At 35.1% G+C, this 72,089-nt stretch overlaps 2 protein-coding genes and 1 pseudogene across 2 annotated transcripts in view; all 3 read right to left on the reverse strand.

Annotated features, from left to right (window-relative positions):
• The window catches only part of LOC109109512, a 13,776-nt pseudogene extending 8,589 nt beyond the window's left edge, over window positions 1–5,187 (reverse strand).
• Window positions 5,188–21,801: 16,614 nt separating this feature from the next.
• On the reverse strand, window positions 21,802–53,314 carry LOC109107581 (band 4.1-like protein 3). Its single transcript, XM_042719197.1, is given in 22 exon segments — window positions 21,802–22,533; window positions 24,200–24,319; window positions 24,991–25,065; window positions 26,495–26,572; window positions 26,730–26,804; window positions 31,621–31,692; window positions 33,348–33,391; window positions 33,487–33,544; window positions 35,331–35,900; window positions 36,481–36,650; window positions 36,984–37,030; window positions 37,032–37,175; window positions 38,113–38,218; window positions 38,320–38,470; window positions 41,625–41,712; window positions 42,503–42,721; window positions 44,032–44,107; window positions 44,184–44,226; window positions 44,311–44,415; window positions 45,426–45,593; window positions 47,850–47,962; window positions 53,162–53,314. Coding segments are annotated over 20 exon segments (2,502 nt in total). The 5' UTR covers window positions 47,952–47,962; window positions 53,162–53,314; the 3' UTR covers window positions 21,802–22,533; window positions 24,200–24,208.
• Window positions 53,315–64,465: 11,151 nt separating this feature from the next.
• The window catches only part of LOC109107591 (transmembrane protein 200A-like), a 7,796-nt gene continuing 172 nt past the window's right edge, over window positions 64,466–72,089 (reverse strand). Inside the window, exons 1-2 of the mRNA XM_019120846.2 lie at window positions 72,049–72,089; window positions 64,466–65,780 (exon numbers count right to left, since the gene is read on the reverse strand). The exon at window positions 72,049–72,089 is cut by the window's right edge and continues 172 nt beyond it. Coding sequence (XP_018976391.2) covers window positions 64,644–65,747 — 1,104 coding nt within the window. The 5' untranslated portion in view covers window positions 65,748–65,780; window positions 72,049–72,089 and the 3' untranslated portion in view covers window positions 64,466–64,643. The remainder of the gene's footprint in view (window positions 65,781–72,048) is intronic.

A 72,089-nucleotide genomic window follows, 5' to 3' on the forward strand; every position in this document is an offset into this window, starting at 1 on the left:
AATACGTCACTTGTTTCATTACTGGAAGAATCTGTGTTTTTGAATTAATCTCTTGAATGAATGATTCAAAGACAAATAACATTTTTTAACAGTCACAATGTAAATGACATGATTAGTAAGCGCCAGCTACTTTCAAAATGGGATTTGCTCTATTTTGATCTCTACCAAAGACATCAGTGTTTATATCTGAGCTATACATTTTCTGTGATAACACGAATGACGAATGTATAAATATATGTTCCTCCCAACTCAATCCCAGCAGCGGAGTCCTTAGCCTTAATCCTCAAGAATCAGCTAAAAACACATCTCTTCCATCTTTATACAAACCATCTAACTCTAGCACTCTATTCTAATTCTATTCTTAAAAAAAAACATATTAGCTTCTTTATTATTTTTTGTATTCTATGTTTTCTTTGTATTTATTATACAATTAATAAAAAGTACAAAAAAGATATCTAACACTAGCTTGCTCTATTCTATCTGTTTTATTTTTATTTATTATATGATTAAAAAAAAAAACCTTGCTACGTGAGTCTTTTCTTGTGAGTTTTGTATTATTACTTTTTTGTTGTTTTTTTTTGTTTGTTTTGTTTTCTTTTTTTGTCACTTTGGATAAAAGCATCTAAATGTAATGTAAATATCATATACACACAGTTATCCAAAACCTGAAGGTCTTCTTTCATGAGCTCCTGTGTACATTTCTGTACAAGACTGAACCCAAACCTTTTTTACTGTAAGCATCTGTGGTTGTGAATGCAGTATTACACAGTATGAAAGAACAGAAACACATCAAGCATGTGTAGATGTGTGTTTATAGGCCTGTTCTAAAGCATGTGAGGAGTTAGTGATGAATTAGTGTTTCGTTTTGAAAATCAAGACACTTCCTGTTAGATCTGTGTGTGTTACAGAGAGAATCGTGTGTTTGTTTTGTAAAAAGTGTTTTATGAAACTAAAAACTGAGTCAAAGGCTGAGAATTAGTGTATGGATTTGCAGATTTGGTGTGTGCTTCTGCTATTTGAATCTAGATCGTGATCTTTTAATGATTAATCGTGCAGCTCTATATCAGAGTCTCACGAGAACATCAGATTATTCATCAAGGACGCATTAAACTGATCAAAACTGAGAGTAAAGACATTCATAATGTGACCAAAGATTTCAAATAAATGCTGTTCTTTTCAACTTTCTATACATCTGTGCATCCTGAAAAAATAAAATGTATCAGTTTCCAAAAAGATATTGTGCAGCACAACTGTTTTCAACATTGATAATAATCAGAAATGTTTCTTGAATCATTAGAATGATTTCTGAAGATCATGTGACACTGAAGACTGGTTTGGAGTAATGATGCTGAAAATACAGCTGTGCATCACAGAAATAAATTACACTTTAACAGAGATTCACATAGAAAACAGCTGTTTTAGATTCTAATAATATGTCAGAATTTTATTGTTTTTACTGTATTTTTGATTAAATAAATGCAGCTTTGGTGAGCAGAAGAGATAATTCTTTTAAAATCATCAAACTCCACACTTTTAAATGCTAGTGTGAATGCATTTAGTTTGTTCCTGAAGTCTTCTGAAGTCTAATGCATCACTAAAACCAGTTTTGGTTTTCATATTTTTCAGTGGGGACTTTTTTCTCACACTAATTCATGAGTATTTCGATGCTTCTGTCGTTAATGCTGAAGCCAAACGTGGAGTGCGTCTGGATACCGGTGCTGCTCTTCTACTGTATCTCAACGGAGAACATTTCCAGCTGGACGAAGCCCATGTGTGAGCTAACAGACAAACACACAGCCGTCTCAAAGCGCTTCACCACACGCTTCAACTGCCCTCTCGTTAATTCTGATTATATATACAAGTTTATGAGCTTCTAGACGTTTTAATGGAGGCATGATTCAAAGGAGGAGAGGGTTTGATGTGGATAAGAATAGACCAGAACATGAGATTACAGCACATGCATCTAGAGGAGGATAATAGGCTCCGATCAGGGCTGCGTTTCCCAAAAACATCATGAGCTTAAGTACATCATAGACCCACTGAAACCACGCTACGATCAGTTTAGGATTATGATGCTTTTGGGAAACACAGCCCTGGATGTTCAGCTCAGTAACTGCAGTTTGGTGCTTATTTTTCTACATTAATTATTTACTTTTCCTAGATTTTACATTATTTTAGCCAATCTACAGACACTATGTGGTTAAAAGATACTGCTGTTACATAACATGACATAACATAACATAACATAACATATGTTTTTTATTATTTTAGCCAATCTACAGACACTAATAACATAACATAACAGAAACATAACATAACATAACATAAAAATAAACATAACATAACATAAATACATCATAAATAAGATAACAAACATAACATAACATAACATAACATAACATAACATAACATAAAATAAAATAAGATAACATAACATAACATAACATAACATAACATAACATAACATAACATAAAATAAGATAACATAAGATAACATAACATAACATAACAGTAAAAATAAGATAAGATAACATAAACATACATAACATTAACAAACATAACATAACATAAAATAACATAAAAATAAGATAACAAACATAACATAAACATACATAACATAAAATAACATAAAACTAAAACATAAAAAATACATAACATACATAACATAAACATAACATAACATAACATAAATAACATAACATAACATAACATAACCAAGATAACATAACAAGATAACAAACCATAACATAGAACGGTGATTATGATAACATGAGATGACTTAACATATCATGAGATTAACATAAATTTGATTATGATAACATGAGATGACTTAACATCTCATGAGATGAAATCTGTTATATTACATGAATTCTTTTCTTACTTCATAAATAAAATACACAAATAATAAGATAACATAAAATAACATAAACATAAAATTCAAACCCAGACTAAACATAACAAAACAGCTAACCGCGTAAATAACATAAACCTAACCTAACAATAACATAACAATAAGAGAACATATAACATAACATAACATAAAATAACATAAAATAAGATAACATAACATAACATAACATAACATAACATAAAATAACATAAAATAACATAACATAACATAACATAACATAAGATAACATAACATAACATAACATAACATAACATAACATAACATAAAATAAGATAACATACAAAGACAACATGCATAAAAACTGTTTAAAAGTGCGTAATTATGTCATCTTAAAGGGGTCATATCACCTTTTTTTACTGTTTTAAACTGCATAATTATGAATTTTTTTTTTTTTTAGCCAATTTACAGACAATATGCAGATTATACAAAATGTAAAAATGACCTTAACATTTTTTATTCAGGAGTCAAAAATTGTGACTTAATGAGAAATGTTTATTTCTGACACTTGTTACTTAACATATATAAAACTGAACTTAATTAACTATTTCAAACTAGATAATTATGTCATGTTAAAGTGATCATATCATAATTTTTTTCGTTTGTTTTTTTCAGATAATGCTATATAATTTTAGTTAATTTACAGACATTATGTAATTAATATGAAGTGTAAAAATGACCCCAAAAAAATCAGATTCAAGAGGGCAAATTTTGACACTTAATCAGAAATGTTTGTTTTTGACACTGTTACATCAAACTATCAAACTGAACTTAAACTGTTACAAAATTAACTTTTAAATGTTTCAAACAGGAAATGATGTCATCTTAAAGGTATCACACTCTTGTTTACATTTATTTATTTTTTTCCCACTTTTTTTACAGACACTAAAGATGAATATTGACACTTATTAATGTGTAATTGAATTAGTTAAAATTTTAATCTATGTAGTTACATAACATAAAACTATATACGTAAAGCAGAACTTAATGAACTATTTCAAACTCATATTAAAGGGGTCATGATTTGTTTTTTACAGATAATGTTATAAACCTTTTTATGTGATTTTCTGTGCCAAAAGAGATTCTGCTCATTCTCTGTATGTGATCAAGTGTGGTTCTGTTCCAGCTTAGATAACATTCACTATATCTTTTTATGTTGTTATATACAATCTCTGCTCTTCTGTTCATCCACAGGCTCAGACAATAACCAGAAGTGACAAAAATGCACCTTAGATTGACATTTTTAGGGCAAAAAGCGGTGAGTTCTTCTGTTATGCAACATGTCATGTATTTCATAACATTCTTTTCTAGACTTTATTCCAGACTAAATGACCCTGAAAATCAGTGCCAAGAGGCAAATATTTCAACTTTATAAGAAATGTTAATTTCTGATTGATCAGTTAATGTGCATAAAACCGAACTTGATTAACTTTCTACAGAATCTGAATGATATTTTATCGAAGCTGACATGTTTTAACAGATTTCAGGTCTGCTGCTGTTGATTTTCACAACACATCGAACTCTATTACAGTTTTTAACATTTTATGAAACTATTCACTTTCCATTAACATAAAGTCTGATCTATTCTACTTTAATCTTTAATTTGATAAAATGTTCAAATGCTGCTGAACTGAGATGAAAACCTGATTTTCAAGCTAAAGCAAAGTGTACTTTCTAGTCGATACATTTTGAATAAGTTAAAGCAACAACAACTCGTTTAAAGTTAAAGTTGTAACACTTATAAACGTTTTTAACCTTTATTCTTTGGAAATAGATTTGAAAATGACTTTAGTTCTATTAAAAATGTTGAGTGACAGACTGCACAACGTCATTTTTGTTGGTTTTTTACTTCTTACAATGACGATATTTATATTCTATTCTCAGATTCCTAGTATTTTCACATTCGTGTTAAATCTCTAACCCTAAACAAAGATGACATGAAACACTCACCAAACAGCAGCAGCAGCAGCAGACACACAGACATTATTCTCACAGAATGCAAGCGGTTTTCCTTCCGCATCTTCCTTTCTCAGATTAATCACACATGAAGTTTCTCTTTTATCCAGATCTTTGAGAGTGTAGTCCGACGGCATCCACTGGCACCGGAGAAACATCTGAAACAGTCGTGCTTCAGCAGCGGATTCATATAAGAGCAGAAGTTACTGCTCCCGCAGGAGATCATGCAGCAATCCACCGAAAACCATTAGATGTTAGAGCCTGACTGGAGAAATATGAGACAGAGAGAGAGAGAGAGAGAGACACTGAGAGAGAGAGAGAGAGAGAGAGAGAGAGAGAGAGAGAGAGCGACAGAGAGAGAGAGACAGAGAGAGACACACACACACACACACACACACAGAGAGAGAGAGAGAGAGAGCGACAGAGAGAGAGACAGAGAGACACACACACACACACACACACACACACACACACACACACACACACACACACACACACACACACACACACACACTGGCACACACACACACACACACACACACACACACACACACACACACACAGAGAGAGAGATGGTTTTCATTAGGAATCTCAAACCCAAACCACATCAAACAGATCCTGATCTCAGAACAGTTTCAACCTGCAAATATTTTTTTTGTTTTTGTCGAGGACATTTACGTTTTCTTGTGTAGTTAGGCCTGTAAGTAGCACACAAATATGTATCTAAATATGCATTTAATGTTTGACTTCATAACAAATGGTAAGTTGCTCTCAAACCACTTTCCTCTTCTGCTGACGTTTAATCAGCTAATCAGAAACTAAAATTAAAACCATTAAAAACATTTTACTTCTTAGTAGATAAACTCACTTGAATTTAGTTTAAGGAAGACATATATGTAAAAATTACTAAGACTTTAGCTAAAATTTAAATAGATGTGAAAACTAATTCAAAATATTAAAACTATAATATCTCAAAGATACTAAATTAACACAGATTTATATATATATATATATATATATATATATATATATATATATATATATATATATATAATAATCAAATTAGTTAGTTTATTTTTTTTTTTAAAAAATTTTTTTTTATTATTTATTTGTATGTATGTCTTTTTTTTTATTCTTATAAGAAAGCTGTGAAAACATAAATCTTTTTAAAAAGATATTTTATTTTCTTGCTCCCTGGCATATATTAACATCATTCTGTATTACTTTATGTTTACTAAATAAATAAATAAATAATAGAGACTGTCCAGAGAAGTCCAATCTATCTTCATGATGAAACCATTTAAAAGCAATGACTTTATCAATAATATCATCTAAATGCATTCCTGTAGCTCAAACAGTAAAGTGTGTCGCTTGCAGAAAATAATTATATTTCCATCATTTACACTGTATTTGTTTGTTCTTCATGCATGTTATGTTGCTTTGCACTATTTTCATTTTGCACTTACAGTATTTGAATTGCATGCAATGCTGTGGTTGCTTGTCATTCTTTTAAAAGAATGCTTTCACTGACTTCATGTGTGTTAAAGTGAATCCACGTGCTAGTCGCAGAGTAAAACATGTCTTTGTAAGATGTAGAAATGGTGTCACCATATGCAGAGTTAAAAAAAGCCAAACAAAGCGAGCTTTAAGTGCACTGACTGCCTGGAGTTCCTCTCAGTTCAAAGCACTTTAATCTTGTGGTTTGGCTGCAGTCAGATGGGATTTGAGTGGGAGTCTCTCTCTCTCTGTCTGTGCGCCTGTCTCTCGTCCGCTGGCAGCTGTGAATGTGTGGAAACAGAGATGCTGGCGAAGCCTCTGAAGCGGTGACTTCATACCGTTGTTCACTTTTCCTGTCTCTACTGTTCGAGCCGAATGTTTTCTGGAAAGCCTCCTCCTGTGAGGCGTCTCGACTCGAGCTAAGGTTCAGCTTGAGAGAAACTCGCAGCACTTCTGGCTGTCGCTCTTCTGCGAACAGAATCTCTTTGACGTTAAAGTGACGAAACAAACAGCAGCTAATCAACAGCAGTCTCAGTCGATCACAGATCAAACCACGGCGTGCATTAGTTAGTTTAACAGCCAACACTTCACTTTTCTCCTCCAATTCCTCTTTGTCTCTCACTACCAGGATTCATTTACCAAAACTCATAATCAGCTGTGCTCTTGTTTATATCATTGAGATTCTGATCTGTGTGTCATCAGTTTTGCCTCTGAATGTTCACACATGCATACATTTTTTGATGCTTTGTGTTTTCTGAATGAGAACACGGTTAAACCTGTGCAAAATGATGCCATTCTTGTGTAGAGTTTTGCAGAAAACAATGAGCAAACAGAAGCGTGTGTGCAAACAGGTGGTAAATGTTTTGAGAAACGTGTCTTTGTTTCAGGAACTGTATGAATGGTTTGGAAAATTGTGCCAAACGAATCAATTATAGTGTGTTAGCAATAGAGAAAAACTGCACACACACACACAAAACACACACAGTCAGAGTTATATTAAAAATGGTCTTTGATCTTTCAAAAGAAGTGAAATAAAAAGCGCCCATCCATAAAAAAAAAAGTGTCTCACACGGCTCCGGAGGGTGAACAAAGGCTTTCTGTAGTGAATCCATGCATTTTTGTAAGAAAAATATCCATATTCAAAACGTAATAATCACTTTAATCTAGCTTGTGCTCACTGTTGTAAACAAAAGCAGCTCCGGAGGAATTATGTATGAGGTCAGCTTTTATTTTTTTTTTCTGAATTCTGAGTTAAAATCTCATAATTCTAACTTTTTTTCTCTGAATTTTGAGTTTAAATCTTGTAATTGTATTTTTTTTTCTGAATTCTGAGTTTAAATGTCACAATTGTAACTTTTTTCTCTAAATTCTGAATTTGAATGTCACAATTGTAGCTTTTCTCAGAATTCTAAGTTTACATCCCACAAATGTAACATTTTTCTCTGAATTTGGAATTTAAGTCCCCACCCCCACCATTTTTGTATTTGTATCTTGCAAGTGTAACTTTTCTCCGAATTCTTCATTTGTTTGTTTGTTTTTGCCACAGAATAAAAAAAAAAACTAAAAAGGTAATTACAACTTTATTTCACAATTTGAGTCAACAAAATTGCGAGAAAATTACAGAATTATGAGATGAAGTCACAATTATTATTATATATATATATATATATATATATATATATATATATATATATATATATATATATATTATTATTATTTTTATTTTTTTTGAATCCTGTTGTTTTTGATTTAAAAACCCAAAGTATAAGCCCATAACTTTCACGTTTCACATAACACATTCATCATATTTTATTTCAATAATATCTGTGAATACTTATGTATTTAATGTAGAATCCAGCAAGATGAATTCAGAAGGTCATAAATATGAAATCTGAGACGTTTAAGTGTCTGTTGTTATTAATTAACGCCCCTCACTGACGACGATCCCCAAACATTCCTCCACTCAGCCTTTCTGCTTTTAATTAATGTTTCTGATGATTCTGCTGGTTTTTATGTGTGTAACTTTCCCGTCGATATCTGTTGATAATTAAAACGTTCAAATACAGGCAGTAATTCACAGCTGATTACTCTCATCAATCATATTCATAAAGACGCACTTATCTCAATGAGACACAGCTTCAGTTAATTAGCAGCTCTGTGGTTAAATGTCATTAACCTCACGTTACTCTCTCGTGCTCAATTATATCCTGCTTCATCAAAACATGTTTGTGTTTGCTTTGAGAACTGAACTATTCACAACTAATTTAGTGCTTGAAGTCACTCAGCAAAAAGTGAGTCTAACCTGAATAAAGAGAAGGAAAGTCTCTTTCTTGTGTCTCCAGCGTATCCCACAATGCCTTTCAGTCTCTGTGTCTCTCTGATGTTTGAGTTCAGGCCTCTGCGACCCTAAAACACAAAACCCACAATGACTGAAACACTTCAACGCATTCAACAGGAGCTCAGTCCGACTGACTGAAGCTGGTCAGTGCTTTCTGAGACCTCAAACACCTAGAGATTTCAGCAAAAATGCATTAATACGAATTAAACATCATTGTAATTCCATAATCGGGCATATTTCTAATTTAACCTGAATATTTAACCAGATAATAAGATGGTATATGATTTCATCCATTCATAACTGACTTGTAAAGTGTGTTTCATATCATATCAGAGTCAAATTTGCGAGCTACTAAATGATCTCACACTGATGAAAGCATTTCAAAACGCTTGACTTGATGCAGCATTAATAATTCATCATTTCATTTCATTTAAAAAGGCAATAATGTGGTTAATATAATATAGTGATTTGTGTCTGACTGGTGTCTGTTTCACATCAGATTCCTGTATGTTTCTGGAAAGTCAGGTTTATGATAATGATTGCTTTATGTTGAAAACACTGCGTTTCCATGACAACAGGGGCTTTGGGACGGGGGTTTGTGGAGGGAAACATGTACGTACACACACTGAAGCATTACAGTAAACTGCTGGATGAGAGACGTTTTTATTTATATATGAAGGCTACAATCTTCCACCGCAAGCCAGACCAGCTGGAGACGTCACAACTGCTCCTTCAGGCTGAAGATCTGGGAGAAATACTCCTTCACCCATCGACGCAATCCCACGGGACTCATGGAAGTAACTGTGGCGCGTTTGGGTCACTTCGGCTGAACTGACCATTACACGGGTGTTTCTTCAACTACAGCCACATTTGGGCCTTTGGCTCTTTAGGGAAACATAACATCTTAAAACACACTCTCACTAGTTCAATTATCTGCTAACAACAAACAGCAATGTCCAAAAGTGGATATTTAGGATCAAATAAGTCACTTATGTCTGTTTTTTCAAATTGAGATCTAAACATTTGGGAGGATATACTCTCATTGATTCATTGTGTTTCATTGCATCATGCAATATATAATATACAAATAGCTACTTAATGCATGCAAAATATACAGTTATTTATGAAATGATACAATAAAATTATTATGGATATTTATGCTGGTTTGTATTTGTTTTCTACATGCAAAGGAAACATGGTAAAACAATTCACCGTAACACTTTAAAACACCAACAAAAGTGTCTAAAAGTGGATGTTTGGGATCAAATGAGTCATTTTTGTCAGCTTTTCTTTCACATCTGAGTGTCATTTCATCACATTTTAAAATGAAGATCTAAGCAAAGGTTCATGAGGAATGTCAATCATCTTACTTCATATATTTTAAAACTTTCTTTTTTTGTGTCGGTTTTCTGAAAGTCATGAACATTCAATCAATCATCATGCAATATGTAACTTAGAAATTATTGCATGCAACATATACAGATTTATAGCAAAATTACACATTAAGCATATTTACTTTGATTTTTATTTGCTTTCTTCATGCAAAGAAAACAAGGAAAACAATATATACATCATAAAACATCCAAATCTGAACAGTAGTAAACAGAAATGATGTAAGCATGTTGAACGTTTTAATAAGGCCTTCAGATAGCAAAAAGAAAATGTTAAAAATCTGTTAGTTTTAATAAAAACCAGTCCCTGGGACACAGAAGTGCTTGCTGTGGAAGAAACATCAACATATTACTCACTGAACTTCAGCTTAACTAGACGTTTATCAATCTAGGATCACACATTTCCAGTTAAAATAACACAAACAATTCATATAAAATCACACTTTAGCTTACAGACGTCGACAGCGATGCTTTAGTTTATGTATTTAAGTCTGAATGAGTTTCTATACACCACAGATGATTCATTTGATATGATATAGATTAAAGGTTTAATTATTGATTTGAGATATTAAAATAATTTTCATTTTAAATGGATGATTTTAGATTCAGCAAGGAACCATTTCGGCGTGTTTGTAATAAAGCAGCTCTGTAAGTTATTATGAGCTCGGATCTGGAGAAATGAGCATAAAAAGTCATTTTAAAGATGTACTTGTGTTAGAGTTTAATGACGTCTGGAATGAAGTTCCACCCAAAGCTTCACCCGTCGCCCGTCTGTCTCTGCTCGTCCTCGACGCGGCGACACGTCAGTCTCAGAGATCTGCTGGAACATGAACAGTGTGCTGGAGGAGCCCCGGGGCCCAGCGGAGAAACACCAGATCTGTGACTTATTAGGAATATTTCATGAACTCATCAGAGGAGGAGAAACAAATGGCTTATTAAATCAAGACATCTGCTGTAGCGCATGAAGAGTTTCTTTGAAATCATTCTCAACAAACCCTGAGTGTTAAAGCAGCACTGCTTGTGCACCATTTAACTTGGGCTGATAAGCAACCACCTAGCAACCACCCAAAACACCCTAGCGATCAACCAGAAACCCCTAGAAACTACATAACAACACATAATAACCACCAACAACACTTAAGTAGCCATGTAAATCTATCTCATAACATTCTTGAAACCACCCAGTAAACAATAGAAATTACATAGCAATACCCTAGCAACCATTTTAAACTACATAGCAACTCCCTAGCAAGCAACACATAATTACCACTCAAAACACTAAAGCAGCCACAGAAATCTTATAACATCCTAGGAACTACCCAGTAATGCCCTAGCAACCACCCAGGAAACACTAGAAACAATGTAGCAACCCCTAGCAACCACCCAGGAAACACTAGAAAATACATAGCAACCCCCTAGCAACTACCCAGGAAACACTAGAAAATACATAGCAACCCCCTAGCAACCACCCAGGAAACCCAAACTACATAGTACAAACCACCCAGGAAGCAACTACATAGAAACCCTAGCAACTACCCAGGAAACACTAGAAAATACATAGCAACCCCCTAGCAACCACCCAAGAAACACTAGAAATAATGTAGCAACCCCCTAGCAACCACCCAGGAAACACTAGAAACTACATAGCAACGCCCAGCAAACCACCCCGGAACACCTAGCATAGCAACCCCCTAGCAACCACCCGGAAACAGAAACTAAAGCACCCCTAGGCAACCACCCAGGAAACACTAGAAACAATGTAGAAATCTAGAGAAACAACCAGGGGAAATTTTAGAATATATAGTAGCAACACTATAGCGCAACCAAAAAAAGGATAACAACCCAGCAACCACCCATTAAACACTAGAAACAATTAGCAACCCAGTAGCAACGTAGCAGGATACATTGTAAAATAGAGGAAACATTGGAAACTACATAGCAAAGAAACAACGTAGCCGTAGAAAGCAACCTTCCCAGGTAGTAGCAAACCCCCAGCAACCACCCAGGAAACACTAGAAACAATGTAGCAACGCAAACACCCAGGAAAAACTAGCAAACCCATAACCCCCTAGCAACCACCCAGGAAACACTAGAAACAATGTAGCAACCCCCTAGCAACCACCCAGGAAACACTAGAAACTACATAGCAACCACCCACGAAACATTAGAAACTACAACATAGCAACCACCCACGAAACTACAAACCCCTAGCAACCACCCAGGAAACACTAGAAACTACAGCAACCCCAGTCAACCACCCAGGAAACATTGAAACAACATAGCAACCCCCTAGCAACCACCAATGAAACACTAGAAACAACATATGTACCTAGCAAACAGGAAACACTAGAAACCATAGCAACACCCCACCCATTGTAAAACATAGTAACTAGAGCCACCACCCCAGGAAACATTAGCTACATATCAACCCACTAGCAACCACCCAGGAAACACTAGAAACTACATAGCAACGCCCAGCAACCACCCAGGAAACACTAGAAAACTACATAGCAACCACCCCACGCATTAGTAAACTACATAACACCTAGGAACCACACTAGTAACTCCCTAGCAACACCCAGGAAACACTAGAACTACCTAGCAAACCCCAACCACCCAGGAAACATTAGAAACTACATAGCAACACCCTAGCAACCACCCAGGAAACACTAGAAACTACATAGCAACACCCTAGCAACCATTGTAAACTACATAGTAACTCCCTAGCAACCACAGAAACTACCACTCGAGGAAACACTAGGAAACCCCAGTAACCACCCAGGAAACACTAAGAAACAACCAACAGGAAACACTAGAGAAACTACATAGCACCCCCTAGCAACCACCATTGTAAACACTAGAAACTAGAAAACTGTAGCAACCCACTAGCAAACCCCCTAGAAACTACATAGCCACCCTAGGAAACCCCCAGGAAACACTAGAAACTACATATCAACCCCCTAGCAACCACCCAGGAAACACTAGAAACTGCATAGCAACACCCTAGCAACCACCCAGGAAACATTAGAAACTACATAGCCACCCACTAGCAACCACCCAGGAAAACACTAGAAAACAAAGCAACACCCTAGCAACCACCCAGGAAAACAATATCAACCCCTAGCAACCACCCAGGAAACACTAGAAAAAACAAACCCCCTAGCAACCACCCAGGAAACACTAGAAACAACGTAGCAACCACGCAGGAAACACTAGAAACAAGATAGCAACGCCCAGCAACCACCCTGAAACATTAGAAACCATATCAACCCCCTAGCAACCACCCAGGAAACACTAGAAACTACATAGCAACCCCCTAGCAACCACCCAGGAAACACTAGAAACAATGTAGCAACCACCCAGGAAACACTAGAAAATACATATAGCAACCACCCACGAAACATTAGAAACTACATAGCAACACCCTAGCAACCAATAGCAACTCCCTAGCAACCACCCAGGAAACACTAGAAACTACGTAGCAACCAAACACTAGAAATACATATCAACCCCCTAGCAACCACCCAGGAAACACTAGAAACTACATAGCAACACCCTAGCAACCATTGTAAACTACATAGCAACCCACTACCCACCCAGGAAACACTAGAAACACATAGCAAAACCCCAACCCACTAGCAACCCCCCAGGAAACACTAGAAACTACATAGCAACGAACTAGCAAGGAAACAGTAGAAATTAGATATTAAATATCTAGCAACTAGCAACCAAACACTAGAAACTAAGTATCAAAACCCCTAGCAACACCCAGGAAAACACTAGAAACTTACATATCAACCCCTAGCAACCACCCAGGAAACATTAGAAACTACATATCAACCCACTAGCAACCACCCAGGAAAACACTAGGTAATACTTAGTAACAAACCCTATAGAAAACACAGGGGAAATTAGAAAATACATAGCAACCCCCTAGCAACCACCCAGGAAACATTGTAAACTACATAGCAAACAACCATAGCAACACACAGGAAACCCCTAGAAACACATATAGCAACCACCCAGGAAACATTAGAAACTACATAGCAACCTCCAGCAACCACCCAGGAAACATTAGAAACTACATAGCAACACCCTAGCAACCACCCAAGAAACACTAGAAATAATGTAGCAACCCCCTAGCAACCACCAATGAAACACTAGAAACAACATAGCAACACCCTAGCAACCATTGTAAATTACATAGCAACTCCCTTGCAAAACATAATAACCACGAACTGCCACGAACTCAGGTACACACCCTAGAAACCACCCGTTAACACCCTAGCAACCACTCAAAATGCCCTAGCAACCACACAGGAAACACAAGAAGTTACATAGAAACCAACCAGAACACCTAAGCAGCCACATAATAACCAAAACACCCTAGAAACCACCCCCTGCACCTTAGCATCCACCCAAGAAACACTAGAAGCTACACAGCAACACCCTAGCAACCACCCAAAATGCACTAGAATATTTTCTATATGTAAGAAATTGAATGTTCAAAGGTTGTAATAAAAAAAGTGAACGTGAAAATGTGCCTCATGTTTTCATCTGTCAGTAAATAGCTCTTCTGATGTGTGACTCTCTAAAATAATTTGATCAATAAAAAAGCACAAATTATTTATATGAATAATTTTACAGCATATCTATTAATTTAATATATTTTCATATTAGAAGCAAATGGTAGACTGTCTATGCTTTTAATCTAGAAATGAATATAATTCTATTAATAATAACACTGATAAAATTTATAAAAACCATATCTAAAAAATATATATATATTTTTTTTACAAGAATATAAAAAGTTTGCAATTTTATAAACAATTTCCATTTGATATTCAATAGAAAAATGTAACATTTTCACAGAAGCAGTTTAATTCTAAATGTCAAATAATTCCTGCACTGATCAGATCCAGTGAGTGTTCAATCAGCAAATTCATTTTAAAACTTCACATTTTAAACTAGACATATTTTCTTTTATGATTTAATGTTTTAAAGTATTTATATTTTGTTTTTTTTGTTATGTTGTTTGTGTGAGTGTTGTGTTATTGAGAAAAGGGAATAATTAAGTTTGATCATTTAGTAACAGCACATTTTCTCTGATGTTTGATGCTTGACCCTCAGCACTAATGATCCGAAGCAGAGTGAATGTGGCGCACCGAACACAGTTTCTCTCAAACACTGAGCTGTGTTCTGGACACTGATCGCATCTGCTGGAGTCTGAGGCTCAGCTCATATCACAGATATTCAACACCACACCGCCGGGGTTAAACATGTCATGTTTCAGAGGCGTGTGTCATGAAGCAGGACTGAGAAATGAAGGGCTTTATATGATATGAGACTCAGAACGTGTGTGTGTGTGTGTGTGTGTGTCTGTGTGTGTGTGTGTGTGTGTGGTGTGTGTGTGTGTGTGTGTGTGTGTGTGTGTGTGTGTGTGGAGGTCATTATAGGGACAAAAAATGTGTTTTATTGCATTTCTGAAAGAGTCAGTTGTTTCTAAGATCTCGTCGACAGCTTTGTTTCTAATCTGTTGTCTTCACGGGGAAATCACGGTTTAGATTTGTTGCTCTTTAAAGTTCAAAGTGAACCAAATCCTTTGAAATGTTTCCTGAAGATCTTTTATCCAGCTGCTCTCGGCTTCATCCACAAACATGAATCATCTCAATTAAAACAGCAAACCTATAGTTATTAACTGTTTGACACTAGCAATAATCTCTCATAAATGCAAAACACAATTTTATTCAGCGACATCCAATAAATATACAGTATATATATATATATATATATATATATATATATATATAGAATATATATATATATATATATATATATATATATGGCAAAAAAATAGAAAAATTAATCTGGCCAAAAAATGTTTGAAATATATATAGGAAATACATTTAGTTTCAACTTTCATATAGCAAAAATTTAAAAAATGTATTTTAGGGACAAGAAAATACATTTCCAAATTTACATTAATCTAAATGCAAATTTGGATGGAATAACCCTATAAGAGATTAAAATCTAGATTTAGAATGATTCGTTAATTTTTTGTTTTTATATATATATATATAAAGTGATTGTTTATATGTAGGGGGGCATTTATTACACTTACTGTATATATATATTTTTTTTATTTCTTTTTACTATCCTAACTCGGCAACAATGTGATGTTTATTTGTTTTTTTTATAATAATAATAAAATATTTTTAAAAATATACAAAGAATGGCCAAAAAATATATATTGGTAGAAAATATATATTTTTGGCCTTTTTTTTTTTTTAAATATACATTTATTTATTTACTTATTTTTGTCGTATGGGATTACATTCACATGCATAGTTAATTTTTAATTTTTTTTGTATCAAAAATAAATGTTCAGATGTGTTTATTTTCCCACAGCAGCTCACCTTCATTTAGAGGAGTCTTCCGAAGAGTGTGTTTAATGTGGATTTGTGGCTCTTCAGTGAATCCAGGTTTATATTCACTGCTTCAGATGATCACTGCATGCACTTATTAGGATGCTGTGCTCTTAAACCCGTCCTTCACGGGTCTCTCAGATAAAGGTCACATCGTCTGACTGGCAAACGTCCAGATCTGCTGCATACAGAGCCGGACCACCCACATCAGCCTCCGGTCCGCTCTCAGGTTACACACTCCAGCCAAACCACACACCGAGAGGAACGTGGACTTCAAACACACGCTGATCTGGAGAGCAGAGAGTTAATGTGCTGCATCTGTTCCTCAGCAAACATCGGGTCCTGGTCCTGCAGGAAACTCACTGATGGCTCTTTCAGCTGAAACATTAACATGTTATCAAACAATATATAAACTGACACTTACAGAGTCATAAGAACAACAATCAAATCTTAAATATTACTGTCAACAATCCTGTGAAAATCTTCAGTGCATGCATGTAGTTAGACAAAAAAAATGTATCTAGTGATGGACCAAAATCACTCTTTTTCCAAAATGCAAATAGTGATGTTAAAGTTTTCATTTAGTGGAAAACCTGTCTGTTTAATAAATTAGCTTGCTTTTTTTTTTTTTTTTAGTTAATCAAGATTCAAATATTTAATATTATTAAACACCCCCCCCCCCCCCCCCCACCCCCAAAAAAAAAAAAAAAAAATATTCCAACATACACAAAAAAAAACCCAACCTACCATTCTGAAAAATAATTTTCCTACTGTTTTGGTTGAATATTTTCAGTTGTGAAATTTCTGTGCGTCACGATTTTGAAAAATAGTATTTTTTACAATATTGTTGCACAAGAATTATTCATCTGAAAAACACCAAAAAGTAAATTTTCTGATACAATATTCTAACAAAATATATAAGTTTTCGAACCATGCACTATTATAAAATAACGATACACAGAAGTTTCAGCAACTGAAAATAATCAGAAAATTAATATTTTAATTATATATAATATAAATATATCATATATTTCGATGAAACAGCAAAAAAACAAAAAAAAAAACTTTTCTAATAAAGTTTTTCAACCACAAAAACAAAATATTATTCATGCATACACTATGTGCACTGAAAATATCATAAAATTATTTTATTTTTGATGTTTTGGCTACCAAAAATTTCAGTGGCATCCCATTTAAAACAGTATTTTGCAATAATGATAACTGAAAATATTCTACAAATAAATAATTTCCACTTTTGGCTGAAATGGTACATTACATAAATTTAAAAGTGAGAATGTTCTTTATAGTTTGTATTGATACTTGATTAATAATTGAGGTGGAAGACTGAAAGTCTGTGAGATTCTGCTGTAAATCAGTTTTCTCTCTCTCTCATGCCTTCTCTTCGCTACAAGAAACTCTAGAACATGATGTAGAATGACTAAAAATATGTTTTGAAGTCCTAAATAACATTTATTGAAGTATGTTTTACAAGAAAGTACTGTCAGATTTTCTGCTTCAAAATATCACATTTAATTATGTTTTAGTTGCCGTCTCTTTGTAATTATTTGTGAAATTTACTTAAAATTTCTGAGTGAAAGTAAATTCTTATTTCTTTTTCAGTGTAGTTTATTCTACATAAACACGTTTACACAAACAAGCAGTTCTGATCCAATCACAGCGCAGAGCTTTTAATATGAAACACAGAGTGAGATGAGCTCCTGCAGGGAAAACCTCATTAAAACATCATCTTCCTCCTCATCAAAGCTGGACAGACGAGTCTGAGCGGAGACGAGACTGAAAGCCTTCATCATGTGTTTGTGCTCCGTATGAGACACGGTGAGTTCAGCTCTGATTAAAGAGAGAAAACAGAGACAAACCACATTAAACCTCCTGCTGCTGCTGGAGACCCCAGCTACCACATTAAACCTCATGCTGGTTGTGTTGAGCTCTGATCCTGTTTTTTATTTTTGTGGAAACTGTGATGCATTTTATTTTTCAGGATTCAAAGATAAATAGAAAGCTCAGAAGAACAGCATTTATTTGAAATAGAAATCTTCTGTAACATTGTGTTTTTACTGTCACTTCTGATCAATTGAATGCGTCCTTGATTCACGAGTTCATATAATATGGTAGAACAATTAGCAGCATATTTGGCGTGCTGTCCGGAGGGAGGGCTCCGAGCTCGGGAAGAGCCTGAACCCAGAGAACTCCCCAAAAGAAGCTAATGGTACGAGACAGCAGCTGGATAGAAAATGTGAGTGGCCCCCTAAAATATGCGTGTTGTGAAGAAAAGTGGAGTGTGTACGCAGAGCATGAGGAGCACGATGGGAGGCCAGGTGAGGGACTCTCACTGACCGAAGAGAGCCGCGGCTGCTGCACCGGAAGAGAGAGCATCCGATGCTGAATAAGCCTAACTCTCGAAACGACCGATGGAGGGCACTATCAAAGAGTGTCGTTGTTTCTGCATTGGTGGGGGGAGAGTAGGATGCTGATCATGCTTTCAAATCACTTTTGCACCTACTTTGGTGTCATTTTTTTTTTATCGGTGTGCAGCGATGCTTCAAGTCAAATAAACGAACAAACATGTGCACATACATCACTTTGGTTGTTTCCTGTAGATCTCGCCTTCTCACGCGCAGCCCCACGATTGGTCGGTTATGTACAACACCTGCATGTTATTGGTCAAACTGCTTTGATGCTTTAGGCGATACTAAAAAATCCCAGCAGGGATGCGCCCTGCATGAACGGCGCACACGGTCACCCCACGCAGACAGAGCTGATTCTGAACTGGAGAGAAGAAAAAAAAGAGGCTCCGCCCTTTTTTTACGGTTAGATTGGTGCAACCGGACGGGAGTTTAAAAATGTAGCAAGGTGACCTCTTATTCTTTTTTTGATTTATTTTGTTTATTTTGGAGTGTTTTGGTGTTTTGCTGTGGTGGGGTTTTTTTGTTAAGGGTTTTTTTGTTTTTGTTTTTGGTGAAGTGTTTTAATGTTACCTTTTTTTTTTGTTTTGACTAGGGGTTGCACAGAGTAATCGACTTCAATGCTCTGCCATGACGCTTCAAGCTTGACGTCGACTAGTCGCTGGTCCTATAGAGGGCGCAACAGGATAAGAAATCTTTGAAGGACTTCCACATCTACGCTCCGTTTACAAACAGTTAAAATGACAATGAAATATCAACAAGACATGTGATTATATTACTGGATGCTCGAAATTGTACAATCTAAACAGCTTATTGTGTGGGTAAGTTAAAATCCCTGTTCTACTCTAATGCACTGTAACGCACACGCATATACAGCCAGTACTGTAGCTCGTATGTCATGCGCAGATCGCGCGCACAGAATCATTCAGCGCGGAAATGTACAGTCAACACTGTTCTGTAAACCTCGGCGTTGTAGAGAGTGTGTGGCTGGTCGAGCAGAGCGGCGGCTGAGATGAATCACACACACACTCTCTCTCTCTCTCACACACTCACTCACTCACTCACTCACACACACACACACACTCTCTCTCTCTCACACACCTTTTTCTTCACACACACACACACACTCACTCTCTCTCTCTATCTCACACACACACACACATACACCACACTCATTTACTTTCTCAGAAAAAAAACAAAAAAAACAAAAGACTCACTCTCTGGGTTTATACAGCGTTTTGAAAACACCCACACACACACACCCACACTGTGACACACCACACACAGTTGTGGGCCACACATAAAACACGCACCACACACACACACACAAAAACACGCACACACACTCATTCACTCACTCTCTCTCACACACACACACACTCAGAAATTAATCACCCAAATTCTTTAACAGGATATGCGAGTGTTTTGTTGGCTCCAGCAGGTACAGCGACAAAGAGCTGAAACACATTTCTGCATTTGAACAAAACAATCCTTCATGAAATTAATTACCGAGGGACTGAGTCTGCCAAAAAACACAAGAGTAAAAGCTCAAAGTCTCCTGTGAAGCAGCAACAGATCAAAATCACATCAGCGCAGAAGAACCGAGAGGAGAGAGGGACCTCCAGTGAACACTCAGAGCAACTGCAGCCATCACAAATAATAATAATAACCATTTATAACTGAACACATTTCTATTCTGCTTCTTCTTGCATTGAAATTTAGAGAATATACTGGAAGTTAATCTGATTTAAAAATAAATAAAAGTGAAAGTGACAGTGAAAGTGACTTAATAAATATTTTATTTTAAACTTAATAACTTTTTAATATAATGTAACATTTGCCTTTGGCCCTTGATCAAGTTTGATTTTTGGCTAACCTTAACCCAAACCCCAAGTGATAACAAGAAGCAGGGGTTTGTTTTGGTTATAGTTAAATTTATTTTTTTAATTGAAAATATAAATTAGATGAGTTTATTTTATATAAAATTAATTTAGTTTATTGAATTGGAAAATGAAAATAATGAACTGAAATGAAAATTAATACAAAGTATATACTGTAGGCCTATTAAAAAAATAATAATGACAAACATAACAAAGTTACTAAAACATTAAAATTTAAATTGTAAACAAAAACTAAACCATAATATTATCTCATTACTACTAAAATAACACTGACATGAACAAACACTTCAAAAGATGGAAACTGACATATTATATTTTATTTCAAGAAATCTTTATTTCAGAAGCAGGATGAAAACCTGAATATATGAGAGAATTTTAAAAGTATGATTTATAGATGTGGAAAAGCCATGGAAATGAATACATTTTTAAAAATGTGTGGACATTTCTATAATGAATATGGATTTTTATAGTTTTGTCAGGTTCTAAAATATTTTATCAGATTTTGATTTTTATGAGATGTTTTTTTTGAAGAGAAAAAAATTTTCATCCTCTAATCATAAACAACTGGAAAAAAATCATATTTTTGTTTTTTTGTTCTTAAAGTCTTGTGTTTTGGTGTTAGGGGGGAAAAAGGAGACAAGGAGAACACCCAGAAAGGAAAAATCAAGAAAATTCATTGATACACATTCAGTTCTTCAGAGTTTTGGAAATCATGCAGTTTATTTATAGTTTCTGTAAATAAGAAGTTGAATAATGAGCAGCTTTATTATTACAGCACAAGTATCTCTGAAATATTGAGAAGAGCAGCTGAAGCTCGCTGCATGTTTGTTCTGTGATGATCACATTAATCACAGTGTGGTCTACATCAACTCCAGCCGGCTCCATCTCATCATTCAACATTATTTCTGATATCTCACTATTGATGAAGCTGCCGAGCAGATTCTCAAATGACCACAAACATATCGATTTCAACAGTATTTTATTCCAAAATAAAAACTCAAAACAAATCACATCGATTACATTTCTCTCTCATCCCCCCCATTACACTCTCAAAACAGTGGAGCCCTCTCGGGGTCAAATATAAGAAAAGGTCAAAGGTCAGGCGGAGGGATTTCTGTGGGAGCTTCAGTACCGAACCAAAGCGCCGCTGCGTTTCTGCTCCGACAACAAAAACACTGTTTTACAAAGCTACCAAAAGCCCTTAAAATAGTGCACAACTTTTTTTCTCCGTACTCATTTTTTGTCGTTTTGCATATATAATGCAGAATCCGTTAGTGCCAGAAAAAACAATAACAATAACAACTACTGCGATAAAAATGCACTTATGATCCAAGTAGAAACTAGTTTTAATTCAGCCGCGTTTGTTTTCTGAAGCTTGACATTTCACTGCAAGAATCCGATTGATTTTGACCTGGACGTGTGTCTGTGAGTCACGCTACACTATAAATAAACCAAAGTGGCATAAATTAATATTTTGAATCATTTGAAGAAATCAGACATTTTAAGGCAAACATTTTCTCCTGGAAACTTCGTTTCCCCCTTCTTGGTTTCTGAGTCCTTCATCTCAGCGCGGGTTTGGTTGGACGAGGGTGAAGCTGATGGTTTGATGACGAAGATCTCGTGTTTTGTCTGAGGTCAGAGGTCACGTGCTGGTTCTGAGCTGATGAGTTCAAGGGGAAGTTTGGATCTTATTCCTAAACAACACAAAGTCGAATCAGACGGACGCTCAAGTGTTTCAGTCAGAGTCTGAGAAGTGATGTTGGAAAGATGGAAGCTCACGCAAAACACGTCTGGATCATATTCAGGATTCTTTCACATTTTCCAGACTCAAATCTCCAAACCTCTCCATACCATAAAAGTCTGTACATTTTATTTTTGCAAAGGTGCTTGAGGTTATGTAATACGGTGCTAAGAATACAGTTAGAAGAAACCCGAAATGCTTATAACCTGTGTTTTGCATGATGAAAATATGCACCTTGAATTAATTCAGTCATATTTGACGATCACTAAAGAATCACTAAACAGCTGACGTGAAAACACTTCTTGTACGATTGTCTTATTTTCATTAAATTCTTAAATTTCTATTATAAAAAAACAAAATGGGGCAAAAGTCTGGAAATGCAAATATTTTTCCATACTTGGCTTTCTTTTTTTCGTACTATTCCAGTCCTGGAAATTACTTAAATCAAATTCCATACTTTTCTAAACCATGTAGGAACCCTGCATATTCTACCTCAGTTTCTTTTTAGAAAAAAAAAAACAAATAAATACATAAACATAATAAAACTAAATAATAATAATATAATAATATAATTATATATTATATATAGATATATATTATATAATATATATATATAGATATATATATATATATATATATATAAGTAATTCAAATAAATATATTCGCAAATAATAAATAGGTTTAGCTTATTTTTTTTGCATTGTGATATAGTTCATGACAATTAATATTTAACCCAATAATTAATCTCTTTTTTTTTTTTTTTTTTTGGGTAAGGCTCATAATAAACATTAGATTCTCATTACTGTAATCAGAAACACTAATATTTTAAATAAGACATTATTTTTCATTTTATTTTTCAAGATTCTCAAATTACTTGAAAGTTGAAAAATAAAAGTATTTATCTGAAACAGAAATCTTTTGTCACATTAGAAATGACTTTACTGCCACTTTTGATTCATTTAATGTGTCCTTGATAAACAAAAGGTTTTTATATTTTTTCATATTAAGTAATTAAATGTCAGTGCAAGTTCATATAAATAGTCTATATATATATATATATATATATATATATATATATAAATAATATTACATTTTTATAAATAATATATTTTTACTACGGTGATCAGAATTTAAGGTAAAAATGAACGAATTAATTGTCATGAAAATCATCACATTGCACCTTTATAGTTAAAAAAAAAAAAAACAAAAAAAATATAATATATATATAGAGATATATTAATATATTATATATATAATATATAATATATATATATATTTATATATATATATAAAAAAGAAAGCAATTTAATTTAATTATTTTTTTTTTAAGTGAAAAATATGACCCAGACGTGTGACTGGTTTTATGCGACACAGCAGGAAAGATTCAGCTTCCTGTGAACAAAAGCAGAGCAGAGAAACACAGCAACATCAATGAGCTCAAAAACATTCCCATCATGCTCCACACGTCACTGAAGCTGCGAGCGTCACAAGACACAGCATGAGGTCAGAGGTCAGCACTGAAAGGCATTCTGGGAACAGGCAGTGGTCTGAGGAGGCTGATGATGAAGCGTTAGACACCAGCGCGGCGGCGGTTGCATGCAGAGCTCGAACCCTCTTACCTGCGAGATTCACGCGTCACCGTCAGCAGCTGAGATCTCTGTCTCTTTATGAACCACTACTTTAGTGACCGACATGTCTGGGTGCTGCTCTTTGGCCTCTTTAATGGCCTGAGCCAGAGCCTGACCCACAATGCACCAGCAGAGGGAGACAGAGACCACAGATCAATCAATCAATCAATCAGTTAATTAATCAATCAATCAATCAATCAGTTAATTAATCAATCAATCAATCGATCAGCATGTTCTGCTTGAAGGTTATACAGTTAAAGACCCGAGACTGTCATGCAATCATTAAATACAGATCTGCTGAATGATTATAAGATTTGATTATAGAAGAATCTGTCATCATCATATTACACTCAATTTAAAGAAATAATTCAAGCAAAGTTTTATAAATAATAGAAAATGTGTCTATTTATAATGGTGGAATGTGTGTATTTATGAATATGGGAGGTTTGATGGAATGCTCGACAAACTTTAATAGAGTAAATGCAGCTTTTTCTTTTTGGGGAAATATTTTTAAATGTTTGTCTTGATGAACCTTAATGCAATAAATATTGAAAAATTAATACAGATTTTTTAATTAATAATTTTAAAATATATTTATCCTTGACAAACTTCAACACAATTAATGCATATAAATATTTTCAGTAATATTTTGATGAATCTTAATACATGCAGTCTTTTTAGAAGTATTTTAAAATGTGTTTATAATTAAGTTATAACTGAAACAATATGTTTTAATTTTAATCTTGCCTGACTCACGAGTGTATTGTGTGTGTGTTATGTACCTGGTCGTGGTCTGCGTCTCCGGTGATGACGATCCTCTTCTCGATGCGAGTCTCTGAAATACCGTCCTTCACCGTCTGACAAACACACAATCAAACACAATTCACAACATATCTGTGGACAAAATACTTGTATTAATACAAAGTAAGAGCTTGAACTTAAAATGTTCAAATGTAAAATGATCATTTTTTCAATTTCACAGTACGACTGTAATTTACAACATTAATGTGTTTCTCTCTTTATTTTCCATAAATAAAGTTAAAACTAATAATGATAATAGTAGTAATAATGACAATAATAACTATAATTATTCTAAAATTTGATTTAAATATTATTATATTTTAATAATTATATTTTATTTTCAAAATTCTTTTAATACTATTAAATATTTAATTTGATTTTCTCCAAAAAAAAAAGTGTCTATAACAACTAAAATAAAACGTCCAGCTAGAAAGTGCTTATATATCGTATCGTATCATATCTATTTAAATGGATGGGAGAATGTAATGCTTGACAAAACCTAATACAGTTAAGTTAATGAAACGTTTTAAAGAAATATATATATATATATATATATACAAATAGTATATAGTATATATATATATAATATATATAGTATATATATATTTACAAAAATTACATACCCACGGAGTCAACATAACATAAAGACATGTAATATTAGGTCTAAAAAAGAAAATATTTTCAATAGTAATGGTCAAATGAGGGATTAATTATACAATGTATTTAACACAATTATCACACACAGTGGTGTCCTCAGTGTGTCTGACTTGGGTGACAGTGTGTATGTGTGTCTATACAGAGAGTGACCTTGGTTGATGTGTATGTGTGTCTGACCTTAGTGATGGTCAAATGAGTGTGTGGTGTGTGACCTTGGTGAATGTGATGTGTGTTGTGTGTGTGTGTGTGTGTGTGTGTGTGGTGTTGGGTGTGTTTGTGGTCGTCTTGGGCGTGTGTGGTGTGTGTGTGTATGTGTGTGTGTGTTTGGGTGGTCTGTTGACATTGGTGATGTGTGTGTGTGGGTGAGAGTTCTGGACATCAAATCCAGTGTGTGGGTCCACAGTCGGAAAGGGTGATATGTGTGTGTGTGTGTGTGTGAGTGTGTGTCTGACCTTGGTGATGTGTGTGTGTTACAAAGTGTGCTCTGTGTGTTGTATGTGTGTGTGTGTGTGTGGTGTGTGTGTGTGTATCAGAGCGTCTCTTCATGACCTTGGTGATGTGTGTGTGTTGTGTGTGTGTCGGGTGGTGTGTGTGTCTGAGCTGGGTGATGTGTGTGTGTGTTGAGTCAAACACTGGTGATGATATGTGTCACTGTGTGTGTGTGTGTGTGTGTGTCTGACCTTGGTGATGTGTGTGTGTGTGTGTGTCTGACCTTGGTGATGTGTGTGTGTGTGTGTGTGTGTGTGTGTGTGAGCGTGTGTGCTGGTGAAGTCATTTTTGTGTCATTTTGTGTGTGTGTGTGTGTGTGTGTGTGTGTGAGCGTCTGACCTTGGTGATTTGTTTGTCTGATGTGATGGTCTGAGCGCTCATGAAGACGCCTGCATCTGAGTCGCCATCCGCATCAACCTGCACACACACACACATACACACACATACACACACACACACACACACACACACACACACACACACACACACACACACACACACACACACACACAGATGTGTTACACACACGCCGGCGCACTAGAAGCAGCATCAGACCGTGTAGAGAGCGCTTCACCTCTGCAGACTCGTACGTGATGGTCTTGGTCTCGGTGTGAACCACAGCAACATCTTTAACCGCTTCCTCCGACTGCTGATCCACAAACACAGAAAATCACTCTGAAACACTCCAGAACTGCTTGAATAACCTTTTAATGATGGCATAATGATATTTCAGCTCATTATAAAGACAACTACTCATTTTAAGTGACAAGGGACCCACGGCAAACACTAAACCCTTTATGTTTCAACAAGAAACTGCAGTCGCAACCCTAATTAATATTCAGTAATACTATCAACTTATCTGCTATATTTGTTTAGCTTATTGGTTCATTTTTGATGATATCTCCCTGTTTATTAATGTAAAGCTGCTTTGTAATGATCTGTAGTTTATAAAGCGCTACAGAAATAAATTTGACTTGACAATCAGTTTCTCATTCAACCATTTGTCGAAGTCAAAATCAGGCAAAACATCCTCAACAAATGGAAGCGTCCAGCTGCTCATGAATACATTCATCCAGACATGCAGATGTGATGAATAGAGTGTGTTAAACAACATCTGTGATCACTTGTAATTAATCAGTGACTCATCAAACGCTTCCAATCGTGAAGCAAGAAGAAAGAGAGAGTTTCCATCATGAGTCAGTGCTGATGTCACACGGTGACCCCGGTGCACGCTGGGATTGGTTACCTCCATACTTCCTTCTCCTTGTTTGGTCCAGGATCAGGCTCATGTCTGAAAGTTTGAAACCTTGGTTGCTCGTTCAAATGGAAACATGAAGAACCTGCTTCATCTTTAACGCTGATCATCTGCTCTTGAGGTCGGTCTTCCATCTGGGTTTGCTCAGATGATGGAAATTCTCTGTAAGGTTGTATGTTGATGGATTCATGCGCAGGTTCCTCAAAGAACAAGAGCTGAGAAGATTCAAACGAGTCTGCATACACTTCTTCAACATGTTCTTGATCAAAACTCTCAATGTTGTTATGGAAGACACCAACATCAGGTTGGGTTTCTGAGGTGGCTTCTTCCATCGCAGGATCCTTGTTTTTATCTTTAATCTCAATATTTTGGTGTTTTCGATCCAAGATTTGGAGCATGTCTTCATCTTCTTCATGGCTAAGTTTGGGTTCTTCCCTTTAGATGGAGTTGCACTTTTCGTTGATTTCCTGCAAGAATCTCTTGGGCTTCTAGTTTGGTTGATTCTTCTTCATCTTCTTTCATGCAGGTTCCTTGGTTTTCATCTCCAATCTCAACTTCTGTTTTATGTAATTTCCATTGTTTCAGATCCCAAGATCTTCTTGGAGCATGAATTTCTGGGTGTTTTCTAAGCATTATGGTGTTTCAGATCCCAGATTTGGAGCATGTCTTGATCTTCTTGGTTTCTAGCAGGAATTTCTTGGGTTTCTAAGTTGGGTTCTTCTCCTTTAGATGGAGTTTTCATTCTGGTGTTTCTGATCCAAGATTTGGAGCATGTCTTCATCTTCTTCGTGGCACATCACTTCTTGGTTTCCTGCAGGAATTTCTTGGGTTTCTGAGTTGGTTTCTTCTTCTTCAAATGGAGTTTCCATTGCCATTTCCTTGATTTCAACCTCAATATTTTGGTGTTTTTGATCCAAGAATTGGAGTATTCTTCATCTTCTTCATGGCACATCACTTCTTGGTTTCTAGCAGGAATTTCTTGGGTTTCTGAGTTGGTTTCTTCTTCTTCAAATGGAGTTTCCATTGCCATTTCCTTGATTTCAATCTCAATATTTTGGTGTTTTCGATCCAAGATTTGGAGCATGTCTTCATCTTCTTCATGGCACATCACTTCTTGGTTTCCTGCAAGAATCTCTTGGGCTTCTGTGGTTGATTCTTCCATTGCAGGTTTGCTTGTTTTTTTATTTAATCTCAAATTTAAAGCGTTTTGGTTTTTCAGATTTGGGTTTTGTATTGTTTTTCTTTGGTTGATGGTTTCTAAGTTGGGTTCTTCTCTTTTAGATGGAATTTGCATTGCAGTTTCCTTGATGTCTTCTTCAACCCCAATATTTTGGCATTTCTAATCCCAGATTAGGAGAATGTCTTTATCTTCTCGGTTTCGTTGGGTTTCTAAGTTGAATTCCTCTCCTTTAGATGCCATTTCCAATGCAGATCCTTGATTTCATATGCATCCTCAATACTTTGGTGCTTCTGATCCCAGATTAGGAGCATATCTTGATCTTCTTGGTCTCCAGCAGGAATCTCTTGGGTTTGTGAGCTGGTTTCTTCCAATGCAGTTTCCGTTTCATCTTTAACCTCAATATTTCGGTGTTTCTGATCCCATATTTGGAGCACATCTTTATCTTCATCACCATCTTCATGGTACATCACTTCTTTGGTTCCAGCAAAAATCTCTTGGGTTTCCAAGATGTTTTGTTCAGATGCAGATTCTTTGCAATTGAACTCTGGGACAGAAACTGTCACAGAGTTCATCAGAGAGCAAAACCACCTCCCTGTGTCAACACAACCTCAGCATATCAGCTTCGTTACCATCAGAATAGCATTAAACTTGGTGACTTTTGTCGCACTGGCTACGTGAACACAAAAAACATAATTCAAAAAGGCAAAGTGGTTCTAAAAACAATAAAGTCACACTCGTGTTTCTAGCAGCCAAACATGGCTGTAGGAAATAAATGGGAAATATGAAAAAATACACCATCTTTTTATACTATTTACAAATCTTCCTCAAAGCTTTATTTACTTTATTTTTATTTATTTATTTTTTCAGACAAGGATGTCCTTAAAAGGAGGTTTTGGGATATTTTGTCAGATTTAAACAACTTTTAGGTACACATTTATCCTCCATATTTGTTTATATACATATATACAAACTAGTGTGACTAACACAGAGCACATTTTAGCAAATTTGCACTTCAAAATAACAGTGTTAGTAGTAGTCTTTGATAATGTCTAAATATATAACCAAATCAAATAGAGAACCTATGAAAAATTGCTCTAATCAGCTGCAAACTTGAATATCATTAATAAGTGTTTAAATTGCAAAATATTAATTCAGTGCTATTATAGTGTGTGTATATATATATATACATACTATACCATTTCTATACTATTATAGTTTTTATGAATACTTTTTACTTTCATTTACTATTTTCTGTTTTCATTTTAATTTTAGTTAAAGTTTTAGTAATTAATTTTGACGTTTTTGTCATTTTTATTAGTTCTATTAATGTCTATAAAGTTTGAATTAAGTTTTCGTTTCTGGTTTTGAACTAACTTGAACAAAACAAAAATGTGAAATGTTACCTTGGCAACTAGCTGAAATAAAATTATAAAAACAGAACAATAAAAATGTTTTAGGTTTCAATTTTGGTTAACAATAATAACCATGATTCATTTCATTAAAAGAAAAAAAAGGAAAATAAAAGCTGCTTCTAACTTTCCTGCATCTCTCTACTGTGCTACAGTAACAAAAAGCTCACTGGAGAGCAGACAGGATTCATTAAAATCCATGCAATATTAATGTGAGCGTGAACTCACTCTCAAACGGGTTAATCCGCCTGTTGATTTATTCACACTACCTCCATGTGAATCTAAGCTTCAGCTAAGCTGCCGTATCTGATGGACAAACACTCCATGTATCTCTGGCTTGTCTTGACAAGATCCCTATAATCCAGTTTTAGTTTGATTCCAGAAGCGTATGATCTGTATGATCTGATCTCAACCTCTGTCCAGCGGCCGTGAGATATACGACCCTTGTGTGTTTTTCTTTCATAATTCAGAGTCTCACAGCTGCTATTCCAAGCTTGAGAAAACAACATAAGTCTGTAGATTCACCGAAGGTCTTTAAGAAACGACAGCGGTGATACGATCTATGATGAGAGAACATCAAATACACCAACAAATCAAACGACCGCTCGCTCTGGAAAACAGTCAAAGCCCTAAATTAGCCTCTAATGGATCATTTATAAAAACATCACAATCGTAAACCGGCAGCAGATGTTCTGTAGAGATTTACAGGATGGAGCTGCAGATCCAAAGCTCTCACAGCAACAGGAGATTTCATCTGATTAATCTCTGAGACGTTTCCCAGACAGATTAAAGCGATCCTGAAGAGCACCTCACAGTCAGCCTTTTGAGTCTGCAGACTGAGATAACGCTGCTCAGTGAAGACGCGGAGGGTTTCAGAAAGCTCACGGTCGAGGGTTTTCCAGATTATGGCAGAAGTTGGATTCCTGCAGAAGTTCCCACGGTTCTCTGGCACCGCTGTAAATAAGCTCCGCGCTTCACAACACCAGGTCTGACTAAATCAGGTTCGTTCTTCCAGACAGAAAGATAAAGATGTTGGAATTCAGCACCTTTAGGGTGAATCTCATGAACACTTTCAGGTTATATTACACCCCAAAAAATTTATATTTGTCTAAGCATATGTAGGGCCCTATGAATTTTATCAATTTTATTTTTTCCCAAATTACGTTTTATGTTTAAAAAAAAAAAAAAAAAATTCTGTTTTTATTTTTTCTAAAATGTTTTAACAGTTCAATAATTTTTTTATTAATGAAAAAACATGTCTAATTAATTGAAACCATGAAACTTACACAATGAACTGCAATTTATTAAAAGTTTAACTAAAATTACATTTTAAGGCCCTATTAAATATGCCCCCCCACCCAAATTAAGTTTTATTTATTTACCAAATGCTGTGTTTTCCATTATTTTTCTGGATTCCATTTTAATGATTTCATAAAACTGTAATTAATCAAAAGCATCTCTCAGAGCAGTTCTAGAGCTCGTATATTGAGACAGCAGGACTATTAACATTACGAGTGTCACTTGTAAACTAGTAAACGAAACCACACGTCTGTGCCATTCATCCACACACAGAACATGCAGTAAACACGTGTGTATGATGCAGTAAACAGCAATATCTAACCTCCGCAGCATCGGCCGAATGATCCGGCTTTACTGGAACATCTTCAGCTTCGGCTGTAACCTCCTCCGACATCTACAGACACAGAGACACAACAGATAAACATCAGAGAGAAGAAGGGTCAGTTAAAGAAGTTAGTGTCAGCGGCTGGTGGCGTGAGATGTCTCATAAATCACAAAACAAATGTTCATGCAGAATAATCATCAGTGCCATGACGGTAAACACACAGGATGACTGTAAACAAACAAAACCAAACAGACTTATTTATTATATTTTTTTAATGAATGAAATGAATGCTCTATTTTTTAGTTTCATAATGTATTTTTATTTAATATTTTGTATTTTTAGGGGATTTTATAGTACTAAATGATATTTATGGATTAGTTATGATCCATTTAAACCAATTTTTGAGAATAGACCTAAAAATGAATTTCCAACTTACACAGTTGTAAATATTAATATTATTATTTTTTTTACTATAAAGAAGAGACTTAGCAGATTATTTCTTTATTGAAAAAAGTGAAACAAACAAACAAAAAAATATAAATGATTAAGTTATTATCATGAAAAACATACAAAAATGCTATTTTTAAATTTAATATGAAATATATATATTTAAAACATTTCTTCAACTACAAGAAAATCTAAGCTAGTTGTGTTCCAAATTTTAAGTTGATATCACAAAAAACCAAACGTTTCTACCTGATGAAATACAGTTCAATTCATTTTAATTTTTCTTTTATGCCAAACATCATTAGGATATTAATTAAAGATCATGTTCCATGAAGATATTTAGTAAATTTCCTACCGTAAATATATCAAAACTTAATTTTTGATTTAGTAATATGCATTGCTAAGAACTTAATTTGAACAACTTTAAATATGATTTTCTCAATATTTAGATTTTTTTGCACCCTCAGATTCCAGATTTTCAAATAGTTGTATCTCAGACAAATATTGTCTTCTTAACAAACCACACATCAATGGAGAGACAATTTTTCAGCTTTATTCTGATGATATGTAAATCTAAAAATGGACCCTTATGCCTAGTTTTGTGGTGCAGGGTCACATATGAGTAATTAACCCCAAACACACGTCACCTCCTGCTTCACAAACCTCCAACATGAGATCACTGTGCTTGACAAACACATTCTCTCCTTTAATCCATTTTATAAAGCTATACTAGATAAAGAGAGAAATAGGGATAAAATAAAAACTAGGTCTGTCAATTCAATTCAGTTCTGAACAAATCGAGTGAGTCAATGATTCAGTGACTCATTCATAAAGTCACTTGCTTTGTTTTTGAATGAACTGGTTGAGTGAATGATTCAATGACTCAATGTCTATTCAACGCTTTTCTCATTTAACAGAATGATTTTAGAGAAAGGTAATTTCATGCGTGATAATTTTTGCAATTAATTAATTAATGAGCACATCATGTAATTAATTAGATTAATAAATTAAAACCCTTTCAGCAACCAAATCCACATCAGAGTGGTTTCTGCTACTGTGTACAATGGTTTACAAGTAAAAACTGAAAACAAACACCAAAACACGATGATGATGATGATGTATGATTCTTGGCTTCAAACCAGCCTACGGAGGTTTGCTGGTCTTTGCTGGTTTAGTTGGTTTCTCAGCCTGACCAGCTCAAAATAAAACCAACATAAGACCATCAAACCACCTTAAAGTGGTTTCTGCCTTCTCAAAACACCTTAGATTATCAATACCTGTGTCTTTATGTCAAAGTTGTCCTCAAGAGTCAGACTATAATGAGTAATAAGTTGAAAAAGAGGACATGAGACATGTTATACACTCATTAAAAGCACAAAAACACAAGCTATTGAGAATAACAGTCCACTAAACTACACACCTCAGTCGCTGAAGTGTCGTCGTCACACGTGAAGTCGGTTTGATCGCTGTCTGTCTGTTTGAGCAAAGAACACCCCGACAGAACGCAGCAATAAAGGAAAGAATTCCCCGATCAGACTTCACGTTATTCAGATCATTATAGACAAGAGATAAATAGTTCTTCATGACGATCATATGAGGGTGTGTGACTCACATTGAAGGAAGGTCTGCTTTTCGTAATGACGAGAACATGAACCTGATGTGATGCATGAGAAGAGCATGGAGGGGTTTCATCACATGATCCTGACGGCGGTTCTTCATACATTCTGCAACATGCATCAGACAAGTGAGGACGACATGTACAGAAGGTTTTTCAGACTATAACAGGCATGTTCCACAGATGGAGGTTTGACCGGATGCTTTATGCATGACGAAAAACATGCATCAGAAAAGAGCAAATGAAGTAAACATCCTAACTTGGAAAAAATGGATTGCACAAACAACAACAGGCACTTTCCACAGATAGGTGGCGCTATAGTGTCCCAAGAAAGTTTAAAGAAGTGTAGTGACAACTTTTACATGCACATAGAGTATGATTAACATAGCATGAAAATTAGCCAGTCTAGTCATGTTGAAATGTCGATTTAATGTATTATTTTTCATTACTTATTATTTTATGAATGGCTTATCCTCCTCTATTCTAAGTGGTGTTGAATAATAGCATCTGCTAAATGCATAAATATAAATCAGCAACTCTGTTATCGTGACTGCTGTAGCTTATTTAAATTCAATCTATTCATTATTCAAATTATATTAAATGTTAATATATAAATGACAAACCACACATATCGGGTTTTAAATATCAGCCAGTCCCGACACAAAAATGAAAACTTCAATAACTTAAATATATAGTGGTAATATCCTTGCTGTCTATGGAGGGTCAGAGAGCTCTCAGAGTTCATCAAAAATATCTTACTTTGTGTTCTGAAGATGAACGGAGGTCTTACGGGTTTGGAATGACATGAGGGTGAGTCATTAATAACAGTTTGCACTATCCACATGATTAAGAAAACGTTACTTGAATCATGTTGTAGTTATGTTTTTAAGTTGACTAGTTAAATGTAGGAAAAATAAATAAATAAAAATTGAAATTGTGAAACAAAACAAAACAAAACAAAAAAAAGGTTTTTATTTTTTGACACAAATGCCCAGCACTTCTTATAACATATGTGACCCTGGAGCACAAAACCAGTCATAAGGGTCAATTCATCAATTCATACATCTGAAAGCTGAATGAATAATCTCTCCATTGATGTATGGTTTGTTAGGAGGACAATATTTGTCTGAGATACAACTATTTGAAAATCTGGAATCTGAGGGAGCAAAAAAATCTAAATATTGAGAAAATCATCTTTAAAGTTGTCCAAATGAAGTTCTTAGCAATGCATATTACTTATCAAAAATTAAGTTTTGATATATTTATGGTAGGAAATTTATAAAATATCTTTATGGAAACATGATCTTTACTTAATATCCTAATGATTTTTTTGTCATAAAAGAGAAATGTATAATTGTGACCCATACAATGTATTGTTGTCTATTTCTACAAATATACCTGTGCTACTGATGACTGCTTCTGTGCTCCAGGGACACATATCTTATAATACATACAGTTTTTGCACCCTATTTGTGGGAGGCACCTAATCTGTGGAAGATCTTTTCCAAACAATAACGATGACAATAACTCCTCGGGATGTGGTGAATGAGAACGAACAGATGAAACACACTCTCTAAGCTCATTAGACTGATGAAAGTCCAAACACGGCGCCGGATCAAGCGCACACACACACACACACACACACCTCGTCCTCTGAACTGTCCTGGAAGCCCTGTGCCAGAGATGATCCGAGCGACGCGGCCTTGGGCTCCAGATAGCAGAGACACAGCGCCAGCGGGAAGGACAGCGTGAGCGCGTACGGCACGGAGAACGAGGTGGAGAGAAGGAAGAAGAAGATGAAGAGGAAGCAGGGGATGAGCGAGGGAGACTTGATGGGCATGAAGTGATGCAGGCTCTCGGGGAGGAAGCGCAGCTCGGTGAGGTCAGGGAAGCTCAGGTAACCGTCCTCGTCCAGCAGCGAGGGCAGATCGGGGAGGTGCAGCGAGAAGGAGAAGAGTGTGCCTCCTCGGCTGCGGCTCTGGTTCAGTCTCTGCTTGCGTGCGGACAGAAGCAGCGCTTGCTCCTCCAGAAGAGCCGCTTTACGGTCCGCTTGGGCCTGACGCCGCCGGCAGCCCGCCGTGGTTTTGGCGGGACTCACGGAGGCGGCCCGCTTGCGGCTGCTTTCCCTGCGTCTCCTGCGCACTTTGGTGGACGAGACGGGAGAAGACGGGAGGGAGAGCTCAGATCCCAACGGATCCGATGAGTACGGACACGACTGATGACGATGGAGGGAGAAAACGGCGAAGGGAAAACATGCACGCATAAAATAAAAAGAGTATGCATGTTTGAAACAAAAATGTGTGGTCAAGAGAAGAGTAAGACAGCTGGTTAGCAAAGGACAGAAAAACAACAAACAACTACTGCACTAAAAACAAAAATGCCTAAAATGTAGAAATTTCTACACATTTCTCTGTCCGGGAGAAAATGGCAAGAGAAAACATGCATGCATAAAAATTATGCATGTTTGAAACTAAAAATGTGTGTATTCAAGAGAGAAGAGAGAAAGCTGGTTAGAACTGATTAGACATCCTTTTTGATTATCATAAAAAAAAAAAAAAAAATTATAGAAATTTCAGAATTTGAGAAAAATAAAAATAAATTTTAGAAAACAAATAGAACATTTTACAGAGCATTATTGGGAAGCTGGGAGGTTTTATGAAACGTTTTCCAAGCTTTATTTGAACATTTTGCTCGTCATTTAAAACCCACACGTCATTGGTAATTATTGTTTTTGTTATTATGCAGACAAACAGTCATTTGACTTTTACTGAAACTGTCATTCATTTGACGGTTACCTTGGTGACGGAGGGGGGCGGGGCTTGTTCCGATTCGTCACTGTTGACTTTATTCTCCTCCTCCACTGAGTTCATCTCCTCTGCTTTCTTCTCCGGTGTTTCCATGGCGATGAAGTCATCTATAGCAACAGCAGGTTTGTCGTTCTTCCCGTCGTCATGGCTGACCGTCGCTGATCACACAGATACATTGTTACAATCATTCAGAGGAAACTGAAAATTTGATTTAATAATTAATGAATTAATCAAAGGTATTTAATAATCAACACTCAAACAAAAACGGAGTTGTAAAGCAATTTAAATTGCACAGATTTTTAATCAAATTTTTAAATAATAAAATTATGTTTTTATTCCAATTTGTGGTTTAAATATAAACATTAAAATGGTAGCTGTAAAAAAAAACAAAAACAAAAAAAAAACTTAGATTTATTCAACACATATATTAAATAATAAAGACATCAAGTTAAGTATAAATAGGACTAGCAGCGTTGGTGTGAGTTACGCACTGCTGTCCATGCCGGCTGTGACGAGTGTGTGTCGTCGCCTTCTGGAACTGGAACTGCGGCGCGGCTCGAGCGATCTGAGCGCTTGCGCGACGCGTCTGTGCTTGTGTTCGTCCGCTGTAGCGGAACTTTGAGCCCAACGACAGGAAGCGCTTGGGAGGAGCTTCAGGAGAAACCAGCCTATCAGGACGCAAGAATCAGACCGCTAGTTAGTGACCGTTTACAATTAAACATTTCACTCATGCAAAACAGGTCTGAAGCTTTTAATGGCAATCTTTCACAGTTTCAAGCACAAAAGATGAAATATGTGGTTTTTATGATGACACAACATTTGTTTATACCACAGTGATTTGGTAAAAAAAAAAAAAAAAAAAAAACATCACAGAAGATTTTTTTTTTTTTTTTAATGATAAAAACACTGAAGACACTCAAATATTTAAAGAACATTATGGCAAGCGCAATTAAAAATGCTAATTAAAACAAAATAAAATATAAAAAATAATATTTTATTTTAGCTAGTAGCTAGCCAAAGCAACATTTTTAATTTTCATTTAATTTAACTTCATGAACTAAAATAACTAAAATTAAAAATAATTTTTTAATATTTTCAAATAAAATTAATTAATAAAAAGTATATAGACATTTTTTTTAAATACATATTTTTAAAAAATAAAGCAGAAAATATAAAAACATAATAAAAAACATAATTAAAACTATAACTATTATTAAAAGTAATCATCTTCAATTATACTAAAATAACACTAAACATTAGATTGAAGTACTAAAAATGACCAACGAAATAAATATACATATTTTAAGAAAACAAAAAAAAATACCTAAAATTACTAAAATCAACAGGAAAAAATATGAAATAAAACTAACTCAAAAATAATAATAATTATAATTTTTTTGTAATCTCCAATGTGATACTAAAATAATACTAAACTTTTGTTTAATTTAAATTGAAGCATAAAAATGGCAAACTAGAGATAAAAAAATTTAGTAAAAAACTAAACAGACATACATATAAAAAATGATAAAATGACTAAAACACATTTAAAATCAAAAGGGAGATAAGATAAAGATAATATAAGATAAAAATGGATGAATATTAATGAACAAGCTGCCTGACCTGAAGAAGGATGTGATGCTCCACGCCAGACTTTCCAGAGTCGCTTTGCTGCTTTGTGATTGGGGGGAGTTGAACCCGATGGTGCTCTCGGGAAACTGTTTTCCAGCTGAGTGAGAACAGAAAGACAAGCGTTTCACTCTCGATCAAACACGATCAGACTAACAGCGGTCCCATCTGAAGAGTGAGAACAAACTCGTCTCATCTCACCTCTCCCGGTCCGCACCTTGATGTAGAAGTTGTTCCTCTTGTAGGAGATCTTGAGTATTTTGGGCCAGGCGAAGCGATTGATGCGCAGTATCTCTGTACGAGGAGGGCCGCTGGAACAAACTCCCAGCATGATCTCCCCACCCTCCGAATCCTGACGGAAACACACACCGATCCGGCACAGGAACCGCTTTACACACTCATCACCGTGACAACACGAACAAATGAGATTACGGCTGCCTTCACAGCAGGGTTATTAGAACACAAACTAAAACCACTGTAAAAAATATAATAATAATTTTTATTACATGAAATAAACGTTTAATGGCATAAAAAGTAAACACGAAAAATTAATTTATTTTAATATTAGTCAGCTAGTTGCAAGGAAAATTTTTTTTAATTTTTTAGTCTGACAAAGACGAATTAAAAACTAAGAAAGACTTCCGATTTAAACTATGATACTACTTTTATATCTTTCTTCATTCTTTTATATTTCAGATTTTTTAATTGGGGGTGTTTGTTGTATAGTTTATCAATAGAATACAGATTGTCATCAGTTTGAAACAAACCACACACACCCACACCACACACACCGACTTACAATGAAAACACGAAATTACTACAAATGTAAATTTTAAAATAACCTCAATCCACTCACTAACACAACAAATCCCTGTTATTTTTATATCATGGATATAATAGAGTTTGTTTAATTTTTTTATTCTATTATAGTTTACTTTTTAGTTTCCATATTGTACTTTTTAAGAAATGTTGCCTTGGTACATTAAGTAGTTCATTTTTCATGTTATGTTATTTTATTTCAATTTCAATTTATTTCCAAAAAAATTAAAAAATAAAGAAAAAAATAAAAAAGGACAAAAACACAACTAAATCTTCAACATTAAAATGAAAATGTAATATAAAAATATAATCCACTTAAAAGATTATAAAAACTTATTTCTTATCTCTATTATAGTATTATATGTATATGTTTTTTCTAATCAATTTCTGTTGTATTATAAAATTTAAGTTTATCTATTCTAGCTAAAAGTTAAACTAAATTAAAAATGTTGCCTTGGCAAAACCCAGCTGAACTACAGGTTAAACTTCAAAGTAACCTAAAATATATACAAAAACTAAAATAAAATAAATGTAATCTAAATGAAATACATATATAAAAAAAAAAAAATTAAAATTACATAAAGCTTAAAAATGATTTTTTTTCCCAGTTAATGTTTTTCAAATAATAACAATGTTTTTTTTATGGTCTTAGTTTACAATAATAACCCTGGCATGGACCAAATTATGATGTATGGAGCTTTTTCCTTTTAGGGGTCGGGGTGTGGGGGGCTTCGGGTCTTGGGGGGGCGGGGATCTTAATGTCTGAACTGATTTTGTATTAAAGATTTTTCCCTTTACGTTGCACAGAGATGATTTCACGTTCAGAATGAGGAAGCGTCTCTTTAAACACTCACAGCAGGAGACGATCGAATGAATCCAAGCACTGCGGCCTCAAACGCGAGCGTCTGCAGCATCTAGCGTGACCTCGTCGGAGCGAGTAAAACCATCAGCGCATTACAGGAGCGTGACTTCACGATGAAGCTGCGAGGTACGCTCGTTGTTGAGCTGATATATGAGGACACTACCAGCACTACATCACCCATCACAGACAATATCCACCAAACACAAGACGAACACCCAGCATCTTACCTCCTCACTGCACCGCTGTAAAACACTCACCACAGCCGGGCTGAGCAGCTGAGCCAGCAGAGGAGGGGCGAGAGACAGAGACAGGACAAACAGGAGTGAAGAGACGAGAGGGGCTGCAGCAGCGTGAAAAGTGTGTTAACATCGCACATTCTCTATGGCTCATACGAGCAGCTCGCGCAGAGCCATGAACGACGTCACATTTAAAGGTTGCATGTACGTCTCCACTGCAGAGAACACAGACCGCTGCATCTGAAGTGGCTCTAGATGTATTTTACCACACATATGCGGCTTGATGAAGGTGCCACGGATGCATTTACACCACAAACCTTGTCTGATTTTCACTGAAACTGCATGCCACGCAACCCCGAATATTTTGTTGTATGAATATCTGAACATGCAATACATCAAAATAAAGATCAGTTTAATTCTAGCTTCAAGCTCGTTTTTCTACAAACTTTGAAATTTGAAAACAAGAAAATAAATTAAAAGTATTTTGGGCTTCATGGGAGTGGGTGGAGCTAAGTTGGTCACTGCAAACTCTCTGATTGTTGGAATTTTTCTGTACAGCATCATGGGTATATGTAGTTTTCCGCCAACAAATTGCACTATTAAACATTATTATTTTTTTAAAAAGTTGACAGAAGTGTTCAACAAAAGCAATACCACTGATTAACAACATTCTAGTTTCGCTCTATTCTATACCAGAAAATAGCACTTTTAAGTGTTTATTTCATTGTACTTTTTAGCTATTTATACTTTAAATGTAATTAGATCTATTTTGGACGTTTCAGAAAACTTGTATTAGAAAACAATTGTCTTAATCTAACGTGATTATTAACTGTAATGTCAGGACGAGCAGCACTGCAGCAGGTTGAGGAGAGAGGTGTTAGTACAGCAGACACACACACACACACATACTCTGACACACACACGCACACACAGACAGACAGACACACACACACTCACACACACTCTCACACACTCTCACACACATACTCTGACACAAACACACACACACACATACTCTGACACACACACTCTCTCACACACACGCACACACAGACAGACAGACACACACACTCACACACACTCTCACACACTCTCACACACTTTCACACACATACTCTGACACACACACACACACACACACACGCGCACACACACATACTCTGACACATGCACACACACATACTCTGACGCATACACACACACACATACACACACACACATACTCTGACACTGACACACACTCTCTCACACACACACACACTCTCGCACACACACACTCTCGCACACACACACATACACACACACGCACACTCTCTCACACACACACACACACTCTCACACACACGCGCACACACACACACATACGCACACACACACTCTCACACACACACACACTCTCTCACACACACACACACACATACACACACACGCACACACACACTCTCACACACACATACTCTGACACACGCACACACACATACTCTGACACACACGCACACACACACACGCGCACACACACACATACACACACACGCACACACACGCTCACGCACACATACTCTGACACACGCACACACACACTCTTTTACCTTGGCATGATGCAGGTCGACTCCGTACATGGAGAGTTTCTTTGCGTTTTCCAGGAACAGCATGTCAGCTTCAGCAGGAGTCATTCCTCTGTAAACACACACACACACACACACACACACACACACTATTGACTCCACTTCAATTTGAATATGAAGGAATTCATTCATTCTCATCCAACACAACTGTTTCCAGCACTTTAAAGCCCTAAAATGATCAAATTTGAATGTTATATTTAATGGGATGACCAAAATATACTTTGTGTTAAACAAACACTTATGTAAATTAAAAAACATTTATATAAATCACCATTATGACCAGTAGACAGCAGCAGAGGAGCACTTATTGACTTCTCAGTCATTCCTTTCTACTTCTTCTCTATATTTAGAAATTCTTAAATCACTATTCCAAAAAATTCCAGAAATCACTATTTTGTCAGAACTTCACACTTTTTTTGTGTATGAAGTAAGAAGAGTCACAAAGTGTCTTGAAGAACACAATCTTTTCTTCAGTTTGTGAGTAAATCACACATGATCGCTGAAGTTGGTCAGTTCTGTATAATACTACAGAACAATAATGCGTTTAATAAGAGAGGAATATATACAGCTCTATATGCAAAACAATGTTAAATGTTAGTCTGGAGCTCTGTTTATAGATACACAAACACACACACACACACACACATTAAAAATATTAATAAAAGCTATAATAGTATCTCAATTAGGGTTGCAAAAAGGTGGACCATTTACAGTAAATTTTGTAAATATTCCAGACATTTTGGAAACTTTCCAGGATTTTTAGGAATATTTCAGGGATTTTTGGAAAGTTTCTTTGCAACCCTAATCTCAAAGATACACAAATAACACGCTGTGAAACTCACTTGTGTCCGCGGTGGAGCTCCAGCACTTTCTCCTCCAGCTCTTTGGTCTGATTCGGGGCCAGACACATGTCGCTGATGTAACTGGACCCCTGCAGCTCAGCGTCACAGTCTCCCAGCTCCGACTGAACCGTGTAGGAGCCCAACACCGTGTGAGTGGAGAAAGAGCACGGCAGACGCCCAGAAACCACATCGTCCCTCAGCTGCAGACACAGATAATACCTGAGAGAGAGAGACAGAGAGAGAGAGAGAGATACAGAGAGAGAGAGATAATTCAGTAACAAAAAAAGCATCAAACCATTATCACAACAAAAGACTACAAATTAAATCCCCTCAGACATCACTGAGACACCACTGTAATACAAAGGTCTCCAAATCCTGCATCCTAGATCTAATAAAGGCTTTCAACTACAGTACACTATCTTGGCATCTATCTTGAAATATATATATATTGCCATTTTTGCCTGGCTGACCATAAAATAAACTAACTGCAGCTTCAATCTTGGATTGCGGTTGTATCCTGCTCCACAAATGAAAGACTTAGGGGTGAAACTTTCCTTAAAACCTTAAAACTATTTTTCTAATAATACAAAAAGTGGTTTAAGCCTAATATATTCTTGAAAGTATTTTTATATTGTTTCTATTAGTGGTTTGAGAGTGAGAGAGAGAGAGACAGTTTTTGTGAAGTGTTTAATAATAGAGAGAGGTGTTTATTATTCAGCTGAGGTCCGTCTATTAAACTAATAAAAACTTTACTAAAACCTATTAAAGTCTTCTACAACAGCACAGGCTGAGAACGTTTCTAACACCAGTGTTATTGTAGGATCACTGAGATATTATAATAGTCTTTTTAATAATTTGAATTCATTTTTCTTTTTGGATCACTGAGATATTATAATAGTCTTTTTTTCATTTTTTTTTGTTTTTTTTTTTTTTTTGAATTTATTATTATTTTTTTTTGTTTTTTATTGAAATTATTGTTTATTTTATTAATTAATTATCTTGTATTATTTCAGTTTTAGTTTAGGTTATTTTGGTACATCAAGTTGATTTAAACGAAAATGAGAAATCTTGCTTTGGCAACTTTATTATTAATATTTTTTAAATTATATGTTAAGATAATTAAATTTATATATTTAAAATAATTTTGAAAAAAAAAAATACTTCGACAAAATAAAGGGGGCAAAAAATGCACAACAAAATGTTACTTTAAAGGGATCATGACATGGATTTTTTTTTTATTTTAATATGTTCTTTGAGGTTTACTTGGTAATGTTAATAAAGTTTTACACACACACAAAAAAAAAAAAAAAATGTGGAAAAATGGTTATTTTCAACCCTCGTTCTGAACTTCTCTCAGAAACAGGCTGTTTTTAAGGGCAGCTGCTCTAAGGCTCGTCAGTAGTCAGTGTTCTGATTGGCTAACATCACTGCACAGGAAACACTATGATTTAAGAAAGGGCAACTTCTAATCTGCAACCTTTGACATTTCCAAAGCAACCTTCCCAACACAGACTGTAACCCAAGCAGACCTGGTGATGTCCTCGGAGAGCTGCGATGGATCGGGAGGATAAAACTTCACACTGAAGGCACAGCTCCAGGGACCAGCTGAAAAACACAAGAACTTCCTGTGAGAACCTGAAGAGGTTTGGATGGAGACAAAGAAGGAGTTTGTGAGACGTACTGCTGATCTGCTTCTTCATCTCTTTAGAAACGTCCAGCCAGTTCTGTGAAGAAGAGCAGGAGGTTCTGCATTAAAAAACAGGCTGAGAGACATGAAACCAGTTCAGAGGAAGAAGACTGACCAGCACCTTCTGGTTTTCAGCATCCCGGTACGAAATGCCGAAATAGTCCTTCTCCAGCAGATTCAGGTGATCACAAACCTTATCGAACAGCACCTGACCTTTCGCTCTTTTCTGACGACAACAAACACACAGAGAGTCATTAAAGGGACAGTGCACCCAAAACAATAAAATGATATCAGAAAATATAAAGATACAAAAACTAATAACTGATTCAAAATATTAATAAAAACTTTAAAAGCGTTTTAATGATACAAAAAAAAAACAGGTTTGGAATGACATGAAGGTGAATAAATGAATTATTGGATGAACCGGATTTGAGAGTTGATTAAAATCTAATAATGATAAATGGCAAATAGGTAACATTAAAATATATAAATCACTTTAAAATAACAAATCCAAATAAATCACTAACCAAAAACAGATTAAATATTTTATAGCTGCATGTCATGTGACCGTTAACCCACATCAAGAGAATTGTGAAGATGCAAATATGTTGTTTAATTATTAAATATTGATTTGAAATCTCAGGGAACCTCAATATTAAAATTTTTAATATATCTTGACCTAAATAAATATATAAAATAAATAAAGGCATACAATAAAAATAAAAAAATCAAAGGGGTTTGGCTGACAAAATAATAAATAATAATAATAATAATAAATATATATATAAAAAGATTAGCTATCTTTTCCCTGAACTCATATATTGTGAAGTCTTTATTAAATCAATAAATCTCTGTTTTGCCCCAAGTTCTAATTTTAAAGGACTTTCTGTTTTATTTGGTATATTACGAGTAAAGCCACAGAAACGACGGTGGATTAGTAATTAATATCTGTTGGGATTTTCCAACATTCGGTTCTCGCTGAACACTCGTGACTTGTTCAGACCGTCAGAAGCAAATTGGTCTGGATTCTGTTTATTTAACAGACAAATGCATCTGTTTATGTTTCCTCTGAGGATCAAGCCTTGACTCGCTCTCGCAGATAAACCATGTTTACAAACTGATATTATGACATTACGAACGCTTTAGAGGAACGACAAGTATTCTGGACAGTATGATGATCTGTTAGTCTGCATTAAACTGTCCTTCATCATCGTCATCATCATCATCATCACCCACCTCCACGGTGCAGGTGTAGTCGGTCCCGTCCAGCAGTTTGACCTTACACTCCATGACCTTCAGTCGCTGAGTCCTGCCTCGCGCTGACCAGGAGAGTCTGCTGCTCAAAGACTTCTGGGAAATGTAGTCGTCCTGGTGCTGATCAGCTGATCTGACCTCTGCTTGACCCTGCGCAAACACAGCGAACGAGCTCATCAAGCATCGAAATATCTCAACCAGTCTTATTATTTCAGCATCACTGAGACGCTATTATAATTTTATTAATACATCTTTTGAATCCGTAAAGAAGACTCTACGTTTATTTGTGTGCACTCACAATAACATAAGAACGTTGTGCTTTTGTAAAATAATGGATGCACTTTCTGCCGTCTCAGTCTCTGTGAACTTGGGCGTGAAAGTTTGTGCATATCTTTGCCTTACAGACATAAAATATATATCTATATAAAGAGCGAAATGTCTACTTTCAAATGAACCAATTCAAAGGGAAAACAAATTGTCAGATTGTGTAATCCGTGTGAAACATGCAGACAGGAGCATCACTTCTGCGGAGATGACGAGTCAGTGTCGCCGACTTCATCTCTTAAACTGAGAACACAGAAAACACTAGTTTATCAAATTATTAAAATGCTAATGTAGTCTCATTACTGTTTTTCCCTGACGCATTCATAATCAGTACTTCTTCCGGTGCTGTGGCAAGCTTTATGTGTGTGTTTGAGGCAATGGAGGCAATTATGATTTAAATGGTTTATTAATAAATGTGTAATTAGTCGACTTATGCTTCAAATGAACGAGTACTAGTCGACCAGAAAAATCTCTAGTCGAGGGCAGCCCTACAACAACATCATAAATACAGTATAATAAAAACAAACATGTTATAAAACTCGACTCAGACAAAAAGATTCTTCAGATGTTCTTGTGCTAAAAATTGTAAATATATTTCTGGGTCCATAAGTCCTTAAAAGTTTGTCCTGACAAACATCACGAATTAGTTTGTAAATTTTCTGTTTTATTTTAATCGAAATGTTGAGTAATTTTGTTGTGTTTTACCATTTTTATTCAATTATCTTTTATTGCTTTCTTTTAATGTCTATGCAGGTTTTTATTAATTTTATTTCCACTGTAGTACATCAGGTTAAACAAAATAAAAATGAAAAATGAGAAATGGAAATAAGTGAGTAATAAAATAAGTTTTTAAAATACTATTTTATTTCAAGAAACTTTTTTATGGTTTTAGTTAACTATAAAAACTCTGATCTAAATTATTATTTAAATGTCAGTCTCATTAAAAATAGATTTATTTAAATGTTAAGGAACATCTTTTACTTCGGAGCAAAAATCTGGCTTCAAACTTAAAAAAAAAAAAAAAAAAAAAAAAAAAAATCATTTGACATTTATTGTGATGATTATCGATATCAACTGATATGAAAAAAAAAAATATTGTGATATTTTTTTTGGCCATATTGCCCAGCCCTAGGTAAATAAAACCAAAACGTAACATATTGATCACAAACAGTTTTATTTATGACACTGAAATACTAATAGATGGATTACGTGATTGATTTCAGTGAGTTGCTCTGTTCTTCTGAAGTTCATTCACGTTTATTTGCTGCTATAACTAGTAGTAAAGAAGAAGAGATGATCGCTTCACTACAGCCATCTGTCAGCACACATTAAAGAGCCACAAAAGCACATTCACTGTTTGAATTGCATTATAAAACTGACAGAATCTGAAAGCAGAGACTTTGTCTCAAAAGTAACAAAGCACAAAGATTATTCTGATTTTTTGGATGAGACGAGCTACAAACACTTTCATTAAGTTCATAAAGTTTCATTAAGTTTTGTTCATGCATCAGTTTCAAGCAGCGTGCATTGATTCTTGGGATTTAAAAACTGACATTGGTTCATTAAAACGAGAACTGATTAAAATCAAGATATTGATATTTTCAACCTATCACTAGCAGTGTTGGGGGTAACGCATTACATAATCAGATTACTTAAAGTAACAAGTAATGCATTACTTTTTAATTTAGAAGGAAATATCAAAGTTTTTCAAATAAGTAACTCGTTACTTGTAATGCATTACTTTTTAATTTAGAAGGAAATTTCAGAGTTTTTCAAATTCCTTCAGCCTGAATAGTAAGCACTTCACTTTTGATGTGAAAGCCCTTTTTACATTTGTAAAAAAGAACTTTGTAAATTAAAACCGAACACAAAGCCCTGCAGTAACAAAAGTAACTAAACTAAGTAACGTTTTAGGGAGCAGCGCAATATTGTAATGCATTACTTTTAAAAGTAACTCCCCCCAACACTGATCCCTAGTGACTGAGCTATAAAGTTAACCATGCTACTAGCTCCTGATCTGACAGTGAAGCACTACAGCACTACAGGCTGGACTGAGATGATGGGATGTTTCTGAGCTCTCACCGGGCTGCTGTGTCCTGATGCCGGTAGCTGTGTGTCGTCTGTCTGCTGTGGTCTGGATTCTGTGCGCGACTGCTCCGATTCTGAGCCTGGATCTGTCGTCATGGCCAGTTACACTGGAACGACACGCACGGATATATCTTTAGACATTTCACAACTGCACTTGACTGGAATGAGCAGTGTGTGTTAATGTGGGAATTAATACAGGAGTTTATATTTAGCGGGATGTTTACGGTGTATTTTTGAAAGCACAAGAACTCCAGGATCACAGCAGGGATGAACGTGTTCCCGTACACAACATGCCGGCTAATGTAACGCTGCTGTGTTTATCTGTGACCATCAACCAGTCTCTGAAGATGCACTAACAAACAACACACAGATCTGTGACACACTCCACATTGGAGAGCTGCTTTATAACAGAAAGAGTTAAGATGCTGTGTTTTTATGTGTGAATCAATCCACATTGGAGAGCTGCTTTATAACAGAAAGAGAAAGAGAAGAGAAGTTGTAAATCTGACTTTTTCATGTTTGCAAACATTACTGTAATTGCTTGGCGATTGATTTTTTGTAAGGATTCTATTTTCTTTTGCATACTATAAAAAACTGTTTACAGTAATGGCATATAACATGACACAAAGGCTATCTATTGCATAAAGTACTGTTTAAATGAACATGAACTATAAAGATATTCACGGCAACCTTTATAGGTTTTCAGTAGGATGTACATAGTCTACTACTATAGTAGTCAACATCTGAAGTGAGTCAAAACCTTTCATCAAAAATGTGCTAAAACCTAAAGTGTTCTTGTCTTAGGACAACTTTGATTAACTTTTTTGATCCACTTCAAATGTTGACTACTGTACTACTAACAAAAAAAAAAAAAAAAAAAAAAAAAAAAAAAAAAATTTAAGAAATAATCACACAACATTTCTTCCATGTTTTAATTTTTATAGTAAATTCCCTTTGTTTGCCAAAAAATAAAGTTTGCTTAATTTTTAATAATTAAAAGAGAAATAAAATTAATGTTTTATGCCTTAATTTGATAACCAGAAAAATTTAAATACACAACACAGAATTTCTGAAGGGGAAAAAAAATTATAAGGCTACTTTAAGAAAAAACAATTAATAGATTAAGTTGTTTCATGCATTCAAATAATTAGACATGCTAAAACACAGAATTTGGTAACAAAAAATATGGTGAGAAGAAATACATTTCATAGGGCCCTAAACATGTAATTTTTGATAAACTTTTATTAAATAGGTGTGGAAATTTATAATTTTCATGATTTTAATTAATTAGACATGCTTTTTGATTCATACACTTGAAATTTAACTATTAAGAAGAAGTCGAGAAAAATTAAAACAGAAAAAAACTGAATCCAGAAAAATGAAAACGGAATTTTGAAAAAAATAAAACGGAATTTAAGAAAAAATAAAACGGATTTCATAGGGCCCTATTATCATTTACGCGGTCGTCAAGGATACGCAGAGAGAATGTGGGCAGCTACGCCATCGTTTTCAAAAGTCTCTGTTTTGGTCCACTTACACTGAAACACAACTCTTGAGTTTTCAAACTAAAACGGGTTTGCAGCGGTTTCAAAAGTCTCCGTTTTCAAGGGTCAAAAACCCGGAGTAGTGTAAACGACAGGCATAACCGTAGCAGAAGTTATGCGTTTTAAAATGAAAATGCACTAGTGTAAACGTAGCCTAACACTGTGTCCTAACTACACGTGACGCAACGCCGCAACAAAAGCACGATAACATGTATCTTTTCCATGTCAATCAGTTTTTAACCTAACTAGCCGCGACTGCGACATGCGAAATTACTATTTTAGAAATGATTTCTATTTCTGCGTCTTTCGTGGCTGGAACAACAACAAACAAAGTATATGACAGGAGATAATTCTCAGGTGATTATGTGCTTTATTCAAAGTTAAACGTGTCTAATGTGAGTTTGAATATCATTTATGGCCATATTGAAAGCAACAACAGATAATTAATTAAAGCAAACTTATTAAGTATTACCTCATATTGTATCGCTTATAAAAAAAAAACTATATTGAGGCAGCTCAGCCCTAGCACCCGCTCAGAACACGTTAGCAAGCGTTCAGCGCTGCTTCAGAGGGGCCTGAAGTGTGAGTGTTTGTCATCTCTCTTCAGAGGTGTGACAGTGATGGAAACCATCGGCAGATTCTGGAGAGCAGCGGTGGAAAACCACAGGAATAACACGACTGCATTCTGTCAGACTGAATCCTGAACTTTAACGGCCTGGTGCAGAAATGTAGGTCAAACTGAACCGCAGGAACAAAACGAGCGAACAGCCCTCCAGATCCACTCGACATCACACAACGAGAGAAGAGAAGTCAGCCGAGGATGTTTCTGTTCTCTGAGAAACAGATGAAACACTCATCAATAATGATGAAGTGATTCTCACAGCGATTACAACGAAAATCACTCTGGAACTGAAAAAAATAGCTTAAAATAGCTTAAGCACTTAAGAAAAACATTAAAAGACAAATGTACGAGCGCATGCGGACTTAAAAATGAATGGATTTGAATTTAAAAAAAAAAAGCAAGAGACAGAACTAAAGAGACCGAATGCATTAAAAGGACAAAAATAAACAGCAACATTAATAAAACTGAACATAAATAAAGAGTTCTTACTCATCTTGACTTATTTAGTTCACATTCTGCTCTGTATTTTCATGCGACTAAATAAAATAAAGCCATTTTAACTGCTGATAGCTGTATTCCTACGTTCTCGTATTTTAGGTCAGATATTACAATTCAAATGAATTATTGCACAAAAAGATCTCTTTTAATAAATTCAGAAGGGCAACTTTCAGTTCACTCACTTTCTGGAATATTTCAGGAATGTCCCTTCAGGGATAAATAAAGTACATCCAATATCTCCAATCAGAAACACACTGAGCTGTAAAATACGCACATTTATGAAATAAAACAAAGTCTTTATACCAAATCCTCTTAACAAGTCTGTGCGAAACCTGTCCAAACAGAAGATGCTGGAGACACACGACCCGTCCTGAGCTGAAACACATTAACTAGGCACAGATGGGTTAAACCCGCTTAAAGGCTTAAACTTCCTCCCCATCAAAAACACAACGGAGCCGTCTGTGACCAGATAACACAGAGCTCATGGGTAAGTGTGTGTTAATCCCTTTATTATTAAATTTCACATTGAGCTTCAGAAGAATAAGTAATAAATACTGGCCATGCATGCAAGTATTTGATCGAAAATACAGTAAAAATGTGAAATATTATTATAATTGAAAATAGCTGTTTATATGTGAAAATCTGTTAAACTGTAATTTATTTCTGTGATCAAAGTTGTATTTTGGAAACTGTCATACGTTTCATTTTTCAGGATTCACAGGTGAATAGAAAGTTTAAAAGAACAGCATTTATTTGTAACAATATAAAAATCTTTACTGTCACTTTTGATCAATTTAATGATAAATAAATCTCAAACTTTTGAATGGCCATGTATCACGGTTTCCACAAAAATATTGTGCAGCACGACTGTTTCAACACTGATTATAATCAGGAAAGTTTCTTGAATCATTAGAATGATTTCTGAAGATCATGTGACACTGAAGACTGGAGTAATGATGCTGAAAATACAGCTGTGCATCACAGAAATAAATTACACTTTAACACAGATTCACACAGAAAACAGCTGTTTTAAAATGTAGAAATATTTCCACAATTCTTACAGTATTTTCTTCAAATAAATGCAGCTTTGCTGAGCAGTGAACTTGGTGAACATTATAAAAATCTTAAATATTCCAAACATCTGCATGAGAGTGAACAATGCGAAGTATACACTTATAAACCGTCTACAGAACCCGACTTATATGAGGTTTCTGTGACCTCGTGGTTAAAGACGTGTGCTGGTAATCAGAAGCTTGAGGGTTGATTCATAAAGTATCATTAACCTGCGATAAACATGCTGCAAATCAAGTTACACGACGAATCACTGAACAAACTGTCCACATTCACAAACACAGTCCTCTGTCTCTTGATCAATACATAATATTGATTTACAATCAGCTAAATCTACAAGTGACTCCTGGAATGCAAGAAACGTGATCTAAACACAGTAAGCATGCAAAGTCAAATCAACGAAGTCGTCTGCACAGCAAACCGCAATCAACAGAAGCGTCTGTGATTTTACTGAAGGCTTTTATGTTTTGTAGGCTGTAGGACGAACACCAAGTGTGATGTTATAAAGCTACAAACAACTGATTTTAATTATGATAATGAGTTACAAATATGAAAAAAAAAAAAAAAAAAAAACACGATATGAGTTTTTGGGGCCGATATCGATACCTTAGGTATCGATATATTAGGGAGTAAAGAAGGCAGATATCGATATATCCGCCGATATTCTTTGTGTATATTATAGTACAGTAGCAGTCAAACGTTTGGACACGTTCTCATTCGTGTGTACTGTACTATAATAACTGGTACTGTACTAATAAGGATGAATCTAATTTTAATTTATATGTCTGCTTTAACGAATTAAGGATGTTGTATGCAAGTTGTAATAAAGAATGCATAACCATTGGTATTTCAAGAGAGGACCATGTTCTTGTTTCTTTATGAGAAGTAGTTATATTTAATTTTGAGATAAATAAATACTGTAAGCAGTTAAATATGTGTCTACATTGATTGCATGTTTAAATTATTCATATTACCAGATGTTTTCTCTGGGAATACAACACGAGTTTGGAATTTGTTTATTAATTTATTGAGTTTTTTATTTGTTTATATTGATTGATTTTTTATATTGTAATTGTTAGCTTGCTTCATTTCAAAGCGAGCCGCCTCAAAACGTATCAAAACTGTCAAGCGTTCCGAGTATTTAAAAACACAAAACGCGCCAAAAATAATAACCGTCGCGTCAATAATAATAATAATAAACATGAGATATATAGGCTAGTGTACATCAAAATCTCAAGATTTCTGCATTTCTCAGCCCAGTTTTGGTTAAATATCCAGCGTTTTGAGTTTGACAGCGCAGAAATCAGGCTTTTTGAATAACTGTCCTCATAAAACATCTGTAATATTAGATATTCGCGACGTTAATACACTGAACTACTGAATGTAACGCTATTTTAAAGTGCACACGCAGATGTGTCGCGGCTACGCCTTTTAAACGTAACGTAAACGTCACTGAACCAAATGAAACAACAGATGTATTTCATCCAGAGCGTTCAGCGCATCTGTAGGTACACATGTCAATCAAACGCGTTAATAAACGCTGGAAAACAACACAGACTCGTTAACGTTACCGTGCGTTTCGCTCCCCGGGCTCCGTGTTCCTCTCTCACCGACTGCACTGGCGGGAGCGCGCGCGCAGCTAGCGGAGGATTCAAACTCACGTCACCGTCAGCACGCACTGTACGTAACAGCTGAGCGCGCGAGATCAGACGAACAGCTGTGACGCACGCGATACTGTAAAATATCTACCAGTACGTAACGCGCACAGATACGTTTTCAATGAAAAAAGAAAAGAATAAAAATCTGCTGATCAAATTTTATTATTTAGTACATTTCATATACTCAACAAAAGCAAGAGTATATTATTATTTAATAATTAAAAATGCTAAAATTTTTATATAAAAGTATTCTTAACCATGTTTTAAGGTCGAATTATTATTTTTTCTTGGCTCTCTTAAATGTACTGTAAAAGAAAAAAACATAGAATTGTTTATTACCTTAAGAATGAAACGTAAAACCCTGAAATGCTGTCTTTATTTATATATTTATAGTTTGTTCTCAATTTATTTTATTTTAATTTACTCATTTACTTAATTAATTTATTTATCTCATTTTATTTATTTAAATTTAAAATTATGGCAGAATTGTTTGTTTCTCAGCTTTCTTAAAGGTACTGATGACAAAAATCTAGATGATCTTGATTTTATTTGCTAAACATTTAAAGTTAATTGAAATATTAAAAAAAACCCTGAAATACTTTTTTAATTTAATTAAAAAAAATTTTTTATTTAATTTATTTAAAATGTATTTGAATCTAATTTATTTTAATTTTTAAAAACTTTTTTTGTAAACTCCATGTCATTTTTTCTTGGATGTCTTGTTTGTCTGTAAAATCTCTGAATTGTGTCAATTTTAGAATGATTAAAATATATTAATTATTATTATTATACTTTTTTTTTAAATAAATAGACACTCAATGTAAATTAAAATATCTAATCAATATGAAGCTATTTGCCACACTACTGAATTTGGGATGAAAAAACAACTTTTTTGTACTCTATTGTCTTTATATGTGTGTCTCAAATGCTGCAGGATCTGTTTTGACATTATAAGTGTATTTATATGTAATGTGTTCAATGCAGCAGCAATAAACACACAGGCAGCCTCTCACACACACAAAGTGTCTGTTCTGAAGTCGTGGTGGGTCTGCAGGGACTGAGGTCTGTTCTAGAGCTTCACACAAGCCTCGGCTCTATAGAGAGAGAAATGCGTGTGCTTCTAATGACAGAGCGTCTGCGGCGTTCTTCATGGAGCTTTTACTCTGCTTTGAACAGATGGAGGCCTGGGTGGAGCTGTTTCAGATTTAAAGGCATTAAACTAAATCTACTAAAGTTTTAACATGCAAAACGTGAAGACACCGATGCATTTACACATGGCTCTTTCTATTTTCTCAATAAGATAACTGATAGAAAAAGAGTTTAACCCTATAAAGCTACTGTTTGGTATTTGGTCTGTAAATGATCAATATGATCAACTTTGCAGTTAAACTGGTTTCTCATTCGATCTCCTCATCTCTTCTGTCTCTGAGTGATAGTTTAGAGTGTTTTATCCAGTAAAAGCTCTTTTAGTGTATTGAACTCTTACTGGACTGAATCAGCTCAGCTTTACTTGATTCTCCATCAATCATGTTTTAGAGTCTCAAATCTGATCATCAGGATCTTTTGAGGAGCGTTTGTTTCCAGAAGCTTTACTTTCACTGTTCCTCAGCGGAGGAATGGATCTTCACAAGCCTCCAGAACATCTCACATCTTCTGAGGAGCCTTTATTTCTTCATCTCTCAATCACTGCATTATATGTTTGGATCATTTACATCTCATCTCACTGAGACACATTACTGCAGATATAGAGCTCAGACTCATATTCAGATCAGTTTATGTCAGGATCTGCTCTATATTGTTATAAAGATCTCACTGATTTACATCACAAGCATCTCATCATAGAAATATCACCATCTGCACCAAATTGCATTTTTCTGCTCAGATTGAGTCTCTGAATAAAACTGAGCTTCATATTCTCACTATAAGCCATAAAAGCCTGACACACACACACACACACACACACACACACACACACACACACACACACACACACACACAAACTCTCTCTCACTCTCTTTCTCACACACGCGCTCTCTCTCACTCCCTCTCACTCGTTCTCTCTCTCTCTCTCTCTCTCTCTCTCTCTCGCTCTCTCTCTCTCTCTCTCTCTCTCTCTCTCACACACACACACCAATTACAGATAAAAGATGAGTTTACACTCACTGGAAAGTGATTCCTCCCTCGCCTTGAGCTTGAGGACAGTTACAGTTTCTGTCTTTCTTTCTCTTTCTGTTTCTTTGGGAAAGAACCACCAATGTTTCTCTTTAGTCAACATGAACCCAAAACTGACTGTTCACGTAATACTTCATTCATTCTAGATCGCTTCCCAATCCAGCTGTCTTAATAAACTTGGCACTGTATGCTACAAATATTGTTGGCTCTGTGACAAATTATTTTTGTTCCTCGTGTGTAAGCTGCTTTGGATGAAAACATCTGCTAAATGAATAAATGTATCAAAGAAATAGAAAATGAAGCCTATTTTTGTTGTTTTTACATTTTGAGCATTATTTTCATGGCAATTAATCACATATCCCACTATTCTAAAGCAATAAATATATCTGAATAAATCGCTTATATTAAATTAAAATAAAGGATATAATGTAGTTCAAATGTCTAAATTTCTAGTTAGTTAGTAGCTTGTAGCTGAACTACTCTTCTGTGAGAATCATAAGCAGCTTAAACTGGAATCAAAGTAGTTTCTCAAACTCTGAATGACACACAAAGTCCAGTGTTTGAGTCTGAGCTATCCTAAACCGGTTTCAGACGCACAATGACCGCATATGACCGCACTGCACTTCTTCATATCGCATGACAAACGCTTTTAGATGCTGCATAAGCAAAAAATAACACACAGCAGTCAGACACTTACTGACTATGTCGAAAATCCGTAATAAACTTCTGCTTCCAGTTAGTTGTAGAGGCTCAGGAAGCATCAAAAAACAGGTTTAACCTGAATTTAACAATCAGCATTAAACCCACAAGCCTGCATTATAGATCATTACACAGCTTGTTTTCATGAGGCTTTATCTCATGCTATTGAAGAGGACCAAAGTAATCTCACAAAAGCTGTCAAGAACATCTCAAGGTCATTTTCACACAACTCCAAAGAAAGAAACGAAACCTTACACATTTGCATAATGAAAACAAAGCCTATTTTATTTTATTTTTTATTTTTAATTTCAGACATTACTTTCATTAATTAAGCAGATTAACTACTATAAAGCAAAAATAAATAAAAATCAGTCTCATTATTGTAATGCCAAAAAGTATATGATTCATACCAAAAATTAAAAGGAAAACATATTAATGATAAATTCTGAGTTCTAAGTTAAATTATTTTCATGACAATGCAATAAAATCCTAAAGTTCTAAAACAGGCTTCAATTCCTTTATGCAAAATATGATGTGTGTGTGTGTGTTTATATAAAAATTATTAATTAAAAAAACTATATAAAGCAATATATTATATATATAAAATAAATTATATTTTTACATAAAGGAATTGAAGCGTGTTTTAGAACTTTTAGGATTTTATTGCATTGTCATGAAAATAATTTAACTAAAAATTCTCATTAATATGTTTGTTTTCCTTTAAATATTTATTTTATATTTCAGTTATGAATCATGATACTGTTTTTTTTGCATTACAATTATGAGACTGCACTAAAAAATATATAATTTTATATATAAAATAAAATATAATTTGATATAAAAATATATAATAATATAATTAATTATATATATTAATTAATAAGATATTTTTATTAAAAAAGCAACACTAAAAATTACAGTAATAACAGTTACAGTAATACAATTTAGTTTTTTCTACTTCAAAATTTCACATTTAATGCAATGCATTTTTTTTTATAAATGTTTGTGAAATGTATTATTTCTGAGTGAATTTTGTTTCTTTTTTTTTAAGTGTACTCTTAAAAGTAAACAATCAGGATAACTACTACAAAGTGTGAACGTCACAGTTATAATCCTGTTGATTCCTGAATCTTCAGGTTTAAGACACATCCCACTATAACAGGCTCTTGTCTTTATATGGGCAAAAGAAGCGTGGGGCATCTTATCAGACCTTCGACCGAACACAAGGTCTCTGCCGTTATCAGGAGCGCCGTCACACTTCTGCTGAGCTACACATTACGCTCACGCGGACCAGGATTCAAGAAAGTGCAACACGAGCAGGAATAAGAGCGAGCAAAGTCTACGAGGCCAGCGGTGCCTGGAGGAGCTCGGACCTTTGAGCGGCTCCTTATCAGCCGATAAACAGCCAGACATGAGCTGAGCCACGCCCACGTGACCTCTGACCCCGAGAGCATCCCAGAAGACCCTCATGCACTAAAGAAGCCCCAAAAAGTGCTTCGTTTCTGTTCACAACAACATTTTGTTTATGGTTTTAAAAAGTCAATGTCAAGATCTCACTACCGCCTCAAACAAACAAACAAATAATACGCATTATACTATTATATTATATATCGTAAACTAAAATGTTTTTCTTAAAGTAATAATAAGAAGAAAAACATCAACTTATACAGCCATGCTGTGCATCATTTTATTTGATAAAATGCAGTGTTTTTGTTGTTGTAAATTAATTGTTAGATTTTCATTCGATTAAAAGTTGCTAAAGTTTTATTAATTCATTTTATTAGACACATTTTTTATGATACATTTGTATTAAAATTTGTAATAAATCATAAAACACAGAATCCAAATAAATAAATAAAAAACTACATTTAGGGGGAAATTATTTTCATGGAACTAGAGAAAGAAAAAAAACAAGAACAATAGAAAAAGAAAAAAAGAAAGAAAAAGAAAAAAAACAATAAAAAAAGATTTAAAAAAAATCTTTTTTTATTGGGTTTTTTTTCTTTTTCTTTACATATTTTTCTTTTCTTTTTAATAGATATTTTCATTTATTTTCTTAATTTTAATTTTTATTGTTTTCTTTTTCTTTTTTTCATTTGATTTTTCACTTTATATTTTTTCATTTATTTTCTTTTTTGTTTAATTTTTTTCTTTTAATCATTTAATTGTGAACAAAACATAACTATTTTAACGATCAACCATCAAATGTGAAGAGGGTTTTTCACTGCAAATTATAAGATGACTCTCAATTTTCACCACCAGAAACTGTAAATTTAACAGCATTTTCCTGTAAAATTGCATTCAGTGTCCTTTAGATTTACTGTGTTTTAGTAGAAATTAATGTTAACCAATTACCATTTTTTTTACCACAGCATTTTTACAGTATTTTACTATTTATTATTTGGTGCTCAAAGGTAAATCTAATACTCTATCATTAAAAAAGTGATATTTGAAAGTCTGTATTGATGGTATATTGATGTGGAGTGAAACAAGTGCACATCTACTGTAAAAACCGGAGGACATTAACGGTTTGACTAGTTCCCATCACATCCCACTCAGATTCTTCACATTATTCCCATATCTGCAGGTTTATCTGCGACAGTGACGCAAACCTCCAAACGACTGCAAATCAATCAGAAACCCAGAGGCAGATGAGGAAGCGCTGTGAAGCAACTCTACAGTACTTTAGCCGTGCTTCTCACAGATTACTGTCTCACATGCATTCCTCCACTAATAACGTCTGAAGAAGCCAAAAATCCTATCGCACATCAGCAAACCCAGCGAGAGGAAATGAAACGAGGCGAAGTGGCAATCACTTCCTCTTTCTGGAGAGTCTGCAGTCACACAGCAATGACTCAAACACACAAAACACACACTCAGCACCATATACACCTTTCACTGCACAAGTGTCTTCTCCATTCGCTTTTCCATAGGCACCAGGAATCAAAGAAATTCAGACTTTGATCTGAAGCATAACAGCAGAGGAAAAACTAGAAGCTCAACGACTTGAACTACAGTCTCGTGAAGCACTGCCTGTCACGTGTATTCCAAAATATGCATATACACAAAGTATCAAAAGATCAAAGCAGCTCTTTCTTAAAAGGTTTAAAGTTATTGTTTGAAATCAGCTTCCCTATGGAGAAAACCTACAGAGATTTCATCTCCAGAACTGACTTCTGATCGATAAAGCACCAAGGACCCGCCTGATATTTGACTGTTTTGAAGTCATCGGCTTAACATTTGCTTTTTATTATTTGATCTTCAGCCTCAGCATGGGCTCTTTAAACCATCGCATGCCAAAGTGAATCTGAAAGAGTTCCTGCAGAATGATTTGGCAGATTTGGGGGTTTCCTGTGCTAGAAATACACCAAACAGATTTGTTTGGAAAAACCCCAGATGTCAAAGATATCCGCTGGCCACAGGACGGTGAAGCGTGTTTCTTTTGGAAAGTGACTCACCCAGCGATGCACATCCATATCCGCACACCACCAGCACATATTCCAGGAAAAAAAGAAGAAGAGGAAAAACAATGATCAAAATCTCTAGCAGCTTAAATATCAGACACCTAGATGTGGTTAGTTGAGTTTAAACAAGTATGACACAGAATACTTTTGGAAAGCTGGCATGTCCTGCAATGTGATGCATCAAAAAATAACATTTTAAACTATTCTTTCATAACTGATTACGCACACAGCTGTTATGAACTCATATTAAATGAGCCTACATGAAACCTAAAGAAATACTACACAATTTCATCTATTATATTATATTATATTATATTATATATATATATATATATATATATATATATATATATATATATATATATATATATATATATGTGACGATTCTAGGAAACTGGAAGTAAATATTAAATTAAATAAGTTACATTTTTAAGGTTTTTTCAAAGTCACAGCTATATCTGCAAATGATGTTGTTATCATGTTATCACATATGCATTATCAAATACGTATGTATATGTAAACAGTGTAAGTTAGTATATAGTAGGACACAGACTGTTGAGAGTGTGGGAAGCAGACTTCACCTGACACAGAGTGGCTCTCAGATGATCCTGTAACAGCGTCAGTTCAGATCTGATCCAGTTTGAGCTCCGAACACAGAGAGAGCGCTTCACCTGCGGAGCTCCGCTTTCAATCACGCTCGAGTTCACAAGTGTCGGGGCGGAGTCACGGGCGGGAAGGCCACGCCCCCGCTGCCCGCTATTGGTTCGCTTTCGTATGAACCACGCCCCGACGGTAGTCCCCTTCTCCCTGGAGTCATAACTGAGTCTTATCTGTTAAGTGACTCTTCAGCAATGATTTTTCTCATTGATATATATATATATATATATATATATATATATATATATATATATATATATATATAGGAAATTTATTTATTTTTATTGACAAAATACTTTTTATATTTAATGTTTAAAATTCTTGTTTATATCTGTATTACCTCATCAACACTGAAACTGGTGTATTTAACATTTTATTATTTTATATAAAAATATAGCCTACACACACACACAGATATATATATATATATAGTATGTGGTATATTTTAACCTATTGTAATGTTTACAATTTTGTTTTATGTTATTTGTGTGTATATAGTTGATTCTTGTATTATATATTATAATTTTTATCACATAAATATTATGTTTATATTATAAAATTATCTTAAAAATGTAGCTAGATTCAGAAGGTTTTTCTTTTAGAGTTTGCTGCCTTTTAAATAATTAAAACTTAAGGTACAACAATTAAAGGCTGATCTCCCCAAAAACCTCTGCATGGATGTTCGTGTTTATTATATTCTGTATGTGTAATACATCAAGATAAGAGACGATCTTAGATAATAAGATCATCTTTCTGTTGTTCATCTGATGCCACGTAGAATATCAGTGAAGTCAAGGTCAAAGTTCATGTATTAAAGTCATTCGATCAGGAAAACTGGCTGAGATATTAGAGTCAAACCTTGTTTATGAATGTGATCAGTTATGCATATTTCTAAAACATGGTTTTTAGTCATTAAGTATAGTTTTGCTTAAATCTATTCTAACGGGAGTCTGTGATTAGTGTAATTAATAGCTTCACACAAACTATTCATCTGTTATGGAATTAGAATAATATATTATTATGCCAAAAAATATTTTTAATCATATTTTGAATAACGTGTACCCTCAGATTCATTAATTGTAATTCTCCACTAGATGTCAGTGTAGACCCAATTATAGCACAGAAGATCAATGCAGGATAATATTATCTCAAAGAACTTTATTTTGATGTACAGCTAAAACTATCCAGAATCAGAAGAAAATCCCCACTCAGACAGTGAATCTACACACCTGAGTCCTCAGCTACATCACTTATTGCTGCTCACTAAAATGAGTGAAAGTACCAAAACAGCATGTGCAAAGTTGCATAATGTGAGCTATATATCACATCTGAACACATGAATATCAGTGCAGTCCTACATGGACAAGAGACTTTAAGGATCTAGTCGTGATTACAGCAAACGTGGATATCATGTTACAGTAAACATATGAAACATTCTAATAGATATACAGTGAACTGTGAAGTCTAAATATACACACAGTAGATCAGAGCGACACAAAAGGCACAACGTTTCTACTTCAGGAATAATTATTAATGTTAATGACACTAACAGCTAATGAGGGGTTTCATGTGAATGATCAACTAAAAATGACATGCTACTGACATACAATATAGTACATTACACATGCGATGTACTTGAAAACACTGGGATGTATTTAAAAGAGAAAAGAAACATGAACGAACAAATGAATAAACAGAAAGAAATGAAACAAAAATGAAAGAAGAAAAAAATAAAAATAGAGAAAATAAATGAAAAAAAACTTGAGAAATGGAGAATAAAAATATGTAAAAGAAAAAGAAAAAAAACAATAAAAAGAATAAACAAAAACAAATAAATTAAAGAAAAAAGTAAAAAAATAAATAAATAAAAGAAAAACAATAAAAAGGAAATAAGACATGAAAGAAAAAATAAGAAAAGAGAGGAAAAATAAAAACAATAAAAAAAGAAAATAAAGGGGAAAAGGAAACAATGAATGAATGAACAAACAAATGATTAAAAGAAAGAAATGAAAAAATATAAAGCGAAAAATTAAATGAAAAAAGAAAAAAACAAAAAAGAAAAAAATAAAGAAAATAAATGAAAATATCTATTAAAAAGTAAAAAAAAATATGTAAAGAAAAAGAAAAAAACAATAAAAAAGATAAGAAAAATGAAAGGAGAAAAGAAGTTAAAGAAATAGAAAAAGAAAGAAAAGAAAGAAAAGAAAGGAAAAAAATAAGTGCAAAAAGATATATTTTAAAATGTTAAATAAATTTAAAGTGAAATGAAGGGAGAATGAATGAAAGAATGAAAAAGAAAGAATAAAAGAGAAAAATAAAAAAGGTTAATTTTCAGGTTGAAAATCTTAATTTGCTACAGTAATTATAACTAATAAAACATCGCCTACACACTGTCAGCTGACTCATTCACATGTAAATATAGACATTTTCTTCTGCTTAATTACTTCAGGTTCATACAGTGCCACTATAATGAGCTCAGTAACTGCTCCTCAGACGTGGAATAAAGAACAGCAGCAGTCCTTCAAACACACGTCCATCTCGTTCTTCAAGAATGTAAACGTGAATCTGAAACGAAGGGTTTGGGGCTGAACACTGCCTTTACAACAACAACAACAACAACAGAATAATCCAGAAATACTCAGAGCTGAGGAATATTAATGTGAGCTGAATCTAGAGTTTACAAAGAGACATATTCATCTAGAAACATGGAGACATCATCAGACATTATAGACGCTGTCAGCGTTCATGGCTCTGTGCTGCTAATGTTCTCAAATATATAAAATCGTCAACATCTACGTATGATATTAAGATCTCACACATTTTTTATCATTCATCTGCTGAAATCCGTCTTCATCTGAACGACATACAGAAGCTTGGGTTTGGGTTTCTGTGTTTGTGAAAGAAGTCTCTTCTGCTCACCAAGACTGCATTTGTCTGTATAAAGATATAGTAGGGGTTGTGAAATATTATTGCAATGTAAATCAGCTGTTTTCTATGTGAATCTCTGTTAAAGTGTAATTTATTTCTGTGATGCGCAGCTGTATTTTCAGCATCATTCCTCCACTCTTCAGTGTCACATGATCTTCAGAAATGCCGTTCTAAGAGTTTCATGTAAATTTCAGCATCTGCACCAAATTCATATTTTTACTCCGATATGCACATGCTTAAATACTGTTTTCAAAACTGTTAAACTTGAGCTTAAAACCTAGCACAGAAATGAATAAGACAGAAATTAGCAACATTTTATCAGTAATATCATACAGAACAAGAATGAGTTGATTTGAGACATCAGTGAAGTGTTTTGTTAAGTTTTAGTGCATTTTGAATGTGAAATGTTCAAGCTGAAAGATGCTTAGAACTGTGTGAAGAGTTTAGTGTTGAGAAATGTGTTCTGTAGTGATTGTAGAAAACTGTAAATCAAGCTTCATATTCTCACTATATGAGCCATAAAAGCCAAGACATTCATACAAAATGTGATACAAATAATTCAGGCTTTATGGGGTTAAAAGAGTTTTTTGTGGGCCCTATGAAATATTTTATTTTTTACCAAATTATTTTATTTTTATTTTTTTTCTGGACTTCTTTTTAATCGGTAAATTTAATTTTATTAATAAAAAGTATATCTAATTAATTAAAATCAGGAAAACTTTACAATTTAACATCAATTTATTAAAAGTTCAACAAAAATTACATGTTTAGAGCCCTATGAAATGTTTTATTTTTTCTCACCTTATGTTTTATTGTAACCAAATTCTGTGTTTTAGCACGTCTAATTATTTTAACGCATAAAAACAATAGCCTCATGAATTTTTATTTAAATTATAAATTATGATTAATATTATCGATGCAGGGTAGGATTAAATAAGCTTATGCTTCTTCCTACACTGCATAAAATGATTTTCTTACTCAGTAATTTGTCTTGTTTTTTTCAAGGTTCTTGAATAAAGATGCATTTACTTGACAAGCATAATTTGTTTCCTTAAAGAAATAATAAAAATCTTGTTAGTTTTTGCTTAAAACGAGCAAAAAAATCTGCCAATGGGGTAAAAAAAAAAAAACTTAATTCAAAGGCCTAAACAAGATTATTTTTCTTGCCCCATTGGCAGATTTTTTTGCTCGTTTTAAGCAAAAACTAACAAGATTTGTTTTATTTTATTATTTTTTTTTTAAATATTTTTTCTTTTCTTTTCTTTCTTTATTCTTGATTCAATAATTTTTAGATATTAATACTAGAAAACAAGACAAAAATACTAAGTAAGAAAATCATTTTTTGCAGTGTACTCCTTTTCTGACATGTATAAGTTTTTGTTTTGTTTATTAGTATTTATTTCACATCTTCAAAATAAAGTCTGGGAGTCAAATTCAGTTTTGTAATGTGCCCCTAGCTCATGTCCAATCATCGTTCACAAATCCGAGAGAGACGCAGTGTGTTTCTGCAGATGTGCATCTGAGTTTTCATCAAGCGCGTGGGTCTCCTTCTCCTCTGTTTCTGCGTCGGGCGTCTCGAACGAATCTCCTCCCAGATCGGCTAGTTTAATGTAGCCCTTACTGCCCGACCGCTCCAGTCTGGGACAGCTGAACCTGCGCGAGCTCTCGTCCAGACGCCTGGCGCCGGGATCCGTCAGCGCGTTCAGAGACAGGTGCGAAAGACACATCCGCGTCCCTGAGACCTCCGCTTTGGTCTCCAGCGTCGCGACGCAACTCCTACGCCGCGGAGGTTCGTTCTCCTGCACTTCGCAGTTGTTGAGTTTGATGACGGGGAGCGTGAAGGCATTGACGGACGAGGTGACGATGGAGCGCGTCTCCCACTCGCGCGGACCCTCGGCTCCTTGATGGATGCTGTAGATCGTGTCGGCGAACGACTGGCGCTTCGCAAACAAGCTGTGTTTTCTCGCACACGATGGGCGTCTGTTGTTTCGTGGAGACGCCGGTTTATCGCTCTTCGGTTGCACGATGAGGCCGTTGAACGGGACGCAGTCTTTGGAGCGCATACTGTGAATATCGATGACTGTGGAGTAAATGTCTCGCAGGTTGATGATTTTGGTTTTCTTATCGCGATCCTCGTGGAGAACCGCGTTGGCGCAGATGAAGAGGAAAATCCCGATGCCCATCACTAACGGTCCGAAGACTTTGAGGTTGTCCGAGTATAAATAACTCACAATCAAGCTTTTGAGGAAGCCTGACGAGGTGTTTGACTTCACTAACTTGTTATTGCTTGTGAGGTTGTCCTCTTTTATTCGTCGCACGGGTTCGATGAATTTCTCGTTGTTTCTCTCTCTGGGCCAGTATCCCAGTACGGCCATGGTGACGCCGATCATCAGGATGAAAACCCCCAGCGCTGCCACCAGCCCAGAGACGGAGCACAGCTTCACTTTGCCCTTCAACACCACCACGTCGTTCTTGCGCTTCTTCTTGGCTTTCCTCTTCTTCTTGTTCTCCGCGTGGTTCTTGGTTCGCAGCGAGTCCTGGCGCCGGGAAATCCTCAGCAGCCCGCCGGTAGCGATCATCCTGCCTATTGGGTCACGAGGCTGTCAATCATCCTGTGGGCGGGACGCAAAGAAGAACAGAATACACATCACACACAAACTGTGCTGATAAAAAAATAAATAAATAAAAGTTGCAGTTAAGTGCCCCCTTCTGTTCAAGGTTAAGTATTGCATATACGGTTGTTGGGTCCTTATATGTTGACCCTGGACCACAAAACCAGTCATAAGGGTCATTTTTGTGAAATTGAGATTTATACATAATCTGAATTCTGAATAAATAATCTCTCCATTGATGTGTGGTTTGTTAGGAGGACAATATTTGTCTGAGATACAACTATTTGAAAATCTGGAATCTGAGGGAGCAAAAAAATCTAAATATTGAGAAAATCATCTTTAAAGTTGTTCAAATGAAGTTCTTAGCAATGCATATTACTAATCAAAAATTAAGTTCTGATATATTTACTGCTTTTGTGCTGCTTTTTAAGTCACAAATGACTTAAGATTTTAAGTATTGTTTTCTAAAAAAGGATTCAAATTTTGTTAGTTTTTGCTGAAAATGAGCAAAAATATCTGCCAGTGGGGTAAGAAAGGTAAGGCTAAACAAGATTATTTTTCTTACCCCATTGGCAGATATTTTTGCTCATTTTCAGCAAACACTAACACAATTTTGATCTTTTTTTTTTTTTTTTTTTTTAGAAAACAAGACTTCAAATATTATCTAGATTTTAGAGTACAAAGATCATATAATAATATAAGTTCATGGTTAAAAACAGGGAAAAACTCATCAGTGGGGTCAGAAAAATTATTAGTTTATTCAAAGACAAAAAATATTATTTTTCTGAATCTGCATTTATGCATTTTCATTTCTGACTTTTAACTAAAAGTCATTGTGCCTCTCAAGTAAATGCATCTTAATCAGTGTTATTTTAGTATCATTGATATACTATTTTATTTTTAATATCTTGAATTAGATTTTATATTTCTCTTTTCGTTATTATTTTAGTTTGTTTTTGTAATTTTGTTGTGTTTTTGTTTTTGTTTTTTTACCATTTTTTTTCCATATTATTAGTTTTAGTTACTTTAGTACTTCAGCTTCAACTGAACAAAAATAAGAAATGTTGCCTTGACAACTAGATTAAATAAAATAAGTTGAAATTATGTTATTTTATTATAATTTTTTTTTTTTAACATTTTATTTATTTCAGTTAGTGTTTTGTTTTATTTATTTATTTATTTATTTATTTATTTATTTCAAGTAATCAAAATGTTTGTTAGGTTTTAGTTTTAGGTTTAGTTAACATTAATAACCCTGTTTTTGAATAAATAAAATAATTTAAATTAAATTTTTAGATATTTGTACTAGAAAACAGGACACAAATAAGAAAGTAAGAAAATCACTTTTGCAGGGTTAATATTTCAGTAGTTGCCCCTAGACAGCAATGAGATTAAATGGAGAGCAAAGTGAGATGAAAAGGCCCCAGTGATCTCTCATGAGTCTCTTCTAGAGTTTCAGATGAGATCTCAAACGTGTCTCAAACTGGGCTCAGATTTGCCAGGATACAAAAGTTTGCAAAATGAACTCAATCATTTCTCATCAAATGATAACAATAAATAAACTGCTTTCCACGTTCATATTATAGTCCTATATTCTTACTGGATGAAAACTATTGACTCGTGTCAGTTGTTATTAATATTACTTTTAAAGAGAAACTTCTAAAACAAAGATGAGCTTGAAAACTGAACTGAAACATAACTTAGAGCTTCATTACATTCCTTCAGATTTAAAAGAGCAACCTCTGAGAAATAACATCTTCTGGCAAAACATCCAGCACAGTTTTTCATTATGAAGCAAAGCTGACCTATTTTTGTTCAACATGTTTGTTTTTTCATTATTATGATATTTTATTAACACTGCATCTGTTTTTATGAACACATGCAGTTATTCTCATTTGTTTGTAATATTCAGATGATTCCAGTCAATGATTATCAATGATGGAAGCAGATGCTTCATGTATGTTTTTTGATAAAAGTTATTTTAACATTTGGATTTTTAGATTTAATGATTTCCTGTTCCTGACAGCCTAAGGGGGATATTATTTAATTCTATCTATTTCTCTCTAATATCTCGGCATCACCACCATCCTCACTCTCATAAATCCATCCTATTACAATTAAACATCATCTTTAAATTCTCAGATTCCACATGCACTGCTTCACGAACCCACTTATACATTTCAATCAAATAATCAATTAGAGAGACAGATGACATCACTTATTGCGGCTAATGTATAATTCACCTTTGCCAGCAGGATTTCAATTTGCCCAATCCCTCAGAATCATGCCTGCCGTACAGTGATGTTTTTATGAATAATTCATGGCATGAATAGTCTTCAGTAAAACTGTCATGACACACAGCCAGTGGAAATGTCAGCATCTACGAATGACAGACGTGAGTCAGACCCCCTTCAGAGAACGTCAATGAGGGCCGACGGGGGTCCTGACACTTCACAGGCGCTTTCAACATCTCCATACTGCAGCAAAATGACAATAATAAAAAAACTAAAAAAAACTTGCGGCAAATGAAACCAATTCAGCCACATTAAATATGGCAAACTGCATTGTAAAAATGGAACATGCATGTTAAATATCATATCTAAAGACCAGATTTGTGCCAGACTAAAGGGATATACACAGAACACCAAACGCCCTGGTAACCAGCTAGAACATCCCAACAACCATCTACAACAGCAATACTCAGAACGCCTTAGCAACTGCATAGCAACGTACTGGTAACCACCTAGAACATCCCAACAACCATCTACAACAGCAACACTCAGAACGCCTTAGCAACTGCATAGCAACGCCCTGGCAACCACCTAGAACATCCCAACAACCATCTACAACAGCAACACTCAGAACACCATAGCAACTGCATAGCAATGCCCTGGTAACCACCTACAACATCCCAACAACCATCTACAACCATCCTGTCTACATTTACTATAGCAACACCTGAGCAACTGCATAGCAACACCCTTGTAACCACCTAGAACATCCCAACAACCATCTACAACAGCAACACTCAGAACGCCTTAGCAACTGCATAGCAACGTCCTGATAACCACCTAGAACATCCCAACAACCATCTACAACAGCAACACTCAGAATCCATAGCAAACAGCATAGCAAAGCCTTGGTAACCACCTACAACATCCCAACAACCATCTACAACCATCCTGTCTACATTTCCTATAGCAACACCTGAGCAACTGCATAGAAACCCCCTGGTAACCACCTAGAACATCCCAACAACCATTTACAGTAGCAACACTCAGAACGCCTTAGCAACAGCATAGCAAAGCCCTGGTAACCACCTAGAACATCCCAACAACCATCTACAACAGCAATACTCAGAACGCCTTAGCAACAGCATAGCAAAGTACTGGTAACCACCTAGAACATCCCAACAACCATCTACAACAGCAACACTCAGAACGCCTTAGCAACAGCATAGCAAAGCCTTGGTAACCACCTACAACATCCCAACAACCATCTACAACCATCCTGTCAAACATTTCTATAGCAACACCTGAGCAACTGCATAGAAACCCCCTGGTAACCACCTAGAACATCCCAACAACCATTAGCTACAGTAGCAACACTCAGAACGCCTTAGCAACTGCATAGCAACGCCCTGGCAACCACCTACAACATCCCAACAACCATCTACAACAGCAACACTCAGAACGCCTTAGCAACTGCATAGCAACGTACTGGTAACCACCTACAACATCCCAACAACCATCTACAACAGCAAAAACTCAGAACCGCCCTTAGCAACTGCATAGCAACGCCCTGGCAACCACCTAGAACATCCCAACAACCATCTACAACAGCAACACTCAGAATGCCTAGGCAACTGCATAGCAACGTACTGGTAACCACCTACAACATCCCAACAACCATCTTACAAGTAGCAACACATCAGAACGCAAAACTAGGCAACTGCATAGCAACGCCCTGTAACCACCCGTAACAACACCACTCACAATCCCCTAGAACATCCCAACAACCATCTACAACAGAAACACAATCAGAACGCCTTAGCAACAGCATAGCAAAGCCTTGGTAACCACCTAGAACATCCCAACAACCATCTACAACAGCAACACAATTAGAATGCCTAGGCAACTGCATAGCAACGTACTGGTAACCACTTACAACATCCCAACAACCATCTACAACAGCAACACAATCAGAACGCCTTAGCAACTGCATAGCAACGTCCTGGTAATCACCTAGAACATCCCAACAACCATTTACAGTAGCAACACTCAGAACGCCTTAGCAACTGCATAGCAACGCCCTGGTAACCACCTACAACATCCCAACAACCATTTACAACCATCTACAACCATATTGTCCACATTTACTATAGCAACACCTGAGCAACTGCATAGCAGCGTCCTGGCATCATGGCAGTGAGTTTTGCAGGGACACACGTTATTGTCATGAAATCAAACTGACATGAATCATAAACTCTCTGCAGCTGAAGCAAACAAAACAAACTGAAGCGGGCACTTGCATTGGATTTTTAGTAAGTCTCTGTGAATTTATGTCCATCAATGCTGGACTGAGGAAGAACAAACACAATGTTTGTCTTAAAATAATGAAAGGTTGAATGCATTGATTAGCAAACAGTCATGAAGCTGGCACTGATCTGTCTCTTTACACAGCGTGTCCTGATCTGCCTGAGCTCGTCTGTGTTTATAGGTAGCAGAACAACGAGCACACACTCCCACACACTCCTCTCAACCCACCATACCACCCATCCATACGGCTTTAATGTCAGCGCCAAACACACCAAACAATCCCACAACCCTCGGCTGAGACGCCTTGCGGCCAGGCATTTTTAGACGCTTCTTCACTTCACCTTACAGCCTCTGAGCTCAAAGAAAAAGCCAAACATCTCAGACTTCAACACGTTCCACAAAATAAAAAAATCTAAATAAAACACTTGAACACTAAAAATAGATATTTCATCTGTTTACCTGCATGTCAACGTGACCATTAATCAACATCAGAGAACTGTAAACGTGAATATGTGGTTAAATTATTGCAATATTAACTTCCTCAGAGATATTACAAGTAAATATTTAATGTCAAAGGGGTTTAGCTAACAAAAAAAAAAACATTTGGGAATCTTTGCATTACATTAACATTAATAAACATGAAAACAGTCCAGACTTCCAGAATCAACAGTTACTGAAGGTCACTGGATATGATGAAGATACAGTATTTCACAGCTGAAGTGTTTTTCATAATTATTATTTTCATACACGGTCTAATAGCTTGAGAGGTGCTCCCAAATTCAGATGCATGGACCGCCAAATGATTTACATGACATTTACATAACGATTCTATATTGTGGATATAGTCAAAGCTAAACGGTATGAAATACAGTAGAATTTTTGGACAGGAAACTTAATAAGAGAAAAAAGAAGACACGTATGAATAATTTACTGCCACTGCGTGTATAATATGTAATCATGTTACCCACAAAAAAAGTTACTGTATTCTGATTATGAGCATTTTAAAACGTAATATAATTACATAATCCAGATTGTTTGTAATAAACATTACCAGTTAATCTGTGAGTATGTGCTGACTTGTGTTCATGCCCAACTTTAAGGTCACCTTGATAAATTTCCATTTCATTCTTTTTCTTTTGATAAGTTAAAACAATAATAATAAACTTAACAATAAGTACTTAACTCTAATTATTTAAAGAGGAAGTAGATCTGTTGGATCAGTTGATGGTTCTGAATGTTCATATTAAGGTCAGCGTTCACTATTGTTTCCAAAACTGCTGAACTGATATTGTAATATAATGTATTTTTCGTTCAGTTCGTGTTTTGATTTACATTAATCGGTCTTTCTATTGTTTTTGAAGAGATTCAACTAATAGAGTAAATCATGCACGCGGACAAAGAAAGATGCAAAGATGTGTGTGAAAATAAATATATAAAATATAAAATAATGAATTGAATATAGGTATGAAAAAAAAATTATAACAGGACTCCACGAGTTTACAATGCAACAATGAAATACTATATTAATAATTCTGCCAATATGAAACAAAATGTCAAACGCTGAACAATCACTTTAGAAATTTCATTGACCATCACTGATTTTCATTTGAACGCGCACAAAAGGCTTTAACGCGATTATTTCCTCTCAAACAGCGACATCAGGATGATTTAACAAGTGTTTAAGTGAAGTCAAAGACATCAGTGTGTGCGGAAGGTTTGGAGGTTCTCACCGAAACTGTGTTCGTCCACCAGACAGAGCTCGTCTGCATCA

This window comes from Cyprinus carpio, chromosome B2 (assembly GCF_018340385.1).
Source record: "Cyprinus carpio isolate SPL01 chromosome B2, ASM1834038v1, whole genome shotgun sequence".
Classification (NCBI taxonomy): domain Eukaryota; kingdom Metazoa; phylum Chordata; class Actinopteri; order Cypriniformes; family Cyprinidae; genus Cyprinus; species Cyprinus carpio.